This window comes from Artemia sp. Qi Xiang Cuo, chromosome 20 (genome assembly GCF_049724085.1).
Source record: "Artemia sp. Qi Xiang Cuo chromosome 20, ASM4972408v1, whole genome shotgun sequence".
In the NCBI taxonomy this organism is placed as follows: domain Eukaryota; kingdom Metazoa; phylum Arthropoda; class Branchiopoda; order Anostraca; family Artemiidae; genus Artemia; species Artemia sp. Qi Xiang Cuo.
Window position 1 is genome coordinate 40,153,970 of NC_142813.1, and position 63,461 is coordinate 40,217,430.

The 63,461-nt window shown below is 35.4% G+C and overlaps 2 protein-coding genes and 1 non-coding gene across 7 annotated transcripts; 1 reads left to right on the forward strand and 2 right to left on the reverse strand.

Moving 5' to 3' along the window:
- Positions 1-566: 566 nt before the first annotated feature.
- rogdi (rogdi atypical leucine zipper) lies at positions 567-56,494 on the reverse strand. Of its 5 annotated transcripts, none has more exons than XM_089106239.1 (7): positions 56,346-56,494; positions 49,478-49,641; positions 40,854-41,094; positions 37,705-37,859; positions 13,425-13,545; positions 9,435-9,644; positions 568-1,292 (listed from the first exon to the last, which is right to left on the reverse strand). In XM_089106239.1, the coding sequence occupies exons 3-7, from the start codon at positions 41,076-41,078 to the stop codon at positions 1,266-1,268; spliced, it is 738 nt and encodes a 245-aa protein (XP_088962365.1). In that variant the 5' UTR covers positions 41,079-41,094; positions 49,478-49,641; positions 56,346-56,494; the 3' UTR covers positions 568-1,265. The 5 variants fall into 5 exon arrangements, with proteins under 5 accessions (XP_088962370.1, XP_088962365.1, XP_088962367.1 ...); XM_089106241.1 differs by lacking the exon at positions 56,346-56,494 and adding an exon at positions 55,702-55,736; XM_089106242.1 differs by lacking the exon at positions 56,346-56,494 and adding an exon at positions 55,594-55,611.
- On the reverse strand, positions 3,788-3,874 carry TRNASTOP-UCA (transfer RNA opal suppressor (anticodon UCA)). The gene has a single exon. It is a non-coding gene; the product is annotated as a tRNA-Sec (tRNA).
- On the forward strand, positions 51,473-51,892 carry LOC148940192 (uncharacterized). The gene has a single exon (XM_089106094.1). It carries the CDS (start codon positions 51,473-51,475, stop codon positions 51,890-51,892), a length of 420 nt encoding a protein of 139 aa, XP_088962220.1.
- Positions 56,495-63,461: the final 6,967 nt, after the last annotated feature.

The following is a 63,461-nucleotide window of genomic DNA, read 5'->3' on the forward strand; positions in this document are numbered from 1 at the left end:
GACGCTCATTTTTTCCCCAAAGTCACCCGATCGAAATTTTAAGATAGCCATTTTTTTTTAGCATAGTCGAAAAATCTAATAACTATGTCTTTGATGATGACTTAAACCTCCACAGTCCCCGGGGAAGGAGCTGCAAGTTATGCACTTTGCCCATGGTTTACATACAGTATTGGACATTGGGAAGTACACAGACGTTTTCAGGGGGGATTTTTCTGGTGGAGGGGACGGGGGAACGTGGGAGGACCTTTCCATGAAGGAATTTTTCATGGAGGGGGAGCCGGACTTCCCAGCATTATTTAAAAAACGATCAGAAACTAAATAAAAAAACAAGTTTTTTCAACTGAAAATAAGGAGCAAAATTAAAACTTAAAACGATCAGAAATTATTATGTATATGAGGGGGGGGGTCGCCCCTCGTCAATTCCTTGCTCCTTATGCTAAAGTTTTTTTTTGTACTTTTAAAAGAGCTTTTTATTCTAATTAAACGGCCTTTGTGATTCAGGAGTCATTCTTAAATGATAAGGACAAAATTCGAACTTTAGCGTAAATTGCGAGGTATTGACGAGGAGGCAACCCCTCTCTTATACATAATAATTTCTGATCGTTTTAAGCTTGCTCCTTGCTTTCAATTGAAAAAACTTGTTTTTTCGTTTAATGGCTAAGAAAGGATAAAAGAAAGAAACAATCTGGATCACACGAAGGACAGTTATCTGTCCACAGTTCTGTATAATTGTAAAATCGCGCTGTCGAAGCTAAAAAAAAAACGTTTGATAGGTTTGATAGGTCACTCCGGTAAAAAAAATAAAAATAAAAAACACTCACAAAAAAAACATAATGGGAGCCAAAAAGAAAAGAAAAACATCACATTTTAGGCGCAAAAACATAAACCTGTGAGCTTTCGGACTCGTGTATTTTACTTTCGAATTCATAAGAAAATTATTTTTTCCCATAAATATTTTACTTCTCAATAAAAGACGTAAACCCAAAAAAAAGGAAAAAAAAGAGACGCAACATCAGTAATCAATACTACAGACAAAACCAATATTAATTGTAAAAGTAAAAAAACAGGCTAAAAGGAGCTTACAATGGGTATAATTTTTCAGAACTAAATACCAATACAAATTATGAATATCATTTTCCTAGCAGCTAACCACAAAATAAATTTGAGGAAAAAAAATTACCTACCAAAACCTAAAACAAACAACATACACAATTTTTCCAATAAAACAATATGAGATCAACATCGTAACAGAGCGAGCTTCTGTATTATCCTTTGTTTAAGAATATGTCAACCTAAAAAAAAAAGTAGTAAGGAACATACAGGAGTTAAAAAAAACACTCCCTTAAAGAAGATGTTTTTGTCTATACTTCGATAAGTACTTACTTACTTGTACTTGGATCAGGATACAGGCTATGTAGCTCTCCCTGGCGACAGGATCTGGCAGACTGTTGAATTCCACAGGTTACGGTCTTGGGTTAATGGGGCGATAATTTCAAGCCATGAAGGGTCCCATCTGCGACCATGTCTCCAGAAACCGCCAATTGGCTCGAGGTCAGATTTGACTGTGTTAAGCCAAGTTTTGGCTTGTCCTCTATGTCGTTTCCTCCAATCAGGTGCTGGTTTGCAGCGTAGGCTTTGATTTGTGAAAGTCACAGCCGGTCTTCGGCAAACATGGCCGAACCAGGACAGAAGGCGGCGTCAAATGATAGATGTGATGTCGTACTTCTGGTCACATCGTTGGCAGATGATCGTATTTGGGATTCGGTCGCTGAGTCGTAACCCCAATATGCTCCTCAGGCATCTGTGTTCAAAAGTGTTGAGGGCGTGTGCCTCGGTGACTTTTAAGGGCCACGTTTCACAGCCGTACAGTAAAACTGATCGGACAAGTGCATCGTAAATAAGAATTTTTGTTTTCCGGTGGATTTCCTACTTTTTCCATAGCGGCTTCGATTCGCTTCGGCTCCTTTTCGATAAGTAGGACCATATTAATAGTGACTGAACACATATTTATCGACAAATAATCAGAAAGCACAATTATCTGATGCAAATTACCCAGAGTCGAAAAAAAAGAAGAAAAAATAGTGAATGTAAACCTAGAATCATTTTTTCGAAAATGGCATAAAACTCTGCATGAGGAATCACTTACAATTTCGTTTCCATAATTGTTTGTCCTTAAGTTTAATCTTTGATTTTGATTTAAAAAAAAAACAACTTTTTTTCAACTGGAAGTAAGGGTCAATATTCAAACTAAGCGAACAGAAATGAGGGGGGTTACCCCCTCTTCAATACCTCGCCCTTTACGCTAAAGTTGTTTAGTACTTTAAAAAAAGCTTCTGATTCTATTAAGGGCACTTCTGTTTCAGGAGTCGCTCTTATAGAATTGGGATAAAAAGTCAAACTTTAGCGTAAAGAGCAAGGTATTGAAGAGACTACATTTAGCATTTTATCTTCAAATTTATGGTTCCAAAGAAAGGGTAAGAGAGGGTGGTAGAAATTTTAATCTATCACAACTAACCAAAGAGTTGTGTAGCAGACTGAGACTCAATTTTTTTTTGAAGGGACAAATTAAAAAAAAGGGGGAAATACATGAACAATATAAGTAATTATAAGAAAAGTCGTAAATGTCTCAAAATTTCGTAAGGATCAAAAGCCAATGTATAGCAATGTTTAATGGTCGAGGAATATTACCATAAAAAGTAGTTTCAATCGTTCCATACAGAGTTTAAAGTAATAATTTAGCAAAATCCCAAGATTACTATCTCGCTTTCTAGGGCTATAATGAGAGAAAGGTTGAGATGACTAGGGCAACGTTCTGCGGATGAAGGATGACAGATTGACTAAGATCATCCCTATCGGCCAACCATCTAGGGCCAAACGAAAACCAGGTCATCCCCGAATGGGGCGGAGAAGGTCGCAAGGAAGGAATTGGGGAAATTGAAATTTCTTGGGAGGGTATAAAGATAGAGGCTTTGAATAGATTGGGAAGGAGAAGGAGCGTGGGTAGCTGTGTTGGCCTCAGGCGGCTTGGCGTTTCAGTGATTTTCTAGCAGTAATTTTTTACGATAATTCTTAAAATATACTTTCCCCAAGACCTAGGGGAAAATCCCAAGGAGTGGCAATCCTGCACAAAAAGGCTCTGGTGAGCTATCATTGTGGTCAATTTACGGAAGTCAAAGCTCCATTTTTCAAACTACCAGTTTCCAAATCTTTTGATTGAAGGACATAAGCTCCTGTTTGACTGAACACCTAGGTATATAACGGTTTTGGGCAATTTGTGATCCCTTCCAACTTAAATAAGTTTGCAAACCTAATATGCATTTTCTGTAAAGAGTGTTCACATTTTTAAGTTTTTTACACCTATCCGGTGGATACAGCCTTCAAAACAATCTCATTTATAAATAAAGCTGTTCAAATCCTTGTTTGAAAGAGAAAATACCTTTTCCTTTTTCTGAGAAAAAAATTATTTCCATTCATTTGACTGCATATAATGTGGAATCGAACCGCTATCTCGCCAAACAGCAACAAATTTAATACCCACAACACCGAGTTTCATCGAGGCCTTTGATTACCTCCAACTTAAGAGAATTGTATGAATCTAACATACCTTTTCTGTAAAAGATATTCAAACCTTGAGGTTCTTTAGTGTTTTTTTCGGTGGGGTTAGGGCAGGGCCCACCCATTTCCACAGCCTCAAAACAATCCCCACCGTGGATCAAAGTGTCCTAAACCCCATTTTGAAAAGGAAATGCTCTTTTCGATTAAAAAAAAAATTTTGCACTAATCTGACCGCCCAGAAGGTGGAATCGAACCACTCTGTCGCTAAACAGCTACGGGTTTGAAGCCCGCACCCCGGACCACCGAGGTTCGTCTGGGCAATATGTAAGGTGCAGAATTACTATATATAGTCAAATTTTTCCAATGTTCATATTCCTTCCTTACAGAAAAAGTAAACTCTCACCTTCCAGCACAACAAAATGTCACATTTGAAAAAATATGTATACATCTTGCAAAAATTTTGTTACAAAATATTTATTATTAGACAGATTTTGACACACGGTCTAAACTTCCTTGTTTTTATACAAGATGTGGATTAAATTCAAAAGCGCCATCTCTTTTTTTCTTCAGGGAGTCAATTACAAAAGAATGTGTGAGCGCGTACCAAATTGAATGTGTTCAGGTTGTCACAAAGGTACATTTGCAGTATCTCAGGAACGGCTATGGGTAATAAGTTGAAATTTTCAGGGAATGATGAGCTAAATCAAAAGACACTATGTGCATCCATGCTGTAAAAAGGGCGTCTGTGCAATATGTCAGGGACAGCTAACCGTATTAAGTATGAAATTTTCAGGAAATGTCCACTAAATCTAAAAACACTGTGTGCACCCCGGTTGCCAAAATTACAGTAAATTAAAAAAAAAAAAAAATCAAAATATTAACCAATAATAAAACTTTGAGGATAAAACGCACAGAAATTACACTGAAAAACAAAAAAAGAGTTTCTCAAAGAAAGTTAAGAGCCGTATGAAAACTTAAGACGAGCAGAAATAAAGTCGTGTAATAATTCAAACTTGATACGACAAGAAATTACTATCAATGGATGAATGACCAGAATGACCAGAAATTGAAAAAAAAAATAGTCACATCAAACACAAAATAACCCTAGGCAGACTTTACAACGCTTTTTCCGCACCGCATGTCTTCTTCTTGGTCCCTTTGTAAAGTTTTTCTCAATATTTGAGCAGAAGAAAATTAGATTTTTATTCTTCCGTTTTTGCAAACATCTTCTGCAGTCGCCACTTTGGACTAGCAACCGGTACATTTCGAGTAGATATGGTGTTTTTGATATTTCTTCAAAAATCGATCAGCTTGTGGACAGGTTCCGCAAGCGTCGAGAAAATATTGTCGACTTTCAACTTAATTGTACAGCTTAATTGATCTTAATGATCTTCCAAATTGCATGCCTTCAGGTGATGAGTTACCAATATTGTTTGCGGATGATACAGCAATTAGTTTGAAGGCGAGCAACGAGGAGGACCTACGATTGTCCCTGGAGACTGTTGCTTTGAATGTAAATTCTTGGTTTCATGCTATCCGATTAATACCTAATTTAGAGAAGTCGGAATTTATGGTTTTTGGGAGAAGTTCGAGGTCAGTGAAGCGTGTGCCATTTCAAATTATTAATATTGGAGCTTCCTCCATAAAAAAAGTGGATGTATTTATATATTTAGGTATTTATATTGATTCAACTCTGTCGTTTAAGGCGCATATTAGTAAACTTAAAGCAACAGTGTCAAGAAAGCTCGGTTGTTTGCATAGATTGAAGTTTTTGTTTCCATACCAAATCATGAGAACTTTATATTTTTCGTTAATTGAATTGCCCCAGCATTCCAGTATTGCCCGAGCGTTTGGATGTTGACTTTCCCTTCACATTTACGAGGACTCCAAATTGTTTAAAATAAATCAATAAGAATCCTGGACCATTTTTAACACACCCTAGGACGACAGAACAATTATCTGAAACTGAAACATCTTTTCTATTTCTTGATATTCTTGATTTACAACAAATTTTTCACCTTAATTTGGTCATATGGTTTTTGGAGATCCAACATAAAGATCATTTTTTCAATAGTATGAAGCTTTTGGTTGAAAATAAACATAGCCATTTATCAAGAGCTAGGATTAAGTTTCTTTTCCCGTTTGTTAAAAATGAGAGATCAAGACTAAGTTTAAGATATCAACTTTCTCAGATTGCAAATAAATACAAGTTATTTGACTTAGTAGGTGAACCACCGTCACTCTGCACATATAAAATTAAATTGAAAAAGATGGTCCTTTCGGCCTACAGTAGCGGGGAATGATTGTATTATTGATTTATTTATAAATTGCTAAGTAAATCCCATCCCTATCTCCGTGAGTCGATAGTTAAGTTATGTTTTCTTCTTGTTATTTTTTTTTCTTCTTTAAATTTATTTTAAAAATTGTTATGTTCTTATCAATTTTTCTTTTCTTTTTTGGAGTTGTGTTAGCAGGAATTGTAATTTATTTTTCCTATCATTTTTTTATTAAGGGAACTTTATGAGAGTCATCTCATCTCCTTTTTATAAAATGTATGCGTATGTTTTCGTTAAATAAAAGTCAAGTTAAGTCAATTGTGTTGCCTACGTAGCTGAGATGTTATTTGTTTTTTTTGCAAGTTTTTTCTTGTTTATTGTTTCCATTTTTCTTTTATTTTTCTGTATTATTGTAATCCTCTAAGTGCATTTCATGTATGAAAAGAGGGTTGAAATAAACTATTATTAATATTATTATAACAAATTCTGACATAGCTGAATAAATAAATCCTGAAATGAGTAAACATTAAAATGAATACCTACGTCCAACCTAAAACTGACAGAAATTCCTGCAAACAAGAAAAGGGCATCTGCTCCCCTCTAGACCTTCTAAAGACTGCTGCGTCATTTGCGCTTTACCGAAAACAAATTATATTTTAATCTTTTTCTTTATAAAGGACAATATTTTCTTTATTGAAAAATAAAAAACTGCTGTTAAATAAAATCTTGAATTGCTGAGAAATTTCCAAGATTAATATTATTATATATTTAATATTCAGTTCTTTTTTCTTTCATTAGTTCTTTCCAGTCATCTTGATTATTATAGCGATTTAATTGTTCATTTTTCGCTGACGTTTTGGAAAAAAACAAAAAAACACTGGATATAGTTTTCAATAAAACGCAAATGACGCCTTTAGAATGTTTAGAGGGGGAGGTAGTAGCCCTACTCCTGTTTGTAGTAATTTCTGTCTGTTTTAAGCTTGACTTGAATATTCATTTTAAAATTTACTCGTTATTTACTCATCTATATAAGTATCCTTTACCTATATGTTTCAAGTGATTATTTATTTTAATTTCAGTTCGATTTTGGTTTCATTTATTCATTAATAGTACTGTCTGGTTTCTTACGTAACTTTTTTAAATAAATAACGAATAAGAGCCATAAAGTATTGATTAGTTAAGAAAGACAGACTAACTAGGAAGTTACTTTTTATTCTAAATGTATTTTCAATAATAAGCTGTAAAATAACTTGGAGCTAAATAAACTTGTGGTCAAATACCTGATCAATACAAAAACTTATATGAATAATTTTGAATTTTTCTATGATGATAAAACTTATTTCCGCTCATTTAAGACCCAACTTGAACAAGGAATCAAGGGTCTGTAAATGAAAATAGAGGTGCTTAAACTCCCACCCCGCCTTAAAGCTCATCGATTTTATTTTAAGCAAATACTACTATAGCTGCTACTAATAACTCATGGTAGCATCAATCCGCCTGAGGCCAGAAGAGCAGGGCAGACTCCACCTTCCCTTCAATCTGCTCAAGTTTCAACTCCTTCTTATAAAGCTCCTATTTCCTTCAAACCGTTTCTATTGACCTCTCCCCACCCGTTTGGGAACGACCTGTTTTATGTTCGGCCCTAGATGGATGGCCAAAAAAGCATAACCTTTAGCAACCTATCATCCTTTATCTGGTTAGTACGGCCTCTACATCTTAATCATTCTTTCATTATACCCCTTGACAGCTGAATCGAACCAGTTTTTGTACACTTTAATACAGTATTTGACACACTGTCAGTTAAGAAATTACCTAAACTACTTGTTTTTATTGTAGGGTACTAGTGTTAGTATTCCCTGATGTCATACAATTTCGTCATAGTGGCGTGATAAGATTGCCTGTCTTTCGCGAATGGCTCCACCAGTTGAGATCAAGACCTGTCTCTTGTCCTCCCATATCTTTTGAATCCACCGGGCAGTTTCAGGTCGACTTTGACGGGAATCATCCATATTTTCATTTGCTGGATGTCTCTTCTTCCACCCGAGCGGGGGAACACAGTTCGTGGTAATCTGGAACCATAGCAGAGAACTGGTTAAGCAGCTTTTCGAAGTATTGCTGTCAACGTTCTGTTATCTCCGAGTTGTTCGAAAGCCGATTTCCGCTTTGGTCCTGGACAAGAAACTAGCTTTGACGATTTATAAACGATTATCTACAACTAGCCCAAGAGATTCCGTCTACAAAACACCAAGCATATGTAAGAGTAAAAGTATGGTTCTAGAAACAAAGTATGGTTCCTCTTCCCTTTCTAGAAACAAACTGTCCTCTCTTAAAGCTTCATCTGCAACATCTGTTAGTCTCATAGGTATCAGTATACTACATAATTTGCTTCCTGTAAAAATCAAATAAATGCCTCTATGTAATTACCACACTCACTCTTATCCTCTTTTTTTATAAAGGATAATTTTATTGTCATTAAAGTTTTTCTAAGAGCACTAGAGAATTCCACTTTTTAATTATCTTCAATATCTTATTTCTAACTTCATAACCACAACATTTCCGAAACTCATTTACGACGCTATCAGTACCTTATCCTTTTAGGTCCTTTTAATGCCACTTTTTTAACTTGAATCATTTCTAAGTGAAAACAAAGTAAGAAAAAACGATCGACCAAAAAATGTAGACAACTTAGGATAGGCGAAACTCAAAAAAAATTGAGAGAAGAACAGACAAGGGGAAAATATCGATTAAGTAATCTATTTTAGTTTTTAAGAGATTAGTTAATCTTTGTTAAGTGTCTACAATATCTGGAATACCTGCAAAGGCCCGTTCACAATGAGACTTATTGTGGTCCGTCCGTTCATATTAAGGAGGGGGGATTACCCGGTGTGACCACTTTGTCTCTGTCTGACCCGTACAAAATCCTTTTTTATTTCTTTTGTACCCCCCCCCTTAAAAAAATCCTGGATACGGCCCTAGTCACATGTATTTGTCTTTACCTCGGATTTCATGTAGTCCTTGTTTCTCTTCTCAAAAAAATGTTCTTGAGCTCTGATCAGCTGCATTAGCTCCTCCCAAAATTTCACTGCCTTTTTATTCCACTTTTCCATTATGAATATTATTTGGATTCATATGGAGACGCTCTCGCATAATCTCATCAACGGAATCCAATTCCTAGCCGTGTACTATGTTGCTGCAGCTAGGTTCGATCTCTGGGTCCCGTATTACCAAACTGAGGTCAAGCTCACTGCGCCACAGCAGGACTACAATTATTCTATTTATTTTATTTGCACTTTTTTTATTAAGCTGGGTAGGGCTCGAGCATTAGCCAATCAGAAAGTTTTATGAAAACTAATGATTGACTTGCCATTAACTAGGTTCAAATAGACTGAACTTTAGTTTTGGCTCGACCCGGTTCAGGACGCTGGGTAAATCTCTTCTGTCAATGGGTTTGGTTTCAGCTGATTCCCGAAAATAGCACTAGCTAAACCTTGGTATTAGTAAAATCTCATTGTGAGTGGGCCTTATCTAAATGTTTACTGCATCAGGGCTAGCATTTGCAGACATAGTCAATTATTATAAAGATATAATACCAGATAAAAATACCTTATCTTTCATCTGTTGTCCAATTTGAGATCCAAGATGTAGTAAGCTGAGAACTTTTGAGGTCCAAGGAACGGTTGCCTCGCCTTGCATCGTTTCAAACCTAACTCCGTGAACAGACTGAGTCAGATGGTAAACTGAGAAAACAATTTTTGTTCCTTGTAGGTAAAAACTAATTGCTAAGTCTCCAGGCAGACTTGGTGATAATGACTTCTAAAAAAAGAGTAAAGAACTGATTTTCACTAATTCGGGGAGTTGTTAGAGTATGTGAATGAAACTCCCAGGAATAGATCTACAGCCAAACCAGGTAAGATTTTTTTGAAGTTTCTACCTCCAATCAAATAGAATGACGAAATATTATGGAATGAAGTCAAATAGAATAAACCAAGGGCGGATCCAGGATTTTTTTCGGGGGGGGGGGGCGGGGGTTTTACTAATTTTTTACTTTTTCGGGGGGGGGGGGTTACTAATTTTTGACTCAGTTTTCGACTAATTTTACTAATTTTTACCTAGGTTTTACTAATTTTCGACTTATTTTCGACTCCGTCGAAAATTTTTTTTTTTTGGGGGGGGGGTTCCAACCGGGTAACCCCCCCCCCCTGGATACGGCCTTGGAATAAACATTGTTTTGCAGTTATATTTCTCTTTAAATATTTGAATTATTTCTTTTTCTTATTATGGTTTCCGAAGGGCAAAGCGTAATGCTGAGAGGGGCTATGCCAAATATCATAAATTGGTACGAATTACAATATTTAAAAATTTAGTGGGCTTCCATGGTATTTAGCGTTAGCATGCACAATTGCAAATCTAACAACATTGAAGAATTCTGTAATTCGAGATGTATTGTATAATTACAAATGTCTTTAAAACAAATTTGCAAAATATAGAACATACAAGCATGAAGTAATACGTAGAATCAATTAGATATTACTCGGGCTTTGTTAATCAATAGGCTAATATTTGTTGGTAAAATTTGGATGTTTCGATTTTTTTTTAAATATAAAATTATTGTCCTTGAAATTTTCCATTCCAGTTTGGCACTCTAAATTCAAAATAAAATTAGGTTTCCTTTCTCCTTTTTTTAAAACTCAAGGCTTTGCGCAATGACTTTGAATTTTTACTTTTTATTTTACTACATTGAAAAAATGAACTTCAAGAAGTCACCATATGAAAAATATGGAGGTGGGAAATTTGGTTACGTTCCTGAATTCAAGATATAAAGATTTATTAAAATTTTACATTTTAGTGCAAATTATACATTTTAGTCCAAAAATAAAATCAGACCTTTTGATTTAATGATTTTTCGAGGCTTTTTTTTTATTTCTAGATTTCTAGACACTAAAACTTCACAAAGTTGTAATGTGAAAAGCTGGCAACGAGAAAATTACGACTACCTTCTCTAATTAAGTACAAAGGTCTATTAGTATTACGCATTTTGTCAATAGATCAGAAAATGCAAATGGATATTATCTAACACCCAGGGTGTTAGTGAATAGTGGTATTTAAAAAAAGCTTTAAAAAGTTACCATCTGATAACCAGCCGAAAGGAAGATTCTAATTATCCTCTCGCAATCATATCTATTAAGATTATGTATTTTGCTGTCAAATCGAAAATATACCTAGATCTTTTTTATAACATTTTATGCTGAATTTTCCATCATTACATGCTGGATTCGAGAAGATAATCTAAAATTTCCCCATTGTTAGATTTGCATATTGTAACTTTGTGTTTTATTTTTGAGACCCCCCCCAAAGAAAAAAATGGAGCCCAGGGTTTGGCCTAATGATTTTGAGGTTTCTTTATTTTTATTTTCGGTGCTTCGGTCCTTCTCGTCTCCAAAGTCACCATGTGCAAACCTGGCAACAGGAATTTTGTCGAATTCTATATAAAAGGTTTTATTAAAACTATGTACTTTGTTGCTAAACCCAAGAATTCTATTGAAATATTTTGTAACATCCAGAATTTGGCCTAATGATTTTTTAGATTTTTTCTTTTTACTTGTGGAGTTTCAGACATTAAACAATTTAAAAAGTTGCCTTGTGCAAACCTGGCAATAGGAATTTCTGATGCCACCTCGAATTCAGTATAAAAAGTTCTTTTAAAATTTTATTATGTTAAATTATAAATTTAAAATTATAAACCATAAATAAAATTCTATGTTACAATTATATAAAAATTATATTATTGCTAAGCTCGGAAATGCAATTAGATTTTTCTTAAACAACGAAGTTTTTTCTTTTCAACTGTGGGTCGTCAGGCCCTAAATTTTTTTTAAAAAGTAACTATGTAAAAACCTGGCGATTAGAAAATTTTGCTTACCTTATCGAATTCAGCATAAAAAGTTCTATTAGAACAAAGGTGGATAAATAATGAATGTTTGAGGGGTAGGCGGGTAACCAATAAAAAATTAGCTCCTCCATCGGCAGTTTTCGCCCCTTCGACCCTGTATTTTTTCTCTGGAGGAGGGGGCACGTGACCCTTAATTTCGCCCCTGGATCCACTCCTGTATTAGGATTAAATACTTTGTTGTTAAATACAAAAATGTAAACATATCATTTTTATAAGACCCAGGGTTTGCCCAAATAATATTTTGAGTTTATTTTTTTATCCTGGGGCTTCAGGCATTAGAAAAGGGTAATAAAACGTCCTCATTAAAAACCATAAGCGGTGGAAAATTTCCGATTGCATTCTTAAATCCAGTACAAATTTTTTATCAAAATTAAGTATTTTAGATTTTAGACTATTCGGGCATATTTTATTATGATTCACTGTTTGTGAGTTGAATTTCAACCTATTTATGTTCTGCACGCTAAATCGAAAACTGTAACTACATTTTTTTTCTGTTAACATCCACTGTTATTGCCTAATATTTCTTAAAGTATTTTCTTGTTTTGCTGAATTTTCTGTGTTTCTAGCATTAAACATACGTTTCTATCAAATATTTGTTTGTTAAAAATTTGTTTGCGCAACATGCGAATGCTTTCTACATACTGATAGCAATAAATAATAAATAAATAACATTTCAAAACCGTTGACGAAGGAAACACCAACTGCATACTCGAATTTAAAATATAAAGTTCAATCAAAGATAGCAAATTTTAGCTTTGGACAATTTTAAGTTACCTTCCAAAGTGTTTGCAAATAGTGTTTGCAGACCTTCCACAGTGTTTGCCAGACCAATAAAGTTTGCAAATTCCAGCCTTTTCGTGTTGTGTATAGTAAAGTAAAAACGTCGTTAGATTTATTCTAGAACCCACAGTTTTACATAAATGATTTTTTGTAATTTTTTGGGTAGAAGTTCTAGCATTTCTGAAAAAAAAAAGTGGCAATGGAAAGGTTATGATTGCATTCAAGAATTCAGCATGAGAAGTTGTATGGGGATTAAGAGTTTAGATTTGGGAAAAGCATTTTTTGTTATGTTTCTCAGTCTACTCAGTAAACATCAACACAACAACAACAATATGGAATTCTTTTTGCCAGAAAGTGGAATTCTATATCTTAATGAATATTTTGACCCTATGTCCAAGGGCCGTCCTTAGCAAAACATAAATATAGAAAAGAAAAGATACTTACAATAACATCAAACCATAAGAACTAAAATGAAAATTTTTAAAACAGTCCCAGCATCCTTACTTCAGCAAAGTTCAACCAGGACTGGTAAATAAAGTGAGGTGAAGCTTTCACTGCTAATCTTGTCTTTTTAGCAGCTAGCCTTGAAGGTTTTTTGTAACTGATTCTGTGTTAGTGTCTACTGTTTTTTTTTAATACTTCGGTTTCTACTGTTTTTTTCAGTATATTTTCTAATATATAATATATTTTCGTCACTATTTACCAAGGGTTACTGTTTGTGGATTGCATTCTATTCATATTTTGCATGCTAAATAATAAAAAAATAATCTTTTCTAACATTCATAGTTTTGCATAGGTGTTTTGGAAGGTTTCTGGTCGAACTTGTTTCAAAAAAAAGAAGAAAAAAGAATAAAACAACAAACCATATTTTTGCTATTTAATAGTTCATCCATCGTCTTCTTCTTAGGAATCAATAAAGCATTTTTACATCGATCAAACAACACCAGGCATTCTGTTAATACAGAATAACACTCTTCAACTGTACTGAAATGAAATATATATAAATGCATGTTTTTATCATAGGCACACTATGCTCTGAGCACCAAGAGATTGGGTATCAGGTGAAGGGGAGAAAAAAAGGATATAAGGTTTAATTTTAATAGCCTACCATTAACTGTTCCGAGGACATTGCAGGTTCACCCTATTGATAACTTGGATTGGCATAGCATCTTTTAATTTAGTTTGACACTCTCTTCAAGATATAAGTCCTGTAATATAAGTCCTGTATGTAAACAATAGGCAAATTGCATAATTTACAACACTTTCGCTGGGGCTGAGGAAGGGGGGGGGGCATGGCATCTCCAGAAGAATAGTTATTAGATCTTTTGACTATTTTAAACAAAGTAGATGTATCATAATTTTGGTCAGTGTCGAGGAGGGGGGGGGCTCTTTGCACTCCAAGCTTTTCTTGACATGCCCTGAAAGTTTCAACTTAATACTTTCATCCATTCCAGAGATTTTGCTGATGCACCCTTTTGACAACCAGCATAAACATAGTGTGCTTTGATTTCATTCAACGCTCTTCAACTGTACTGAAATGAAATATATACACATATAAATGCATGTTTTTATCACAAGCACACTATGCTCTGAGCACCAAGAGATTGGGTATAAGGTGAAGAGGAGAAAAAAGGATATAAGATAAGGATCCTTCAGAGCCATTTCTGGTGCCTATAGCGTCCAATCGACGTTTCAGTTTCTGGGGCTTTTTTCTACAAGGATAGGTCACAATCCTATTGCCCAACCTTGTTGCAGCGGTGATCGAACCCTGGGCCCCGTGTTGTTAAGCAGAGAATCAATTCATTGTGCTACCACAGGGTCAGGGAGAAAAAACACAAACAAAGTATTTTTATGTCACAATTCATCCTCCATGACGATAGTTCTTTGGAATTATTTTAAGAAAACCCCCTTCTTACTGGGACGCTTGTTTACCACGGTTGGCAGTAAATTTGTACTTCCCGACTGGGAAGTAAATTTGTATAATTTACACAACAGAAGGGAAGGAGTGGTATTTTATTCCAAAATGTTCAGTAGTTGCCTTATCTCTTTCCTTTACTCTTGCATGTTTTCACGATGGGGGGGGGGGTAAAAAAATTGTGTTTAAAGACCTAACTAGAGTTTTTTTTTTCTTCCTTTCCACTTTCTATAAGTATTGCCTTCTTCCTTTTCGATGCTTTCAATATTTATTATACGAAATTTTAAGTTTCTACCTTCACCAGCAATGTTATGTTTAAAACATCAATCTAGTACTGGATGCCAAGATTTCATCTATGCAAAGAAAACTAAAGCAGGCGCACACGCAGGATATTTTTCAGGTGGTGAGGGGGGGCATCAAAGTGGTCAAGAAGTGACAAGGAAAACATCAGATTTCGGAAAGTTTGAAAAGAATAGCGAAATACAGTGGGAAAGTAGATAGAACTATGACACACTATTTTCAGCTACAAAAAACACAGCTATTCAAAACCAACGGCTTAGATAATCTGTAGACCCCAGCTGCCAGCCCGCCCCCCCTTTCCCGAAGACGGCACCTACAGACCTAATTTACGTAGATTCTCAGTAATTTATGGACAACTCAGCAAGGAAAGACCTTTGTTACATTATAGTCACATTTGTCGAAACAATCAAATTACACATGACACTAGCGCCATTTATGCATCCCGTTAGTAATTTCTCGAGTTGGACAATATTTGATTTTCAAGAATAGAAATTGCGGCTGAACAATCAAAATTAGGATTTAAGGGTTTTCTAATTTTAGAAATTAGAAAAGATGCAAGCTCGGAAGAGCAGTTATCCTTTCTATGCATACTGAATCGAATGTATGTCCATGTCTGTATGCGTACCCTGTGCATTAATACACTGATTATCCGATCACCAAGAAACCTTAAGAAGTTATTGACTACAACAAAGTTTTAGGTACAAAATTCCCCCCAAGTCCCTCTATACTTTTTGCGCTAAGGACCCCTGACCACAAATACTTGACAGTTGCTTGTGTTGACCTTTTTCACACTTTCTAGATATTAATTACTTTTTCCATTGATATCATATACATTTCCTGGATATTAATCATCCAAAAACGCCCGATGGGTAAGTTACTAATCCTAATTTTCGAATATTTTCAAACTTAAAAATACGGTCGTTACTTTGCCTGTGGGGAAAATTTTCCAGTTAAAACGTGTTAGGGAAGGTGGATTCTCCGCATCAGGGGGGAAGTTCCAGGGGAGAGGAGCTTTATGTAGGGTATAATTTTCTAGGGAGGGGGGATTTTCCTTGAATATCATTTCTTTTGAGATCGCAGCATCGCACGAAGGGTAAGTTAATGTGTAATATAAGCCTGGCAAAAAATACAAAGAAGCAGTATTAACAGTTGAAACCAAATTAGTTTTGATACAAGCTTTTCAAATCAATTTCTTAGCATTTCAATTTTTGCATCTACAATACAAGTGTAGCGTTAAAATCAAGGAAATATACATATCATTCATAAATCCTGACTTTTTTTATTGGCAGGCGAGACAATATTATGGACAATAATATGAGAAAAAGTAAGTCTTTGGGTGCATTCTAGGTTGTAAGCCATAGTAACTTTGAATTAACTACAGAGGTTACTTACAATTGACATCCTCTGGGAACGGTTGTGAAGTAACTAAGGGCTTATTAGGGCATAATCTTCATAGCTTTCAATTGTATCCATTTGTACCGTGAGTAGTATGTGACATAAATAAAATACAAAAAAAATTCCTTCTTTCTAAAGATAACTCCGACATAAATTAAGCTTCTTCTAATTAAGTTTAAATCTCGTTTCAAAAAGAAAAGTTCTTAATCAGCGAAAAGAGAAACATTTTAGCCTCAACGACGCTATTAGGTTTTGAATTTCGCCGAGAAGATCGGTAATAAAAAAATCACTAGATACAGAGAGTTCACAGGAAGCTTAAGTTATAATGTTTAATCATCAGAAATATTTAAAACAAATTATTGGAAGGCTAGTGAGCATAATAAAGTGAGTTTGAAAACATAAGTACAAGGTAGCGGCCCCCTCCACAGGACTTGGGCCAATCGTGAAAAAGCTAGTAGAGCGCAGAAGCTGTATTTGTGTGATATAGTGAAAAAAAAAACTGTTTTTCGTTTCAATAATTATTGATTGTCTCTGTTGCCATCATCATTGTTTTTAGAGCCAATTTTATCCTTGCCTTTGTCGTTGTCAGTTGCAGGGAAACACTGTTGTACACCTAAATGTAAGTCTCAATAAAACTATTGCTTTTCTAATTGTGTTTGTTTTATTTTATGTTTTTGTATCTAATCGCACGGCAGGTAATTAGTTCGTAGGTCTCCATCGGTAGTGCTCCCAGGAATCGGATTTCTACATAACATTAGAGGTAATCGACATGGCGATAACCCGAGGAAGCGAAGTTACGCTCCCAAATTGATAGTTGGACAATTTCTAACCTACTATAGCTACGCATTTTGTTTTCTCGCTTTCAGAGATTGGCGCGATCGCTACACCGCTTTAAATCATAGCATTACATTTGTGGCCCCAGACTTCATTGCCACATTTGGCGCATCTTAATCGCCACAGCTTTAAAGAATAATATTACATATGGCGCAGTCTTTAGCGCTATAAGTGGCGCTATCGGAGAACTTATAAGGTATAAGTTCACAGCATTCAAGTATAATATTGCATTTGACGCGGTCAATCTTTATTAACACAGTCCAGTCTTTTTTTTACCGCTACATATGGCATGGTCGGAAATTGGAGAAAACATGCGAACTAGTTATGCTATAAACTTTGTAATTTAAATTTAATCATTGGAGAGATACAGACATATAAGAAAAGTAATTAGGCCTATAATCGCTAAGCTATTACAGGAAAACCCTTTAAAATATCTCATAGGAGATACTAGCCTCCCCCAGAATAGGTTAAGTGAAAAAAAAAACTATTTTGAGTTAATTCAAAACCAAAAATGTCAGAAGAATTAAGCGAACTATTAATGGCGCAAAAGTTGGTCGCGAAGAATGTAGAGATAGCAAAATCTATTCCACAATACAATGGACAAACAGATATCGACGAATTTAATATCCAATTGGCCCAGTTTGTAGAATTAACAAAAACAGAGCTAGAAACGTTAGTCGGCATGCTCCTATTAAGATTAAAAGGGAAGGCCTTAACCTTCTTAAAGCAAATTGAACATACTATAGGTGATGACGCTAGCTTGCCAATAAATACGGTGGACAAATTGTTAGCGGCATTTAAAGATAGATTTATCGAAACCAGTTCCACAAATAAATTAAAACACGGAATGGTATGCTTTGACCATTCACAAAACGTAAGAGAATATCTTGATAATAGACGGATTTCAGTAGAAGCAAAATACGGAGAAGGTTCAGGAGAACTATATGAAAAAGTCATACTACATACCTTTTTGCAAGGGCTACCCCCAAAACTATATAAAATGGTAATATCCAAAAATATTCAGACGTTAGATTTGCAGTTCAGGAGGTAGGGCGACTGATCGAAGTCGACATGATGGTGGCAAATCAAAGTAAAACAAAATTAAATAGCCTAGGCGAATCAAACGCAAACCTGACCTTCAAGGGCGATCAGGCGTTTCCCAATTTCTTTTCAAGGGATAACTCCCCAGTGCCACAAAGAAATAAAATGCAAGAACCCGCTAGGAAGAAAACAGTACATTTTCAGCCCGTCAAACAATTTAGTTATGAAAATAACCCTACAATAATAAGATGCTATATTTGTAATCGACCTGGGAACACCGCGAGAGAGTGCCGTTATGTCCCCAATCGCACACCAAGAATTGCTATCGGTAGTACGCAAAACTATGGCAACCATTTATTCGGAAGAACAAATTTTAGCGCCAGTGGTGCGCTAGGCTATAGCCAGGGAAGATTGCGGCAATCAGTACCTTACAACGCGTACCAACCAAATTTGTACAATCCTCCCCCCAATAGACAAATTAATTACCGATTTGAAAACCCAAATACTCGCCAAAGCCAATATAATGCGAGAATGGTATATAGAAATCCGGAAAATTTGCCGACGGGAAATGTAATTGTTTCAAACCGGCGGCCAATAGTTAATTGGCCAACGGGAAATACAAATTTTTCAAGCCGACGGCATTGACAGTCAAGGCCAGCAGCCGGCACTGACGCAAGAAATCGAAACTACTGTAATAAGACATGGAGGAGGCAGACAAATATGTATAAAATATATATGCCTACGGAGTCTCACATGTCTGAATCTCTATTGCAGACACCGACGTACGAAATAAATCCGCGGGAAAGGCGTCAGGCCCCTCAGAAGAAAAAATTTGACCCAGAGGGCGCCTAGAATGTTTTATAGGTCCAAACCGATAGTAGTACCGTCTTGTAGTGATAGTAATAACAAGTTACTTATTTTTAATGATTTTTTTTGTAGCAAGTGTTTACTTTAAAGCTTTGATTGACTCTGGCGCCACGTATAGTGTTATAAACTCATGCGTATTTAATATGTTGCCTCCGCATATTAGGCGACAGAGGAACCCTAACAATCCCAATTTCACTAGCGTGACAGGGCATAAATTGGATGCAAGAGGTTCAATTCGCATAGAAGTAAAAAGAGATAATAGAACTTTTCTAACGAATTTTATAATATGCGATAACTTTCCGTATGAAGCCATTATCGGCGCAAATTTTTTAAGGTCTAATAAGGTACTATTAAGACGTAGAAAACGAAAGGCTTGTCTACTCAGCCAAGGTAGGAGAAGGAAATTCTACCTTAAGAAATTGTAACAGAGGTTACGAAGAAAATGTAACAGTAAACAAAATTTCTGACGGTATAAGGTCGCAATCTTTTGAACCTCATGTCTCACAAGGAGAACATGGCATAATCAGAAATTTGTTCAATTATTCTGAGAGACATTGCAGAGATGAAGTAAATTTAAATAATAAGTGTATTGAATCTGGATAAATAAAAATAGGAGATATGCGACAGTATAGGTCAAACGAAATCAAGAAAATAGCGGAATTATGGAAAAACATAGTAAAACCCAATGTGACGCCGCAAGATGCCGCAGTGACGCAGCATAGCGCCAGTATGAATCTAATAGACAATAATAGTGAAGAGAAATATTACGGGTTCGCGATATGGAAAACAAAGATCCCTCCCAAAACGATGTAAGGAATTCAAATATCACAGATGATTGAATCAGTAGATAGCAAATCTAAAATATGGTTTGCGATCCCGTCAAATGAAATTCCTGAAAATCGGTTATGTGAGGAACAGATTATATCTTTCGACAAAGGAGAAGGTATTATTTGGGTAACTAATAATCACGAAAATGATACAATTACAATAGAAAAGGGGATGTGTTTAGTGCAAATCCAAGTTATCTCGGAAAATGATTTAGATAGATGGGAAAATTCCAAAAGAAACCTAGTAAATGGCATTAAAACCTCAATTAACATCGAGATTTATCATGGCTAATGTTACGCAAAAATCGTTCGACGAGTTCAGAAAAGTTTTGAGCGGAAAACTGGATTCTATTATTGCTACGCAGACAGAATTAAATAATAAGCTTGACGGAATTACTTCTGAGATCGCGTCGCTGAGAACGGAGGCTGCCGACAGAGATGTGAGGCTTAATAACTTTGAGAAAACTATCGACGAGTATGTCGACAAGTACCAGGCCCTGGAAAAACAGCTACTACTTATCAACGTGAAAGATCGCCATCTGAACCTTATTGTGCATGGTTTACCGGCAGAAGAGCCTAACAAGAAAGTTGAAGATAGCGTCATTAAATTAGTTAGCGAAAAGCTGGGTGTAACTAGTGACATATCTATGACTAAGTGCTATCGGATTTCTTCACGGGCTGCAAACATCACAAATAGGCGCAGCAAGCAAAATAGCCGACGCAAGGAGTCCCCCGTATTTATTTCACTAAGCTCGGAGAGTGATGTCCTGTCGATCATGAACAATGTTAAAAAGCTAAAAGGTAGTGGGATTATAATCTCTACAGACCTGCCCCCTGCTCTCAACATGATTCGAAACTCCCTACTCTCGAAAGCACAAGAAATGAAAGAGTCGAAACTTATCGTTTCATCCAGAGTGCGTCATAAGGGTATTAACTTATGGCTAGAAGTGAAAAAAAGTGATTCTTCTGACTGGGAAAAGATTAATTAGTTTGTTTGTAGTGTATACGCGGACCATTATTTGTTTTATTTGTTTAATGAAATACGTCCGCGATCGAGAGATGAAACAAGTTCATTTGGTTGGTGTGCGTCATGATTGGGAAAATGACCACTAGTCAGTGTTGGTTTTTTTCTTTTCGTTGTTTTTTTCTTTCTTATTGTGTTCAGTGCTCAATGCGACTTCGACTTGTTAAGTCTGCCATGCCAGATTATGCTTCATCGTCGCTATTCTTTTTTTCTATTTTCCAAATGTCAAGAAATAAGGTTCTGGTTTTGCCTCGTGTGTTTTTTTCAGTTGAAGATCAGATATTTAACAAGACGTGGCGTACTCTTACACATCAAGGTTTGGTTGATGATTTATTACCGCATCACTACAGACTCCCACCAGATGGTTTGGTAAGTCAAAATGATTATGATTAATTCTGCTGGTGATGGGACATCGAGTAGGTTGAGAGATTTTGAGAGAGACCCATTCGATTTAATAAAAATTTCTCCAGATTGTGGTTTTTCGGATGATGAATATGATATTTTTATTAGATCCCTCCCTATTAACAAATATTTACTCCCTAATGAGATTAATGGACATGTTTCTCCTGGTAGTGTGAGGCTGGCGAGTTTAAACTGTTGCGGGTTGATGAGTAGTTTGGACCATTTATCTTCTTTCCTTCCATGCTGCCGAGTTGATGTATTAGCTGTATGTGAGACTTTCTTAAATGAGTCGACTAGTCACCTAGCGAATATTAATGGTTAAAATTTTATTTCTAAGACTAGGAATGACAGATCGAGAGGAGGCCTTGGTTTTTTTTATTCATAATGATATTACTTACAGGATTGTTTCGGATTTTGATTCTATGTATGAAGAAATGTTGTTTGAATTTTTGGTTGTCGAGCTTGATTTTGGTAATGAAAAAGTGTTGTGTTGTTTGTTTTACAGACCACCTAGCTCTTCGGTGCAACATTTAATAAGTAAGCTGGAAGCATTTTCTTCAATTGCACTCGAACGAAGTCAGAAGATTATGTACAGTGGGGATTTTAATATTGATATAAGTAATGCTAGTCATTACCTACCATCTACACAATATTCACCTTTCGCTGTTGATTCTCTGACACTTTTTTTTGCGCTGGGGCTTCTCCCGGCTTGTCGTATTCTAACTCGAGTGGTAAGCTCGACAGCAACGGTAATCGAAAATATATTTCTAAATATAGAATTTGATTTGTGTCATGTTATTATCGATGACACGTCAGACCACTTTATGCTTTTGATGGAGATAAAAACTGGGCGACAAACGGCGACTCCGATCAAAACAACTAGAAGGCTTGATGCTACATCTGTTCAGCGGTTGAATGAACTGCTGCTTAAAATTGACCCCTCTCCGTGCTTAGACTGCGAGGATGTAAATCAAGCTTCACAGTATTTTGTCAACGAATTTACCACAGCACTTAATGTGGCTTGTCCGATGTCTTCAACCCGATGTCTTCAACCCGGTCTGCTAAACAGCTCTACTATTTGAAGGCATTTAATAGCGCGCATGGATCTCCTAAGAAGGTATGGACATTAATAAACGATTGTATCGGCAAAAAAAAGTTGAATTCTTTTCCGGACGAAATGATGCCCCCAGGTGGTGATACAGCTGTTAAAGGAAAACTTAACGTCGCCAACATGCTCAACACGCACTTCGCTCAAATAGGTGAAAAGACGTCGGAAGAGGCCTCCCAAAAATCAACGCCAAATTCTGCTGATTTCAAAAGTTTTCTACCCTCTTCTACTGACCGATCCATATTCCTCACTCCAGTCTCGTCTGCTGAATTGATGCTTGTACTTCATCAGCTCAAAAATGGACACTCAGAAGGAATCGACGGATCTTCTACGAACTTGCTTAAATTGATTATGCCTAGTATAGTAAATTTTCTTGTGCACATAATTAATCTTTGTTTCAAGAATGGTATCTTCCCTTCATGTATGAAGTCCGCCCGTGTCATTGCACTACACAAAGGGGGAGATATAAAAGATCCATCCAACTATAGGCCCATATCTATTCTATCTGCTTTCGGAAAAATTATTGAACGTTGTTTGTACGTGAGGATTGTAAATTTTCTTGACAAGAATAGTTTTTTCAGTAAGTCCCAATTCGGGTTTCGAAACATAATTTAAGTCTAGTATTCGATAGACTAGTAGCATGGTTTACGGCAAATAGGCTAGCTCTGAACACTTCAAAAACAAAGTTTATGGTATTTTCGCCACGGTAAAGTTTATGGTATCGTACGTCACGGGCACTTCCATGTCTGAAGTTGATTAAGTCATCTGTTTCAGGTATGGATATATCACGTGTTGAAATTATTCGTTACCTTGGTGTGCTGGTTGACTCAAATTTGAGTTGGAAGCCGCATATAAATGGTATAAGATTGAAGCTTGGAAGGAACGTGGGTATTATGCAACGTATGAAATTCATTTTGCCGTTCGAAGCTATGCGTTCTATTTATTTCGCTCTTGTTCATTCTTATCTAAATTACTGCCCACTTATTTACTTGAATACTTTCAGATCCCATTTAATTCCGCTTCAGAGGCAACAAAATAAGGCGCTTCGTATTTTAAAAAGTTATCTTCCTTCCCCAGCGTCTTTCCCCAGTAAGTCTTCTACAAAGAGTTTATATTGTTTATTGAATATTCTTCCTGTTGAACTTGCAGTTACTTTTAACTCGATATTATTCAAGGTTAATCATAATCTCCTGTCACTGCCCACTTATTTCTTTTCTTTTGATTTGTTCCCAGTTGCTCCGCCATCTTCTCATCTAGCTCGCAGCATACGCAAACTACGCCAGCCATTGATAATTTCAGAGAGGTCCCGGTTTTCTCTACGAAATAGTGTGGTCGCCGCGTGGAACCAATATGAATATATTTTTGATTTTGATGTGTCGATCGGAATTTTAAAAAATAAAATAAAATCATTCCTTTTGGACATTTATTAGTAAAATAATATTTTCATTTTTTTTTTATTTTTTTTCTTCTCTTCTTATTTTTCGATCTCTCTCGGATCTTGATATCCTTCTTCTTGTCCCATTGCTGGTTGAGAGTTGTTTATATATCGTCGGGTGGGTGTCTGCCGTGATGTGGTGAGTAATTAACCTTACATTTATTTGTTTATTTATATTTGTTTGTGAAGTCTACCATTTTGAATGAAAATCCGTATATTTCTTTATTGTTTTTCTTTTTTTATCTGTGCAAAACGAGCTTGTCTCACTGCCAGATATCTGTATATATTTAGTGTCATTATGTAAGATTGAATAATAAATGAACCTGAACCTGAACTTAACAAATACCCTCTAACTAAATCTCAATTCTTAAACAAATTTAATATGGATGATATTACGGACTTAGATCTTAAGAAAAAATTATGCGAACTATTATGGAATTTAAAGGATGTATTTTCCGCATCTGAAGAAGACATCGGACTGATATCATTTTATGAACATTCAATTTTATGGCTGTAGCAAAACAGCCATATCGTGTGCCGTATAAGCACAAAGAATGGTTATAAAATAAAATTCATGAATTAGAAAAAAATGAAATTATACGCCCCAGTATAAGTCTGTATTCTGCACCAGTGGTCTTGGTACCAAAAAAGAAAGGTGATCTAAGACTTGTAGTAGATTATAGAGCCCTTAACAAACAAGTAGTTAGTGATAAATATCCTTTACCAAGAATAGATGAAATCCTTGACTCTATCACGAGCAAAAACAAAATTTTTACTTCTTTAGACCTTACCCAAGGCTACCACCAAGTGAAAATAGCCAAAAAAGATGTCTATAAAACTGCGTTTTCTACGAATGAATGCGGTTCATATGAATACTTAAGAGTATCTTTTGGACTTAATACAAGTTCAAGCGCGCTATGTAGACCCTTATTACACCTGTTAAGAGGATTAAAGAATATCATTCATTTTGTTCATGATGTCATATGCGTGGGAGAAAACTCTGAACAACACTTAGCAACATTAGCTAAGGTGTTCGAGAAATTCAGACAGGGCAACTTAAAATGCCGGCCTGAAAAAGTAAATTCATTTCAACCTAAAATTAAATTTTTAGGAGTAGTGGTGACACAAGGAGAGATATCTCCAGACCCTGACAAAATAAAATGTTTTGAAAACCTCAAACCCCCTAGAACTATGAAGGAATTAAGAAGAAGTTTAGGTCTTACTGGCTACTTTGGAAAATTCGTTCACAATTACACCCGAGTTGCGAAAACCCTCCGTAAGTTAACTAAAGGGAACTCCCAAAATGTTATCTGGTCCCAGGAAGCTCAAATTTCCCTAGACCGTCTCAAAAAGGCACTCACTTCTGAACCAATATTATCGCTGCCTGATTTCGAAAATGGACAATTTGTGGTCACAACCGATGCTAGTTCAAAGGGCATTGGCACTATTCTTTCGCAAATAATCCCGGTAGAAAACCCTAATCCTCTAGAGGGAACGTCTAAACAAAAAAATAGAAAAAGTTATATGCTATTCGAGTAGAACCTTATCAAAAGGCGAAAGTAGTTATTCCGCCACAAACTTAGAATAATTATCTATAATCCACCACCTGAACAAATTTAGACATTATTTAATTGGTAGAAAATTTATACTACGATCAGACCATAAAAGCTTGCAGTACCTGCACACATTTAAAAACCCCGAGGGAATTCTAGCTAGATGGATTATGAAAATCCAAGACCTGGATTACGAATTTGAATATTTAAAAGGTAAACAAAATGCAGCTTGTGACTTTTTGAGTAGATTCCCAGAAAATATGCCGTCGGAAACTGAGGAAAAGCAATTTAACGCTATCAATACTAAGAGCAAACATAAATGTAAAAAAAACAAAGACAAAGCCACAGTAAAAGAAAATAAGGATAACTATTGCCCCTTGTCTTTAGAAAATATAAAAAGAAAGAAAAAAAGGACGATATGTGTTTAGCACTTATTAATTATTTTGTGAATGATGATGTGTTACCAGATAAATTCAAAACTATTAGAAAAGAAATAGATAATTTTTACTATGATCTTGATGAAGAAATACTATGCAGAATAGTGACTGCTGAGGCAAATAGAAACCAAACATCAATAATACCTGTATTACCCCAAAACTTAATAACACCTGCATTCGAATATTTTCATTCAGACATAGGTGGATATTTAGGAGTAACGAAAACTTTCCATAAATTAACAATATTTTTAAGTGCCGTCGGGAATAACAAAACTTAAAGAATTTGTAAGTACATGCGAAGCATGTAACTTAAGAAAAAACCCCCAAGCTTACCGTAATCCTCCACTGGGAAGAGTCCCGGTAGCGAGATTCCCCTTCGATATTGTCTTATTCGATTTATATAGAACCAGTAGAGGCTTACCTCTGTCTAACAGAGGCCATACTTGTATTCTTTCAGTTATAGGTCACTTTTACGGGTTTACCTTTGCAAAAGCTTTAAAAAATCAAGGCGCTCATTTCAGGATTAAGGCGCTTGGAAAATTATTTTTAAAATTTTGCATTCCAAATAAAGTTATAAGTGACAACGGAAGCAATTTTGTTTAAAAAGTAACAAAAGACTTAATGAGTTTTCATAACAAAGAGAAACTGGTTACTTGTCCATATCACCCACAAGCTAGTGGTAAATTATAGAATAAGCATAAAATATTTTCGAATGTATTAAGCACTTTTACAAAAGACAGCAGGAACGATTGGGATCAATTCTTACCTTATTTAACCAACATAATCAACACTGCCTATTCAGAAATAACCAAAAACAACCCTTTTTATTTACTTTTTGGTCGCGATTTTAGAATCCCCTATGACGAAATTATTGAGTCCCGGCAATATTACAATAACTCGGAGGATTACAAACAAGAATTTATAAATAGGATGAGGAAAACTTATAAGATAGTTAGGCAAGAGTTTGAAAAATGTAAAATAAACCAAGAGCTAAGAAACCCAGCCAAAGTCAAGGGGAGCATAGATTTCAAGATAGAAGATTGCGTCTACCTAAAGAACGAGGCAAAGTCAAAAGGCAAAAAAACTTTCCAACAAATATTCTGGACCGTACAGAATAGTCAAAAAGTACGATAACGAGTATACTTTTAAAATGGAGAACCCGATAGTGGAAGAACTTACAAGGCGCATGTTAGCCGAATAAAAAGAGCCAAATTTCAAGAAAGATGGGTACCGCGACCCCCGTCAACTAATTCGTCAGATGCAGAAAATGAGCCCCCTAAATATAGATTGGCAGAGCTAAAACCCTTCAAGTTCTATCAAGACTATTTTGAAAATGATAACGACGAGTAAAAATTAGAATAATTCACGTCTATGCAAAGCCTAGTAAATCCAAGAATATAAAACCTTATGCCACTAAGAATGAACTCGCCAAAAGATCCAAAAAGTTCATCATCAGAGAGTGCAGGAGAATTAGATTATACGATATCTCCAAAAACCCAATTTTTCTCTGATAGAATTTCGACCCCTTGTCCCCCCTACAGATTTCCAGACGATATGGTTACCCCTGCAACGCCAATAGAGAGGCCCCTGTCATTACAAGAGGAATTGAACAGAGCTGTAGAAACTCCGGGTATTACTGCAAAGAAAACTCCTCCAAAAGATTCAATTAAAACAAATCTGCAAGGAGCTATGGATTTAATAAATTTCCCAATAAAAAAGAGTCAAAGTACATTGCCTAAAAATCAAACTCCCAAGAATGACCAGCAAGGACAATATCATGATATAACTGTGTCCAAGATCAAACCTAAACAGTGGACTTCATGGAGGGAAACACTAGTGCAAACAATGCTCCATCCCCCTGAAGACATGGCATTTAAGCAGTGGAGGAACCCCGCAAAAACTTTTGATTCCTCTCAAAGCTTTCAAGAATCCTTCAAATCTACCGAGTTGAAAACTAAAAGCGAGGACTTAGAGAATAAACCTTCTACCTCCAGAGGAGTAGAAAATTATGAATGAAGGGGAGGTAATACCTAAAAAATTCGAAGTGCAACTTCTAAAAGTTCTAATGCGGAATCATCGGAAACCAGTTCCGAAGAGTCTGACGGCGAATAAGACCATATAGTAGTTAAAGAAATAGGGAAATCAAAACCGACTTCAGCAGCCGCCCACGCGAAAGAAACAAAATTAAAAGGGCAAGAATTTTTGTCAGTCTCGATTCAGTCTCCCAAGTGAAAACATCTTTTTTGGATTTCTTGAACTTTAAAGCGTGCTCTCAACCAGTATTAATTCATTTGCTTTGAACTTGACCTAGTTTCTTGATGTTCATTAATTCACTGCTTGAACTTGAATTTAATTCAGTGACTTAGTTTGAAATAAATAACAGTCGACTTTTGGTGAATTGACCTGAACTTAACCTAGATTATTGATATTCATTAATTCACTGCTTGAGCTTGAATTTAATTCAGTGACTTAGTTTGGAATAAGGATTAAGTTTGAAATAAATTACAGTAAATTAAATTGCGCGAAGGAGGAGGCAATGTGAAATGATATGAATTTTGGCGCGATCCGCGGTGATAGATTGTGAGCGTTTATGAACTGTTATTTTTGGATATAAGATCACCGAGGAGAACACCTTCCGTAAGCAGAGATTTTATCTGGTAATAGTTTTACTCAGGCGATGGCGGGGTAGTGGTTTAGGGTAGCCCCCTTGCATTTCCTTAGCGCATAGTACCAAGTCAATATTTACATGTTATTATTATTAATTGATAAATGGCTGCCGTGACTTCTGAAAAGTTGTACAAGACAGGGTGCAAAGTTTGCAAAGAGAGCCTCAGCCTCGCAACCAGAGGAACAGTTATTTGCAACACATCTGCTGGGGGTTGTGGTCGCCTCTGCCATAACCGCTGTGAAATTCTTCAGAGTATTGAGAAAGACAGTATTATAATATATCAGTGCTCTAACTGCTGCGAGAAATTTTCTGATAAACCTGCTTCCCCGCAGATCCCGCCTCCTTCAGAGACTCTTGTTTATTCACCAGTTTTAAGTTTTTTCCGGCACTGTCTACAGTCAGGAATTTCGTCCGCCTCCTGTATATCTTCGTGTACAAACTTCTATTCTTATTATCATCTTGATCAAGCTAGAAGCCTCCTAACATCTCTAGTGAACCCCACGCATAAACTCCTTGCACGTCGCGGCCCCTCTGCTATGCAAAGCCTGTCACAGGATATTTTAGACATCCTTATTTCTGAAGATGCAACCCCTCGCTTGCCAAATCTGAAAATCGTTATGACTGCAAGTGATGCGATACCTGCGATAGATACGGATCAAAATGCTCGCTTTAGCCGTGCCATTCAAACCTGGGACCGGCATCTTTTTAGCATAATTGATAAACTTGATTACGTCACAAGTAAGGTAGCAGAGACTCCTGCTTTGGTGAAAGAGTGTTGTGACGGAGTACAGAGCGAGGTTTTGAGCTGTATAAATAAAGAAAAACTCAATGATAAATCCTGGCCTCCGCTGAATAACGAGTCAGAAACAGTGGGTCTTATAGTAGATTCACCACCACAAGATTGTGATGATCCCTTAAAGCGTGAAGCTTTTCTGAAATCGTTGGATGGAGCTGATGGTATAGTGCGGATTTCACTTTCTAAGGAATCAGGATCCCAGCAACAGAAATGGGTCATTCATACGAAAAGACAAAACGCCGAAAACTTGAAAGCCTGATTGAATGAAAAGGTCGGTAAAACTGAGGTTCGCAAATCGAGAACTGTCGGTTTATTATCACGAGTGGACTCCCCGATCAACCCAGAGAGTGTGTGTGCTTCTAACCATGGTATCGAAGAGATACAGCGCATCGGTGTTTCGAAATCATATCGTGTATACTTCCGTTCGGTGACGGCCAAGTCTCATTATTTGCGTCATGGGATTCACATTGGCTACGAACATTTCCGGCTTACTGATTATAAGTTTTTACCACGAATGTGCTACAAATGCGGGTCGCTAGAGCATATATCGTCATGCTGCTCTAGCGTGGAACGTTGTCTCAAGTGCCTTGGTAGTGGACACTCTCATTCTAGGAACAACCCTTGCCAGAATGAACCTTGTTGCTTCCATTGTGGATCTCATGAGCATACTGGATTTAGCTTTTGCTTCAAACGGTTAACCGAAAAAGTTGCAAAGAATAAAAAGTGATTAGTGCAACGATTATATCTCTGAATCTGAATGGATTTGGTTGTAAACAACATGCATTGCAGTCTATGCTGTGCGATCTCGAGATTTTGTGTCTGCAAGAGCATTATCTTTTGGACCACTCTAGTAGTCTTCTGTCGAGCCTGTCGCAGCAGTTTAAGTGTTTTATCTCTCCAGCTACACCTACAGGTGGACGCCCATCAGGAGGTGTTTGCATTTTTATTCGAGAGAATATTCCAGTTTCAGTGTTTGCCGTTAATCGTTATTTTGTTGCTGTTCGAATCCCAGGGATTATTGTATTTTCGTGCTATTTACCAACAAATTATCATACTATTGATTCGGATTTTGATTTCAATTTTGCATGTTTAGAATTATCGCGATGTGTGGCGAAAGTTCCATCAGATTTCCATTGGCTTATTTGCGGGGATTTTAACTGCAACACTGCTATCTCTGATGGCCGCTCCTCCGCTCTTTTATCTTTGTTTTCGGTTTTTACTAGTTTCAAAAGATGCAGATTTTACGTATGTCCATAATTCTGGTTCTTGCTCTAATCTAGACCATGTGCTGGTCTCAAATGCAGCGTTATTACCACAGCCTGTTCATGTTGGGTTGGATATGCCTATTTTTACCTTTCTTTTCATTTAAATATTCAAATTCCATCTTTTAAAATTATCCATAGTTCTAGTCAAATTGTAAATAAAATGATCTGGGATCGGGAAAAAATGTGCAAATATCATGAAGAATCAGATGCAATTTTAGCTAAAATAATTGTAAATTATTTTAAGGATGTTGATCAAATTTATATTGATCTATTTTACCTTGAATTTGTTCATTGTTTAAAAGTCGGGGCTAATAAAGCATTTAGAACTGACTCTTTCCGTCGTGGATCTCGTGTTTCAGTTTGGAACCGTAACCCGAGTTTAAAGCAAAGCCAAAAAAATGCATCTGAAGCTTGTTACCTTTGGAATTGCGCGGGAAAACCGCGATCTGGACCATTTTATGATGGTATGAAATTAACTAAACGCGTGGTTCGGGCTGAGTTGCGTTTGCATAATGAAATTATAAAAGATGAAATTGGTTCAAGGATTACTAGTGATAAGAATGAGCTTTGGAGTTTGGTTAATTCTAGACGTCGTAATAATAATTGTTCACCAGATCCTAATAGTTCTCTGAAACTGGATGATTGGATAACTCATTATAATCAAGTTTTTTCATCCGGTGATGCGGCAGTTGAATCACGGCTTGACTCTCTATTATCGGAAGAAATTTCAAAGCCCCGCCCAAATAGTAAAATATCTGTTTCTGTTGATGATGTAACGGTAGCAATTAAAGCTCTAAAAAGTAAGCATTCTCTTGATCATGATGGTATACATTCAAACCATATAAAATGGGCATCCCTCAAAGCAATCCTTCTCCTTACTACTCTTTTTACTACTACATTTTCTTCTGGAGTTCTTCAAACTAGCTTTTCTTTTGCTACCACTTCAACCCTTTCAAAAAAGGGAGGGAATACGACTCGATGTTCTGATTACAGGCCGACTACCGTTTCGTGCCAGATAAGCTAAGTTTTTGGGTTGGTTTTATTGAAGTATCTGGAGTCTCGTAACTAAGGCCTGAATCAAATTTGGTTCCGTAAGGGGCTAAGTATGGATGTTGCTCATACCCTTCTTTCAAGAATAATATCCTTTTGTAAGCAATGGGATAGTTTATACACTTGTGTTAGATTTTGCGGTGGCGTATGATTCAATTATCCATTCTTGGGCTATGACGGCGCTTCTGAAGAGTAATGTCCCACTACCAGTAGTTTTGGTTTTAAAAAAGTGGTATGGCTTCTCTCGTATTCGTATTAAGTGGAAGAATCAGTTTAGTGATTATAAAGTTAAGTTATATAGGGGGCTGAGACAAGGAATCATTATTTCTCCTTTGATTTTCAATATTACTGTTTCGGGGCTGTTTGATCAAATTTAATTGACTTTTATTTATGGTAAAGGTTATGTTCTATCTTGGATTGCTTACGCAGAGGATTTACTTCTTTAGAGTCGATCACTTCAGTCACTTCAACAAAATGTAGATTTTTAGCAAAGGTTTTTAGTGAGCATGGACTTCGTTTTTGCCCTGAAAAGTGCCAGTTTTTAATTCTTTGTCCAAAGGCTAATGATCTCGTTAATTCAGAAATTTCGGTCCGTATTTATGATAGTATTTTAAAACCTTTGGAATCTTTTTTATATCTTGGTGTGCCTTATGGACCAGCTTTAGCTCTATGCCGTGCTTCTATTTCTAAAGCAGTTAAAAGTAGAATAGCGTCTAGTTTCGGGGCAGTAATTTGTCTTCACGATCTTCTTTCTCGGAAATCACTGGCTCGGGTATATAATACAGTCGCGTTTCCTAAAAAATTATTTTTTTAAAAGCGTATACACGGTTTTTTTAATTTTTATAATTATAAATTAAAAAAACAAATTTTTAAATTTGCTAAGTTAATTTTACACGTTTATATATATTAATAAAATAATTTTTTAATGAATGCATATAAAATAAAAAACCCTGTTGATGTTTTGGAGAAAAAGCAAAAGAATTTTTTATCCAAATTAAATGTTTTTTCTCATAATTTATATAGAGCTGCGCACGATGCTTAATTTATTTTATTTGATTTAATTTTTGAATGAAGTGTTAATTTGTGAAGTGTTAATTTTTTATCTATTGAATGAAGTGTTAATTTGTGTGGTAATTTTGATTGAAGGCCTTTGCGTATTTGTTGTTATATAGTTTAAAATAATTTTATGGCCTGTTGATTAGCGGTTATTATTTTTATTTATTTCTTTTTTACTCTTCGTATTCGGAGGAAATAAAAAGTTTGCATTGAATTGAATTTGAAAAAAACAATACAAAAAGTTTGATCTTATATCGCTAGCAAAACCTAAAAAGAAAAAACCGCAAGAAGCAGAAGAAAAAGTAACGACACAGTCAGGTAGAAGGGTTAAAAAACCTGACAGATGGAATTACACTTAATCAGTATAAGACTAAAAGATTTTAATGGATAGGCGTCATAAAGGAATAATAATTTAAAAACTTTTAGCTCACAAGTAAAAATCATACAACTATAAATATGCTGTAGAAAACTTTTGTTAAACATATATCAAGGCTTCGCATGAATCAATACCCTCTGATACCGTCTGTTCAACATATATCAGTTCCCGAAAACAAATTCTAATTAAAAAGTCACATTGCATATAATTAATTCGAATAATTTCCTTTAATATAAAAAGTCTACCCATACCATTCCAGTACGATGTATCCAGTCCAGCTGAAAGAAGCCATGACCAGCTGAAAGGGAGTACTAAACGAGAAATATTCATACACCTTAGAAATGATCTTTGGTTATTTTCTGTTCCAAGAGAAACTGTTGCAACTTTGTCCTGCTATAATAATACAGAAAGAATAAATCCAAGTTACAGGACAGAATTACTATTATGAGATGTGGGTACGATAACCATAAAACAAGGATGTCGACTTGTAACTAAAGAGTCAACTGTTCGAACACCGTTAATTACCACGAGCACAAAGATAATAAGTCCCAAAATAGTCAATTTTAAGGCAATTAGTCTGTCGTACACTATTCCCAATATAGAGAGTGAGAAAATGAAAACCTCGATATGGTCCAAAATAGAAAAGAATAAAGGGACACTAAGGCTTACAAAAATAAGAGAAGCATTAGACTACCAGAATCCCCTATTTACTACTGAAGATCAGATATTAACGTACGTAGATAATAGATACAGATTATTCTCAACCAACTTCCGGCCGTACATAATACTGACCGTATGTCTCGTATTCGCAATTTCCTTGACCATGAGTACCTTACTGACTTTTAATTATAGAAAAATCCTGAGACTAAGAAGGCAAAACTCAAAGGAAGAACACGGGGAAACGGCTGAAATGCAGAAGTTAAACCTAAAACCCCATGAGAGCGTCTAAGCCATGAAATAGGGAAGACATTAGAAAACAAGTGGGTATAGAGGTCTCGACTCGTCCTTGCTATGTCTTGTTCCCTCATTGTAAGTGTCGTTTACGTAAACCGTGTGGCTATGACGCTGCAACATGCGTTTCTTAAACAGCACGGACGTGCGTGAACAATGCAGGCATGAAATATGTTGTAAAATTAGACCTCAAACTTAATAATGTAGCGTAACTTATATTTAAATGGTTATTTTAAATCTAATATAGAATTAAATGAGTATTGAGAAAGATTAAGTTAAATTGTGCGTAATAAAGTATACCAAGGAAAATAATAAGGGGCATTACTTAAAGTTAAGAGAAGCAATCTCTTATCTCTTAATCATATTGCTTTTATGTATTAAGACTACTTGATTTTAAAGAACGTGTGATTCTGCCTCGTTATTTTTATTACAGAAAGTGGATTTACATACTGGAAATCGATCATTACAATGAGTTGTCCAGTGCAGATACAACCTAGTAGCATCTATTTTCATCATACCTCAACCAACGAAGAGTACTCACCATAGACTCCAGGCATTTTTCATCCCAGATTGTTTGCGAAAATTATAGCTACCTTTGATCGTTGTTTCCTCGAACACGAACCATATCACGTATCAGGTAACACTATATTTGAATCTCAGTATCCAGTGCATTATCGAACTATATAATCACATAAATCCTGAGAACCCCATCAACCAGTGCAAGATATAAGTACATAAATTTCACCCTTGATAATCATTATGGACCCATGTACCATACGACTGTATAGTTATGATATTTAATGACCCCAAAAATTACTTACGTGTCGCAGATTCACGGGTCGAATCCCTTTCGACCATTTCTCGGAATCCATCCTATCACCTTTATCAAAGGTGAAAAGGTGATATCTCTGTTATCCCATAAATGTCAAGAGATAATCTCTGACAAATAGACCTGGATATTAACCATTGAATTACAGAAACCAAAATTAACCCCAGCAACTAACCCCTCAGTGACAATATACCCCTCCCACAAGTTAAGGACAATATGTTGAAGGAGTCACTATAGTTTGATGTCGACCTATTCCAAATCCAAATATCAATTCCCCTGTGATTAACCAAGGAATCACCGCAAAAGTTAATAGACGCAAGCCAGGCACTAACAATTTTATAAAAGAACTGTAATCTCTAAGTGCACAATAAACAATTTTATACGAGAAATACATTCTCTATGTGCTTCAAAATATACCAAAGATGATATGCTGAGAAGAAGATGAACGCAGTCCCAGTGTTCCACCCCTTAATGATAAGGCCCCCTATGAACTATCCAAAAACAGCAGGTGAGAACGAACTCTGATATCAAATTCCACACATCTGTACCTGGGAGTATCATTTCCCATGTGACAATTAGAGAAAGCGTTTCGTCCAAGATGAACATAATCATGCTCGAACTGTTCTGTGAAGAAACTATATTGTAAGTGTTTTAAAAATTTCTGCCAAGACGAAAGGAGTGAAGGACCATAATTTACAATAGAAGGATTGAGTACGCTAAAAGACATGAATGGTGATGAAATAGGTGTGAATTTACATTTTTTTAAGTTCGATAACTTAAAAATTCCAATATCCTATCTTTAATATTACTTAGCAAACATTCCCAGCGTAAGTGTTCTGATGCTTGCCAGTGAATATGGTGGACATAATTTTGTGTGTTTTAAATCGTCCCCAAATGGGGTGTTCGATACCCCAATAGAGTTATGTGTAGCACTGTAGTACTACCCATTCAATATAACTTCGATAGGAAGCATAATTGTTCTATAGTTAGCAAAGTATAAAAACTCGTAAAAGGTGAGTTTTCAAAAAAAAAACCTCATAGTAAAAGTAGAGTAGCCTCAACCTTGTTGGAAATGTAAAAGTCATCAGTGTTAGATGTAGAAAAAATCTTTAGTATAGTAGCTAGGCTAGAACCATAGATAATCTCAATCCGGTAGATGAACTTTAGAAAGGGATATAAAAAAAAAAAATTAATAAAAAAAAAGAAAATTAATAGAGAAAATTTTAAGCACTCCTGATTAAGCTTATATAAAAGTGTAAAATAATACAATGTCAATTAAAATTATGTAGAACAAATAATTAATAAAAAGCGAATATTTCAAAAAACCCAAGGGCAAGCAAGTTCTAATGACGGGACGTCATTAAATAATGGGAAGGGTAATATGTACCGTGAGTAGTATGTGATATAAATAAAATACAAAAAAATAAAATTCCTTCTTTCTAAAGATAACTCCGAAATAAATTAAGCTTCCTCTAATTAAGTTTAAATCTAGTTTCAAAAAGAAAAGTTCTTAATCAGCGAAAAGAGAAACATTTTAGCCTCAACCACGCTATTAGGTTTTGAATTTCGCCGAGAAGATTGGTAATAAAAAAATCACTAGATACAGAGAGTTCACAGGAAGCCTAAGTTATAATGTTTAATCATCAGATACATTTAAAACAAATTATTGGACGGTTAGTGAGCATAATGAAGTGAGTTTGCAAACATAAGTACAAGGTAGCGGCCTCCTCCACAGGACTTGGGCCAATCGTGAAAAAGCTAGTAGAGCGCAGAAGCTGTATTTGTGTGATATAGTGAAAAAAAAACTGTTTTTCGTTTCAATAATTATGGATTGTCTCTAGTGCCATCATCATTGTTCTTGAAAGCCAATTTTATCCTTGCCTTTGTTGTTGTCAGTTGCATGGAAACATTGTTGTACACCTAAATGTAAGTCTCAATAAAACTATTGCTTTTCTAATTGCGTTCGTTTTATTTTGTTTTTGTATCTAATTGCTCGGCAGGTAATTAGTTCGTAGGTCTTTATCGGTAATGCTCCCAGGAATCTGATTTCTACATAGCATTAGAGGTAATCGTCGTGGCGATAACCCTAGGAAGCGAGGTTACGCCCCCGAATTGATAGTTGGAGACTTTCTAACCTACTATAGCTACGCATTTTGTTTTCTCGCTTTCAGAGAGTGGCGTGATCGCTACACCGCTTTAAATCATAACATTACATTCGTGGCCTCAGACTTCATTGCCACATTTGGCACATCTTAATCGCCACAGCTTTAAAGAATAATAGTACATATGGTGCAGTCTTTAGCGCTATACGTGGCGCTGTCGGAAAACTTATAAGGTGTAAGTTCACAGCTTTCAAGTATAATATTGCATTTGACGCGGTCAATCTTTATTAACACAGTCCAGTCCTATTTTTTTTACCGCTACACATTGCTTTTTCACTCTAATAACATTACCAATATATTTCAATCTGATCGTAATACCGAAGATGTTAACGATGCAGATTTACTTCAATAAAGATGCCCATTAATTACCTTAAGTAAAAGCTACTATAAAATAAATTCAAAGCTACTGTTCTGTCGTTCCAGCTATTACAACAACGTCAGTTGGAAAAAAAGTTAGTTTTAAGTAACTTTTTTAAATCATTATTTGACAGCTATAATTTGACGGCTATAATTAGACAGCCAATATTAGAGAGCCTTCTAAAATTACGAAGACTAAGATTGGCTGTCCATTCAAATCCGGTCCTGCTGCTGACGGGGTGAATAATGTCAATCAAGACGAGGTTTAAGACAATGGAAGACTTCCTAAAACGGTATGTTGTTTGTATGATGTGTGCCCTTTATATATTGCGCATCCTTTATACCTTGTGCACCATATAAATATGTCGTTTGTATAATATACATCCTTTATTTCATGAGGTAATTAAAGATAAGATTTCTTTTAAGATTCCTTAAAAGAAAATATGTTGTTTTATTAGAAAGTACGTTGATTCTTAATAGAAAGTATTTAATTACCATTCTTTGCTCTCAACAATCTGACAAGCAGTTTGAATGACCAAACAAAGGTAATTGGCAGCATCTTGAATTTGCTGTAGTTTCCAGGGGTTCTCTTGAGTTATCGCTGTGTGATACATCACATTCGGATGTTTATGAAGCTTGAGGCTAATATCCTAAATAAAATATAGTAAATCATATTTTTTGACGTTTCGGAGCTTATGGAATAATAAAGAAATTTATATGACAAAAATAGCAATAAAATATATAATGGATACTTTGCGTTTACATGTTTGTGAATATTTAGGCTAATAGCATAAAATAATAGAAATTATATATGACAATTTCTGGCGATCTGACGTTTGCGGAACAACAATAAAATCATATTATTTATCAAATAAAATAGCAACGAATGCGATACATTAACGATACACTGCGTTGAGATGTTTGTGGAGCGGATACCAATATCCTAAAACAAACAAATAGCAATTATTTCCCGCACCCATACAACTTCAAAAGTAGCATAAAAATACAGCAAAACCGAAAAATGATACATTAATGCAAAATTAATGAAAAAAATGGAAAAGTTATCAGTCTTAACAACAAAAATGAATATACTTGCACATAGCCAAAGTTATGTGAGATTTCAGAGGTATTTTTCGATGAGGAAGGGAAGGGACTTCTCATAGGTAGGGAAAGGGGGTTCTTTGAAGAGTCTTTTACGGATATTAGCACCTTAATCCCTCTCCTCACATCGTGCACATATTTCCCCATTAAGCAAGTGTAGAGTCAGAAAGGGCGAAAAAAACTTTTAAAAACGCATCAAAAATTTATTTATATGCATTTTTGTTACGATTTTACGGGCAGAATAAACATTTTGGGGACCCCCCCCCTGGATACGGCCTTCCAAACATCAAGGGGTCATTAAAGCGCCCCTACCTTGCAAGGCCGGGGGCCCTGCCGAGTCCGTGATGGTGCAAGGCCCTAAACCCCCAGGATACGGCCTTGCAAACATCAAGGGGCCATTAAATATACATTGCCTTGCTGATTCATTTTTTTAGAACAGTTTAGAGAACTTAAAGAAAAAGCTTTATAAACTTTGTCGTGTTCAGATCAATGGTCAGCGTAGCCCAAGTACTGACCTCCTGATTCTCTATCTTTGGCCGAGAGTACTATACGTGGTTGGGGGAAAATTATACAATGCTTCCCGTGTTTTCCGCCAGATTTCCACTGGTTGCCATTGGGAACTGGGTCGACCCTGGCTAACCTTACTGAATCACACCTCGGAACCCCGTCCTAAATCAAATAATTAGCAACACCAGGACTCAACAGCAGTTTTTAAAAATCATCTCAAAAGTGCAAAAATGTCTCATATAATCTTTAGTTATGACTGTGATGAAATGTCCAGATTCTAGAGGTCAGACTTGTTTTTAACATAATAGTTGATAAAGAGAGTCATATAAAAAAACTTTTTATTTTCTAAATGAGTGGTCGAACATAGTTATAGGGGTAAGGGGGGGGGGTAGATATTTTCTTACACCACACTGCTTTTCCATTTAAGACTTAAGAGAGAAAAACGTTTTGTTCACTGCTTAATAATCAAGCAGTGAACAAAACGTACTAAAAACAAAACAAAAAAAAATATTAATGAAAAAATATCCGAATACTTCAATTCCACATCTTGGAGCCTTTATCAACGGAGATAAAAAAAAAGAGAAAACACAAATAAATTTAAATCATAAAAAACAACAACAACACAACAAGAAACAAAGAAAAAAAAATACAAACAAATAAATAAAACTCACATCCTAAACAATTCCAGAACTGCAAAAACTGTAATTGTCTGCCTAATCACCGACAACTATATGTCAAAAGTAGAACAGATATTTGTCCTCTTTAAAGTCAGATTGTCAAATAAGGTCTATTAAGAATAAAAACTGTATTTGTTTGAAAAAAAAAATTCACAAAACCCTAGGTCACCACTCATGATTGAATTTACAAGGTTAAAACACATTTCAACCATATATGGCAACGGGTCAAAGAAACTTCTGCATTATAAATTAAGTGAATTTTCTTATTTGCTAACTTAGCTGCCGTCCGTTGATTCTTCCCAATTTTGACCCTATCCTGACTTTCACTTGCAACGTTGTCATTTGTTCGAGGACTATTATGTAAATTACCACTGTTAGAAAATTTTACTTGTCCCTTAATTAAACTATTATAAATTAAACTAATTCTAAAATCCCCTTCGTCTCTATTAATACTAATCCTCCATAGATAATTTTCCTAGTTTCAATAATTTCTCTAAAGCTTTGTAAGAGGCCTATAAATGTATCTACAATTTGTGTTTGGTCAAATAACATATTGTGGTGAGGAAAGTCAAATAAATGCTCTGCTACAGCTGATTCATCTGATGACAGCTGATGACAACTTTTTTGTTTATTAAAATGACAAAAATTACAAAAAATATTAATAAATTATTCAAAAATGAAGACACATTAAAAAAAAAATTATGTAGACAATGAAAAAGAGCATATAAAAGAAACAAGGCATGTTCAGTGCAAACTGGAATGAATACAATAGACGAAAACAACACAAATAAAAGAAAAAAAGAATAGAATTAAAAAGAGAAGCAAAATAAAAGAAATAAAAACAAAGAAAATACTTTCGTATTGGGTAAATACAAAAAAAGAAAGAAAATAATTCTCTCTGTTACATTGTGTTGATTATTTGGCTGTTTTGAAAATATCTAAATGGCTAGCCATATATTTTGGTCTGTTTTGGCTTTGCTCTTGTCTAAATAATAATCCTTTCAGTTTCTTGGCTGTTTTGGATTTGTTATTCTCTTAATTTTCTTCTCATTAAGTCTGTATATTCCTTGCTTTTCTTTTTTTCAGTTCATAACACTTGCTTTCCTATCTTGCACTGGTAATGTCTTACTGCTTTTACTGCAAAGTATTACTGATATGTTTTCTTGTTGTTGTTTTTTTTAATTATCAACATGAATTTAGTCTTTTTTCCAACTACAACTGAATATGACTTGAATCTAATTTTAATATGAATTATTTGAATTACTGATAAACTCTCTACAAAAGATTTGAACTGTGTACACCTACGCTTCAAGATATCAATAGCCGAAAAAAATTGAACTGATACTACATAAAACCTACTGCATGATTGATTGTATCACCAAGGACTGTGAGAACACATCGAAGCTGGTCCTGTGAGGAATTTGTTGACATCCCCAAAACATACTTTTCTTGAACATTCTCCTTCTGTACATCCGTTATTCCAATAGGAAAAAAAGTTGCTGCTGCAGTGGCTGCAGAGTGTATGTATTTCACTATTCCTCTAAGCTCATCTTCGAGTCTCTTGTAGTTTCGATTTGACGACATGTAGATAAATTGCACCCTAAAAAGAATTTCTTTGAATGAGTGCAAATTTCCTTTGACCACCTTTAACCACATTTAAATTTTGGGCTAAAAATTCTCTTTTTTAGAGTTACAGTGCCCTCTCCCCATATCGCCTTTTTTCTGACAGCCTCTAAAATGTTGATTATATACACAGTAATAGGCTATATCTGTTCAGATATGTTTTCTTAGTGTCTAGAACACATCTGAACGTGGATTATAAAACCCAGGTTCTTTAAATTTTTCATGGAGGGGACACTAATAAAGAATAACTATACAGAAGGTTCGACCATTTTCTACCACCATTTTCAGCTATGATAGTAAGTGACACAGTTTATTCCTTTGTCCAAGTTTTGATCATTTTGTTTTATCCTCATCAAACTAATTTCCCTATATTCATTAACTTAGATACATTGACCTAGTTTCCAGAATAGACCTCATCAAGTGTAGCATCTAAATACTCAAATTTTAGATGGTGCTGGGTTCCAGTGGTGATACAGATACTTTCATGGGAGTCTATGTTATGATCCTAAATGAGACTCAAAACAGTAAGATTTATAGCACCACAAACAAATTTAAATTGAGCCCCGTCTTCAGGACACTCAACATCCAACACATAGTTGGGCATGGGCTATACAGATTATCGTTTGGAGTACCCGTGTTTGAGTCTTTCAAACTCCATGTCCAACCATGCTATTCTAGCCTATTTTCATTTTGAAGAACCCATGTCTATCACGCTTAAAAATCGTAAGATAAAAACCATTTAAAGATTTTCTGGATTGAACATGGAGAACTTGAAAACAATTTTTGTCAAACTAGCTTGAAACATACTCAAAACACAGTGCCTGAACATGGGACTTTGGCAGATACATCAGCGAATTCATCCTTCTCAAATACAAATATTACCCCCCCTTCCAGCATCATGTTAACATAGGACTCAAGAGGGGAAGTATCAAGATGTGATTTACACGGTTTACTTCAGACTCAAACATATAGAAGAAAAGAAAAAACGTAAACATTTTATTTTATAAATTTGGCCCTAAAAACATTTTATTTATTTGTCAAGTCCTTCTATCCTAGGATAGTTTTGTCTTATAATTTTTTGCATAAAAAGATGGGCTTTGTTGGTTTATGAAAACCTGAAAATGGGACAAACAAAGTTTTTTCTGATCAATGTGAAACTTTCAGGGTAAATAGACTGGACCAAGGGAACCCTTGAAAAGGTTATAAATTTTGGAAGAAAAATTTGGTTTTATAAATTCCTTCATGAAAAATTTGACCTTTTTTACCTTAAAACTTCAGGCCACATATACACCCAGGCCAAGAGAACCTCAATTAAGACAAAAAAGTGAGGAAACAAATCAAGTTGTAAATTAACATCCTACTGATTTACTTTTTTAGGCAACCAAAAAGAACCCCTTTTTGTTGATGGGCTTGAGATATATTTATTTAAACAAAAAAAATGCTACAAGAAAATTTAAAATACCAAGATTATTTTGATAAATTAATGGGTTATGAAATATGTGTATTCAAGAATGTATATCGGATTGGATCAGAATGGCTTCAGCCTTATAGAACAAAATATATACAGATTTCCATTTCACATGAATATTGATCCCCCTCCCATCTAAAACTCTGTAGTAAAGGTATTATCAGAAATTTATACTACAAAACTACAGTACTGCTGATTGAAATTTGGTTTGAATATTCAGTTTTTATCCAAAAAATGAACTCCAGTCAATATTTTAATTCTTAAGCAGAACAACTGAAAAAACTTTACAAATATTCCTAATATCAACCAATAATAAAACTATGTTAATTGCAAACAAATAGAAAGTAACTTACAAAAACTTTTTCTAAAAAAGAATTTTCAAAGGAAAGTAAAGAGTCATATTAAAACCAAAGATTATAATAAGAAATAAAGTCACATAATAGTTCAAACTTAAAATAAAATAGATTACTATCAATAAATAACTAAAACCCTAAGGAATAGAAATTAAACTGAATAATCCATAAAACATGAAAGACAGCAGGTGCTTCAATAGATAAAAAAAGATTCCTAAAATGAACATTGATTAAAATAATAATCAAGTCAAACTTAAAATTAACAGAAATTACAATAAACAAGAGTAGTTTTACAACCACCCCTAAATCTTTTAAAGGCCAGAGGATCATTTGCACTTTACAGAACACGAAATATATGTTAAAAGTTTCTCTATTATAATTAAAAAATTTAAAACTTGTCAAGACTTCCAGGAATTCATATCAATATATATGCCTATTACATAATCAGTCAGCTTTCATTAGTTTTTTCACGTAATCTTACTTTTATTTTTCTTTCTTCTTTTCCCTTTTTGCCAAAGTTTTGACAAAAAAAAACATCACTTCACAAAATAAATTTGTTTTTCAATAGAACACAAACAAACACTCAAACCAGTTAAATGGTCTGAGCAATATGGAAGGGGGGGGGGGTTAGAGAAAAAATGGCACTGTTCTTATGTTTTAGCCTTGGGATATGATTTTATGTTATTGTTAATGTTATAACAAACAACAAACTCAGTACCTGAAAAAATAATCACTCAGTAAAGCACAAATTACACTGTGATCTTTAGATGATTTAGGGAGTGGTAGCCTTACTCTTGTGTGGCAATTTCTGTTCAATTGTCTGACTTGACTATTCATTTTGATTTCTGTTTATCTTAGCATTCATCTAGTCACTGCTGTTTCCTCAGTTATTTCAAGAGGGGCACATACAGGAGGGGCCAGAAGTTCCAGGAGTCAAAACAGGGAGTTTGGGCTTTTTTTTATAGAGACAGCGGTCTTTAGGGACAATTCTAACACCAAAAAGGGACCTCATCCAGTTCTTGTTTATCAAATTAATGGTGCAATCAATGTTAGGCTTGATATTCATACTAAAATATCATAAATCTGTAACCAGGGTAGTCATCAAATGCCCAAATGTGGCAAAACTAAATATCCAAAAACAAAATTAAAAATATTTTTCCTAATAATAAAATAAATACTAAAATTAATAATGTTACGCGAACTTGCATCAGTACTTGCTGGACCACTCACATATCTCTTTAATCTTTGTCTCTTGTCTGGTGAATGTCCTTCAGTTTGGAAAAGAGCAATCATTAGGCCGTTGTACAAGAATGGTTCAAAGTCCCATTTCAATAATTACAGACTAATTTCAAATACATCGATCTTCTCCCGTATAATGGAGAAAATTGTGGTGAGCAGAATCCAGGCACATTTTGAGGAAAATAATTTATGGCATTCAGCTCAGCATGGTTTCCGTAAACAACGATCTTGTAACACGCAACTTTTTGTGGTGATTCATGATTTTCAATTGATGCCAGATAATGGTATTTAGTTTGACTGTATTTGTATCGACTTTTCAAAAGCCTTTGACAAAATTTCCATCCCACTTCTGATAAATAAATCTCAAACTATATGGTATTGGCCCAAAACTAAAGCATGGATAACGGATTATGTTACAAATATAACCCAAGAGGTTGCTGTAGGTGATGCTCTGTCATCACCTATTTCTGTCATAGGTGGAGATACACAAGGTAGTTGTCTTGAGCCAGAACTCTTCTGCCTTTTTATCAATGATTTGCCATGTGTTGTTAGGAATTCCTTAAAAATATTTGCAGACGATGTGAAAATCTACAGGTCAGTCATGAGTGAACGTGAGATCTCTTTACTTCAAGAGGATTTGGTTGCTCTGGGCTGCAGGTGTACTGCAAACTCTATGTTCATTAATGAAACCAAGTGCAATGTTGCGCACTATTTGTGTAGACTACTTCAATATTACCATTACTTTGTTGAAGATAAATCATTTTCAAGTGTGGAATATGTTCAAGACCTTGGGATTTGCTTTGATTCAAGTCTCAAATTTAATAAACATGTGTTGGATATCACCCATAAGGCAAATTACCAATTACTATGTCTAAGGCGTACATTTTTTAAGTTTATTCTTCATTCACTGATTTCACTTTATGTATCCACAGTACGTTCAATACTTGAGTATTGCTCATCAGTATGGTATCCCCTTAACAAAACTGATAGAGAGAAGGTTGGGAGTGCAATGTAGGGCCACCAAACTCATATCTTACCTGAGTCATCTAATTTACCACGAGAGAATGCAGAGACTACAGTTGCCTAGTCTCCAGTTCCGACATGATAGAGCCAATCTAATAAATATATTCCGCATTGTTAGGAACACTGGTAATACCACTCCAACTCACTTTTTCATTTTACAAAATACAGTAGTATCTGTCAACACCAACACAACATTTACAAACTATGTTCACAGAAAACAATAGGTCAAAACTCTTTGTCTAGCCAAGTGTGGAAGACTTGGAATTCACTTCCATCGGAAATAGTTGCAAGTACCACAGTCCAGTCTTTCAAAAGTAGTTTAGCCTCTACAGATTTCTATACTAGGCCTTATCACGATCCATTTTGAGAATATTTTTTACTTTTGTATTAGCTGAATTGTGACCAAGATGTTTTCAGTTATTTTGTAGGCTTACTTTTTGGTATGCTTCAATTATTAACAGATATTTTTCAGTTAGTTCGGTATGCTACTGTATGTCTCAGTTATTATGTTTTCAGAGTGTACGTTTCAGTTACTGTATCTTTATGTTATGTCATCAACATTGACATAGACTGTTTTATAATTGTTTAGTGCGACAAGTTTGTTAAAGCTTACCGTATTTTGGTATTAATAAATAAATAAATAAAAACATTAAAATAACAAGTAACAATTTTGAAGAAATAAAACTAAAACTCAACTATCCTAGCAGAAACCCTGTTTCTAAGAGAATTTCCTAATATACTCTTCTGTTCTGTTCTTCAATAAAGCAGTAAGACTAGTTAATTTTCAAGAAAAGTATACTGCTTGCACTGAATAACAATCTTTTCTGTATGTTTTAAAATTTCAACCTTTTTATTGCCAATGGACAAATGTACATGATAAATTATGAGCTCTCAGAATGCAGAGCTAGGTCACAAACATAGCAGGAGAACAGGAGATTAGGCAATTATAGATCACTTTTAAGGTTACTTGAATAACAATTACCATTTCTGAAGCAATATTTTACATAATTTTTTGCACCACAGTTGTCTTCAAACATGTTTTTTAATTTTTGGATTCCACAGTCTGATGAAAAAAATATAATATTGGCCTGAACTCCAATTTACTTGAGGCCTACATTAATATGGCATGGTACATCATGGTTCATAAAATTAAAAATAAAGCAGCAGAAGGATTTTTCAGTTATGAATGTACTCGTATTATCAGATTTGGTGTTGGAATTTAAGATTAGTACTTTTGCATTAACTAAGCCAGCCTTGGCACTTTCTTTTCTCTTATCTTTTCTCTATCTTGGCAATTTCTGCTGTCTGCTGGTGATGGGACTTTAAGGACTGTGTTAAGTGTGGTTTATTTTTAAACACATCATGTGTAAAACAGTAAGAGGATCTAAGTAAAAAAAACATATATTTACTTTCTGATTAATTTAACCTTAAAACCATATCCTTGATTTGGAGTTGCTCATTTAATTAATTATAAAGAAAATACTAAAGAAAGCAGCCAAGCTAATCATATTTACTTTGAACCATTTACAAAAAGAAGTATAAGCATAAGGCTTGGATTTAGGGCCTCATACTTCTAAGCCAAGAGCAATATGCATAATGTATCACATAAGTACAAGAATTTAACACTAAAGGTTATAATATTAACTTGTTGGACATAGGGTAAACTCTCTGCTGCATCTACTAGCCTCAGTTCAACCCATTCAAAAGATGGCACCAAAAGTGCTGTTTTCCATCAAATACAGCAATTTGATCTGGTTCAATTGGTCTCAACTTATTAAAAGGTTCAAGCTTCAAACAAGTCCTTAATCAACTCTCTTCAACAATCCAGTGATCTGCTGAGGGCCTGGGGGGAAACAAAAATAAAATAAAAGGGAGAAACAGCAGAGTTACCCAGGCTAAAATACAATTTACTTTGGTTTTCAAAAGTGGAGGTGTGGAATTAAACCTTTACAGGTGCCATTTTTATGAGTAACAGCACTGCTGTATCCAGGGGGTACCAATTTTTAGCCTGCCCCCTCCCTAAAACAAAAATCTCTAACAAGTCTCTAGCATTGCAACAAGCCTATGGATTTCTCCTTTATTGAACAAAATAAATAAATAAGTAAACTGGTTGTAAAAATGCAAAAAAAATTCTTCCAGAAAACCCCTCCCCCCCCCAAACAAAAATTTATCCTTAACCCCCAAAATACAGGAATTCTTTGGAAGCCTCTCTCCCTCCCAAAACAAAATGACATCATGGATAATGTTCTGGGTTTCATGTTTTTGCTTTCAAAATTCCAAACAACTTTAACATTATAGATTAGTCTTGTTAAGAAAAACTGAATAATAATTACTAGTATATTCCTAAATTCCTTTTAGCTGAGTTCTTTTAGCCTCTTTGATAAACATATCTTTAATCTTTGGTTATTATGGGCCTTTGATTGCTCTTTACTAGTTTACAGCAACTTCTGTAACAATTATATAAAGGTTTAACATCAATGCTACTTTGGTGAAATTATTAGTCCCTAAAGAACAATCCGGCAAAAAACGTCATACCATCAATAATAATAATAAAAAAAAAAGAAAAAAAACTGTAGCTTAAGTGACCCAAGAGACAAAGGGTGCCAAACCTTTTTATCTATCTATACGAAAAAACTAGGATGATGTGGCAGTGAAATTGTTCTGCAGTCTTAAGGACACTAACACACTGAAAAGACTCCTCAACCGAAGTATTGGCATTGCTTAATCTTGCTAAAAGGGACTTGAGAGCTGTTTTAGGGATTTTCAGAGACCTTCTCCAGTTTTAGGGACCTACTGGCAGCCTTGCATATACCACTATGATATGACACATTCTTGGTTATAAAGTAAGCAACCAAAATTCTATTACTTTTGGTCATAAAGTAGGTACTTTTTGGTTATAAAGTAAGCAGCCAGAATTATATTATTAATATCCTTCTCAGCCAAAGAAAGTCTGTCAAGTGTTTTGTAACCCTATGCCAATAAATCCAACCCTTCTGACCTCAAAAAGTAAAAGCAATACATCCTACGTTCATGTTTCCTAACCTTTGAAGGTGAATTTTCATAACTCGTAACAAGTCAAGTTCAAAGCATTAAGGCTTTAATAGAAGCAATGGGTATCACCAGTGTAAGCTAGGACTATTTACTTCTACTCAAGTCTAATATAAAGCACTTAGACTAGCTAAGAACTGGATAGGAAGAAGTCTCTGAGCTCAAATTCCACACAAGCAATCCCATGCCTATTACCTCCCATATGTCATATATTAGCATTACAGACACTATAGTAGAATTGGAAGACCATTATAGCCATTATAAATAACAGAGCTAGAAAAAGGTTATTCAATCCTAAAAAATCCCATCAAAACAAACAAAACCTAGAAGTGTAATTCATTAATCAAAATTCAAGGCAATGCTATGATGTTAACTTGGCTGTAATTTCCTCAAGGGGGGGGGGGCACTCCTGAAAAATGAACCTGCAGCACTGTTTGGAGTTATAATAATGGTCAGGCAAACTTGTAAAAGGTCCACCCTAATGCAACTAAGATGACATGCAAGCTGAATTCTCGTTTTGATGATAGTAAGAGGGAGAAGCTTATGACAGAGAAGACTAAACAATCTCAGAACACCAAAACAGCTCTAGTTTTTTATTTCCAGTCTAGTTAGACACCTATCTGCCCAGTTGAGTAACCCTTCTACCCCTACATAATGTAATTTAAGGTAATGTGATTTAAAGCAAGGCAAAGGTAAGAACTCTGTAATTTGGGTAATAATGCATGAAGATTTGTCCTGTGATTCCTTAGATAACAAATTTATCCAATTGTTCTTATTTTTTATAATGGCATGATACTATAGAGTAGGTAAAGAATAAAAGGTCCATTTAAATGGAGATGCAGTGATTGTGTTAGCAATGATAAGCTGCATGGGACATGGATTTTTTGTTGCTTGTTTGCTGTTAAATTAATTTGAAGAAAAGTGTTGGCATATAGAAAATCAAGGAACATGCATATAATCCTAATGTTTACCAAGTTTACTACAGGAGGTTATAGCCACCTTAACTTGCTGGCAAGTGTGATTTAAGGTAATTTAAAGTAGTGTACAGTTAGGCCTACTCAAAAGGAAACCCTACCAAATTATTAAAAAAAAATCCTAAAATACCATACTTACCTATATTATTGCACTTGGTTGTCTTTACAGGAGTCCTACTTTGACAAGTATGGAGGTCTATGATAATGTTGCCCAAAAATATAAGAGTTTATTCATACTTGGTGGCTTTAACTTACCTGCAATTGGGTGGGCTGAGGGATATGGTCAAACAATTAATATGGTAACACAGTCTTTTCTGGACTGCTTAGAGTAACACTTGCTATTCCAGGCAGTGGCAATTCCAACAAGATTTTGAGAAGAGCAGAATCCTTCACTCCTTGAACTCGTTTTAATAATGATCCTGAGTCACGCATTTACATAAAATAAAAAAACCCATATGTAAATAGTGACCACATTGTAATAAAATGAAAATTTGGCTGTACCCACAGACATAAAACCTAACAAAACATGCATATACAAACTACAGTGAACTCAGTCAATGTGATTGGTCATTCATTGAATTTATGAAAGTAGAAGCCATATGGGAGATAATGAAAAATGTATTGTTGGACACTGTCAATAAAAATACAATTATTATATGAAGATGTAAACCAGAAACTCTCCAATTTATGACCAGTGAAATGAAAATTGCCAGGAACAAGAAAAAGAAACTGTAGAAGTTCATAAGCCAGAACCCACATAGGGCTGACTACTTAATTAAGTTCAAAGCTGCAAGGAACAAAGTTCAAGCACTGTCCAGAAAATTGAGAGAGAATTACAAGGAGGTCATTGCAGCAACCTCAAAAACCAACCCCAAGAAGTTTGGGAAATACAAATCTGCACATAAGGCTGGTAGGCACACAGTGACTAAGCTGATTTACCTTAAAAAATTACCTTAAATCACACTTGCTAGCAATATGGATGATTCTATTTGTAATAGAATCCAGTCAAATTACTCCCTAAGAATTGCTGATGCCTTGAATCACCTATTTATGTCACTATTCACACCTGCAGACACTGTTCCTCCCAACCCCACCACACTACATAATTAACAGTCAAGTGTCTCCAATAATAGTGGATAAGGCTGAACTTTAATCTTGGCTTTAAAAGCTTTATCCAAATAAGTCTGTTGGGCCAGATTGCATTTATCCACAACTCTTAAAAGAAGCTCATGCCCAATTAGTACTGCCACTCTCAAGGCTCTTCCAAAAGTCAATTGATGGCAGTCATACCATTGGACTGGAAAGTTGCCCATATTTTGTCAATACATAAAGGAGGTGATAGGACCAAAGCTCCCAATTATTGGCCAATCAGTATTACCTCTGCTGTTGGGAAAATCCCAGAAGGCATTGTAAATGCTGTTGCTCTCAAACATTTGGCCACAAATAACCTTCTATCAAAACACCAACACGGATTCTGACCAGACAAAACAAATCTGATTGACTCATGTAATTACATAACTGAGCTCCTTGGCCAAAGTCTCCCAGTTAATATGGTTTTGCTAGACTTTGCTAAAGCCTTTGATAAAGTCTGTAATCAAAGGCTCCAGTTGAAACTGCAAGCAATAGGTATTGAAGAGGGTGCGGTTGATTGGATTATGTCCTTCTTGAAGGGAAGAAAGCAGCAGATCAGAGTTTTTGGTAAAGGTGATGCAGCTTTCTAATCTGAAATAACCAAGGTTGAAAGTGGGGTTTTGGGACCTACACTTTTCAATGTCAAACATTAACAATGCGACAAAAAACATGACTAATAAACAAAGCCTATATGCTGATGACTAGAAACTTATTAGTCCTGTTGAAACACAGCAAGGTGTAGCCTCAATAATGTCAGACATAGAAAGCTTTTACAAATGGGCCAATATATAGAGATTTGAGTTTTATGGTGAAAAAGGCAAGGTTCTTCATTTAAGAAGGAATAACCTATTATGACAATATTCAATGTTATCAACTTCCAGTGAGAGACTACCAATTTCCAAGAGTACCTTAGATAGAGATTTGGGCATAGTTATGGATGAAGATCTCAAATTCAACTGCCACATCTGTGCTGCAGTAGCAGGGCTGACTCTTGGTTTCATCAAGAGCACAATCATTAATTGATCCCCAACAATAGTGACTAAACTATATAAAAGCCTGATGAGACCTAGATTGGAGTATGGAATGTGCATTGCCACACCAATTAATAAAACAGACTAAATGACTCTTGAATCTGTTCAAAGACATGCAAAAAAATGCATAAAGGGTCTCAAAGGTAAAGAGTATGGATGTCAACTGCAAAGTTTGAAGATACCAACTCTGCCACACCATCAATGCAGTGGCAATGTCATAATGACCTATAAGTTGCTCAAGTCTGATGACAAAGATATGTTTGAACCTGCCTGTTTGTCAAGTACCAGAGGTCATTCAGCAAAGTTGTTCTGCAAGCATGCCAAGACAAGAAAAAGAAACAATTTCTTCTATAATCAAATCATAGGTCTGTGGAATGGCATAAGCATAAGGATGGTGGGATCTACAACAATCAATAGCTTCAAATCAAATCTCAACAAGGGCTGGGCAACAAAACCATGGCTCACTCAATGGGATGCAGCAGATGTCCTGCAGCACTATCATCACTAACTGGCATACACTGGATTTGTCCATATTGCTAGCAAGTGCAATTTAAGGTAATTTTTAGTTAGTAATTCTAATAAGCAATTCAGTTTACTTTCAACCCCCTCCCCCTCTAATGTGCAAATAAATAATTCAAATTATTTATGTTCTAGGTGTTTTGCTATACCTTCCTTTTTTGTTCAAATAGATTTAATTGCAAAGAAGCAACATCAGAAAATCAAAACAAACAAAAAATGCATGGAAAGTATATAATTTGGGTTAGGCATATATATCTTCATATTAAGGGATGGGATTGGGGATAAAAGTTAATTGAAGCACATAAGGGGAAGATTCAAGTAAGTATTTTAGGATTTTTTTTTTTTCAAAATTTTAGTTTTCACAATTTTTCAGTTTTCACAATTTTTCACAATTTTATAGTGTTTCCTTCAGGAGGGGCCATCCACTAAAATAGTGCACTACTCTTGTTACTATAGAGTTACCTTTGGAAGAGCCCACCAGCAACAATGTTATCTATAGGCCTATTTACAGTTTATTTATCTGTTTCTTGATTATGTTATTCTTTTGTTCAAATAAATTTAATGACAAAGAAGCAACATCAACAAAATCAAGAAATAGAAAAAAGCATGGGGAAAATATAATTTTGGCTATATAGTTGCACATTGGGGTGGAGGGAGGGTTAGAGGTAAAGCAAAATGCTTTTCTTGAATGATATAAATAAGTATTTTAGGAATTTTTAAGGATTGTTTCAGGATTTTATAATGTTTCCTTCTCAATAGGCCTAATTGTGGATTACTACTACTGCTACTACTAACAGCTCACTGCAGTACAAAACTGCCTGAGGCCAACACAACAACACCTGCTACTCCTCTATCCCAACTTATCCAAAGCATCTCTTTTTACACTCTCCAAAGAAGTCCCAATTTCCCTTAAATGTTGCCTCATGACATCTTCCCACCCTAGCCAGGGACAATCTTTCTTTTGTTTGGCCCTTGATGCTTGCCCAATAAGGACAGTCTGTCATCCTTCATCTGCAGAATGTATCTTGGCCATATCAACCCTTCTCCAGTTATAGCCCTAGAAAGAAGGATTGAATTACATTTTTTGTAAAATGTACTGTTTGAGATACGGCCAGTCAGTCAGGTACCCCAAGCAATCCATAAGCTATTTCTCTGGAAAACATCTGGTAAAATTCAAGACAAGCTACTTTTGGCTATCTTGGAAAGGGGTTAGGTCAGGAAAATGAAACTTTCAGTAATGAATCCAGGGCCAAAAACATACTCTGGGGAGGTATTGCAAAACTATGATGTCAACCCTTTTCTGATTTATAAGCCTCAGAAATTTGGGTATGGTACTTTATTAGCAGCTGGGGAATACACAAGATGAACTGCATGATTGGATAGGAAAATAACCAGTTAGTCTCCAATGTATAGTGATTGAACAAAGGGTTTCTCACTCTGGGAACTATATTTAAACTTTATTTTTTTGGGGCTTAGGGGGACTAAAGGTACCTTGGTTAGGTTAAGTATTTAATATATGCTATGCTTTACATCCACCCCTCTCTCTCCACTGTGCAAATATATAACCCAAATTTGTTTCTAAACTATTATATTTTTACCATAGATTGTTTTATTTCATTAGCATTAACCAAACATCACTTCTTGTGTGTTGCCTGGCTACTAATAAAGTACCAAAATTTGTCTCCTTGACAGGTCTATTCCTAGCCTACTGTATTGGAATTTTGACAAAGCAACATTATACCTTATTTTTCACTTTTTAGTTTCTTATTCTCTGGTTTTAGTTTTGAAAATGTAATTCCTGTTATTTGAGTTTAATTTTAAGCCTTATCAATATTTTTGTTTCTAAATTTAGGAAATGTATTTGCAAATCTCTATTCTGCAAGGTTTAATTTTTATAAAATAAAGATTGTCAAAGGTTAGTGCCTTCTAGAGAGATTAGAAATGGAGGTGGGTACTTCAAATACCTTCCTGAAACATAAGGGGCATTTTTTCACTCATCAATGTGCTAAGATCTTATATCTTTTGTCAGAAAACGCTTAAAAATGAAATCTTGGAACAAATATCTTACATCTTTGGTTGTTTTTGTGCAAATGTCTTTCATCATTCTGCTCTGATCAGCAGCCTGAGAACAATGATGAGTAGATCATCAAAGTTCTCTCATCATTGTTCTATATTGCAGAACAGTGGTGGTCTTCACACTTTTTGCTAACATCAGTGAGCTGTAAGATCTTTGAACAAAGAAGAGTTAAAAAACAATAATCTTTGCAGAAAGATGTAAGATCTTAGATGTAAGATCTTAGTAAAAAGGGGCCTATACTTTAGTTTGTAGATGCATACCTGAAAGTTTAATTTTCCTAACTTAAACCTTTTCCAAGATAGCAAAAAGTAGCTAGTCTAGAATTTTACCAAGCATTTATCAAAACTTTCTCTATTTTTGGAACACCCAGGCTTCAGAACCATACTTGACCACTGTCATCACTGTAGCTTCCAATATTCTAGACATAGAATGTACTTATCTTCCTATTCTTATAAACTTTTTGCATTGATACCAAAATATACCATTTGAGCTAGCCTATATATTTGCATGTTAGGGTTAGTATGAAGCAATGTGGAGTGCTTTTAGGAATGATATAGGCTAGCCTACATTTAAGTGAGTATTTTAGGATTTAGAAATGGTGGTAAATATTTACCAAATCATATTATTGAGTTACAACTAAAGTGGATATACCACTCAATGACTTTTTTTTTATGCTCTTTACAAATATAATAATCGTTTTTGTCAGTAATGAATTTTAGCCCCCCCCCCTTTATATATACTAATTCAGGGTAGGCTATATATTTGCACATTAGGGGGGTGGGGGGAAAGTTTAAACTTAGCTCTCATTTACATACGAAATAAAATTACCCCACCCCACTAATGTGCAAATATATACCCTGAATTGGTATATATAGGGGGGGGGGCTGAAATTCATTTCTGACAAAACTGATTATTATATTTGTAAAGAGCATAAAAAAAGGCATCGAGTGGTACATTCACTTTAGTTGTAACTCAATAGGCCTAATATGATTTGGTAAATATTTACTGAAATGGCTTTCAAAATCTAGTAAATTTTTTGCTGTTCATGTTATATATCTACAAATAAAGTGAAATACCACTTGATGCCTTTTTTTATGCTCTTTACAAATATAATAATTGCATCTATTGCAAATTCAAATTTACCCACCCCCACATCCCCTAATTTGCAAATATATAACTTGAATTAAAATATACCATGAATTGTCAACAGCAAAGTTTCAAATTGCAAAATTCAGTGCTATTTTTGTTGACAGCATTAAAAAAAAACTTGAAACAGTAGGAAAACATTTGATATTTGAGTTGCCAAATAAATGAGGTTCAAATTGTTATAAGTAAGTATTTTTGGAATGCTACTCTTGAACACTTATTTATAAAACTAGAGATATGTTTTTAACCATGTTTCAATAACTTACCTAGGCTAGTGTTGATAACTTCTTTGTGTGGTTACAATTCAGGGTATATATCTGCACATTATGAGAGTGGGGTGGGTAAATTTGAATTTGCAATACAAGCAATTATTATATTTGTAAAGAGCATAAAATAGGCATCAAGTGGTATGTTCACTTTATTTGTAGGCCTAGGCAAAGTCAATAATATGAACTGCAAAAAATTACCCAATATCTCAAAGGGTTTCCATCTCAATAGTTTCAATTGTTCATTGACAACCCCAATTTTTACAGGCTTGAGATTTCTATGAGAAATCAGGTACATGTCTCACTTACGGTAATTTCTGAGAATAGGAGTAGTCTCACTTTTGGTCACGTCTGTTGTTTTTGAATAAACTATTATTAATGTCAGTTCGGTGCCAATTACAAAGGAAATCATAATTCATTCAACAAAAAAACCTGTCCCAAATACCTGGAAAGACAACAAGTGTTGAAAATTACCCAGAAAGAAAACCTACCTGTTGGAATAGTTGCAAAATCATACAGCACTATTCTTAAGGAAAAAATTCCCACTTTAAGGATTAGCACTAAGACTACACCAAGGAATTGGGCCCCTAGTACAAATAGCACACCACACCAAAGATCCTCTACTCAGTCACCTTTATTTCCCAAACAGGCATTCCTCAGCATCTTAAGGCCACCATTCTGAGAGAAATAGCTGTATATTATTTCTCAAAATTATTTGTTGAAGAAACAGAGTGTGATATTATCAGTATCCTTAACCAATTTGAGGCTCTCCACTATTTAACAGAAAAAAATGACTAGTGATATGTCTGCCCACCCAAAGATACTCCAGTGGACTTGCGCATCAATTAATACTTTCAAACTAATGGACCTGTCTGATTATGTTACACGGACTAACGTTAATATATTGTGTCTTCAAGAAACAAATTTAAATAGACTAAAAAAGATTATTTTACCTGGATATAAGTGCTTTCGTAAAGACAGGGATTCAAATATGAAGGGCGGTGGTGTAGCAATTTTTGTAGACGATACTATTACTCATTTCCCTTTGCCTTCAATTTGCTATGACTTTGAAGTGGATGTGATTGGAGTATCTGGCAAGTTAAGTTCTGGAAAACATATCGACATTAAATCCTTTTATAACCCACCAGGTGAAACAGATATCCTTAATATTCTTAAAAAAGAAACAGTTGGAGATAATACCCTGATTTTAGGCGATTTTAATGCTCACAGCACATTGTGGGAAGTAACAACTTATGAAAATAAAACTGGAAAAAGTGTAGAGCAGCTTCTGGTAAAGGATGCAAGACTTTCTCTTTTTACAACATTTGATTTACAGACCCGATTTGTCATTTGTAAAAATAATTTTTCCACTATTGATCTCCAGATTGGTCCCACAAGTCTTTATTCAAAGATTTATATTACAAAGGTCCCTGAACTACAAACAGATCATATAGCCGTTCTCACTTCCATAAGCAACACTCAATATGTGTCCACAAATCCCAAGCCATAGTATAACAACAAAAAAGCAAATTGGTCGCTTTTTCAAGATATACTAGCATCTGAAAATTACTCAGAGGTTTATAACGAGTTGGACATAAATGAAAAATCTTGAAAATTTTCATCATGTTTGACCACTGCTGCAGATGCTGCTATTCCAAAATATAGTAAGAAGGAAAGGCTGAATCTCAAGAAATTGCCTAAGACATGGTTGAATGAAGACTGAATTGACGAAACAAAATAGTAAAAAAGCCAGAAAACATTTCATGAAACACCCCTCTCCTATCACACATCTTGAGTATAAACAGGCAACAGCAAAGCTTAAAAGAATATGCAGAAAATAAAAAAGACAGCATGGGAAAGGTTTTGCTCCCAGTTAGACCCCCAAGCTGCTGCAACTAAAATCCACCAATATATTAGCAAACTCAATGGCTATAATAAACCTATTGATGATAGGAAATATGATATATGTATCAATGGCAGGTACATTCTTAGTGACGGTGAAAAAACTGAACTGTTTGCAGAGCAATATAAAAAAGAAATCATAAGACAGACGACCTCCCTTTTTTATTCTGCCAAAATCCTGCTTAAATAAACTTTCCCTTGAAAAACCTTTCCTTCTTGAAGAGATAGAGCGGGCAATTGACCTTAGCAACCATAGGTCAACTCCTGGAAATGACGACATGCATATAAAGTGGATTACACAAGCTCCAGAGGTATTCGAATTTGGTCTTCTGCACATTTATAATCATGTATAGACCCATCATAAAATTCCAAGATCATGGAAAATAGCCATTGTTAACCCCATCCTTAAGCCTAACCAGCCGTCAAACAATATTAAATCTTACAGACCAATTTCAGTGCTAACAACACTAGGTAAAATACTGGAGCGAATGATTTTAACTAGGGTTGAATGGTTTGTAGAAATAAACAACTTCTATCGCCTTGAACAAACAAGTTTCCGAAGGGACACTGCTCACAGGACAATATTGCTAGCCTAGAGCATGATATTTCAACTTCCTTTAATTAAGGATGTTCAACCATTGCCATACTTTTTTATTGGATTGATGTCTATGGTAGTGTCATTCACCAGAAATTATTGGAGGTGCTAATAAATCTTGACTTTCCTGTTGGGGTTGTGGCCGTCACTGATGATTTTTCTAAGAACAGAACATTTACTGTGCAGATTGGTAATTCCAGGAGCCATGAATACCCTATTAGAGAAGGTTTACCCCAAGAAGCAATCCTTAGTCCCCTTCTGTTTAATTTATATATATATATCTGAGTTCCAATTACACCATGCATCGTTTGGGCTTTATGCAGATGACCCTGTAATATGGAAGCCAGGCAGAAATGTCCCTGAATTAGTCCGAGATCTTCAACAAGACGTTAACATAATCTCTTGCTTCTCAGAAGCATTAGGTCTATCTATCTCGACCTCTAAAACCAAAGCAATTCTCTTGTTGATAGAAGAGCATCGCCAAGTGCTGAAAACCATGTTTTGACCAAGATGGGCCCAGGATTGCACAAAGCCTCCGTCCATGGTGGTCCCAGGGACTTCTTGCTGTCCGGTTCTAAGCCGGCTTAAGCACTTCGGTGTAAACCTGAGAAGATATGTGATCCCCGTCCTGCATTGGTATCCGGGATCATTGCTTTTCCTTAGGCGAAAAACATTTCAATGATTTAAAGAACATGAAAATTAGAACTTGGAATGTTACGAAATTAAAAAATGACTGTCGTATTGACATTTTGACTGACGAATTCAGACGATTCAAACTGGATTTATTAGGAGTTTCAGAAACTCATATTCCAGGGTTAGGAAGCATGAAATTAGGTGATATAGAATTTGTTTACTCAGGCGGGAGGATGGGGTACATAGACAGGGAGTAGGGCTCATGCTGAATAAGGAAGCTGCTAAGTCTTGTTTAAGCTAGGAAGGTATTAATAATAGAATACTAATTGCTCATTTTATAACTAGAAAGTTCAGGGTATCAGTTATAGTAGTATATGCCCCTGTAGAACCGACTGACGGAAATACTAGTGCCTCAGATGAATTTTACTTACAGTTACAGGAGCAAATAGACAAGGTCCGAGGTAGAAATATGATGTTATTACTGGAAGATCTTAACGCCCAGGTTGGTAGAAATAAGGATAGATGGTATCCCAGCTTAGGTAAATTTGGTGTAGGAAAAGAAAACAGTAATGGATACAGACTTTTGCAATTTTGTAGGTATAACAATCTAGTTATAACCAATACGGTGTTTGGTCATAAAATGGCCCATAAGCTAACATGATATTCATGTGATGGTAAGACAGCAAACCTCATTGATTATGCTATAGTAAACCAAAGACTGGCAGGATCAATACAAGATACTAGGGTATATAGGAGTGCTGTTATTGATGTTAAAAGTAAAGATCACCATCTAGTATTTTCAAGGGTTAATTTAAAGCTGAAAAATTGGAAGGGTAATTACCTCCCGGGAAGTTATGATGTTAGTAGACTCCAGGATGAGAATTTGAGAGAAGCTTTCCAGGAACAGTTGAATACTAAACTTGAGAGTTTAAAATTTGATAATATGGAAGATGGTTGGAATAATTCTAGAAAAATAATTTATGAAGTTGCTGAAGGTGTTTTAGGGAAGAAAGCTTGAACTGGAGCTAAGAATATCAGTGGAAAAGCTTTATGTTTGATATAAAGGAGAAAGGACTTGTACAAGAATTATATGAGTGATAGATCGCATTAAAACAAAAGAAATGTAAAGAAAGTGGAGGAAGCATTGAAATATGAACTAAGGAGGTGTGAAGTGGAGGCCATGGATAGGATTGCCGAGGATTTGGAAGATGCAGCTAGACGGCATAATAGTAAAATATTGTACTGGCACGTTAACAAATTGAGGGGTAGTAGTCAATCTGGACTTGTCCCAGTTAAAGATAGGAATGGGGTGGCAATTAGCGATAAGGAAAAAGCTAAAGCGAGATGGGCCGAACATTTTGTGAACTTGCTTAACCGAGATAGAGTTGCAGGATAAAATATAGAGGAAAATGAAAAAGTTTGTGATACCTTGGATGTGAAGGAAGATTTGTTTTGTGAGGAGGAATTAGCAACAGTACTAAAAGGATTAAAGAATAATAAGGCTCCAAGTGCTGATAGGGTATTAAATGAGTTTCTTAAATATGGTGGCCCTGAGGTTAGAAATAAGTTATTGAAGATTATGAATATGATTTTTGAAAAAGGGGAAGTACCTAACGATTTTAGGAAAACCTTAATTAAGCCACTTTATAAGAAAGGTGATAAAAGTTAGTGTGTTAATTATCGAGGCATTAGTCTGGTCTCTGTAGGTAGCAAATTGCTTAGTAATATGATACTTTTTAGACTGAGAGATGCCGTAGACAAAGTTTTAAGAGAAGAGCAGTGCGGTTTTAGAAAAGGTAGAGGATTGGTTGACCAAACTTTCACTCTTAGGTTAATAATTGAGAAGTGCCTAAGTTTTCATACACCTTTGGTCCTCAGTTTTATAGATTATGAGCAAGCGTTTGATTCTGTTGATAGAGGAGCTTTAGTAAAGGTTTTATCCTTGTATGGTATACCAGACAAATACATTAAAGTGATTAGTGCTATGTACGAGAATAACACTGCTGCGGTTAAGGTAGGAAATGAGGTTAGCAGCTGGTTTTGTATTTAATCAGGAGTTAAGCAGGATTGCGTTTTATCCCCCTTTATATGGATCATTTTCATAGACTTTGTCTTAATAAGCACAGGAAAGGCAAAGGCAATGAAAGACCACGGACTCAAATGGGAAAGAAAAAGTCTTCTGGACTTGGACTATGCTGATGATCTAAGAATCCTAGATGAAAGTACGCGCAAAGTGAATGAACTTTTAGAGGTTTTGCGAGTTCAGGGTGCTAATATTGGTCTGAAAATTAATGTTAGGAAGACTAAGTCACTAAGGCTAGGAATAAGTGAAGATGAAAAGGTGACGTTGGGTAATGAAAAGATTGATCAGGTGGGCAGCTTCACTTACCTTGGTAGTATTATTAGTAAAGATGGTGGGAGCAGTGAAGATGTTAAAAATAGAATAGCCAAGGCTCAGGGTGTTTTTTCACAGTTAAAAAAAGTCTGGAAGAATAGGAAGATAAGTCTGCAAACCAAGATTAGAATCTTAGAAGCTACAGTGATGACAGTGGTCAGATACGGCTCTGAAGCATGGACACTCTGAAGAGCTAATGAAGATTTGCTAGATGTTATCCAGAGAAATTGCTTAAGGATTGTTCTGGGTACCCGGCTGACTAGCCGTATTTCAAACAATAGGCTATACGAAAAATATGGTTCAATCCCGCTCTCTAGGGCTATAATGAAAGAAAGGTTGAGGTGGTTGGGGCATGTTGTGCGGATGAAGGATGACAGATTGCCGAAGATTGTTCTTTTCGACCAACCATCTTGGGCTAAACGGAAAGCAGGTCGTCCCCATCTGGGGTGGGAGGACGTCATAAAGAAAGATTTAAAGGAAATGGGAACTTCGTGGGCGGGTGTAAAAAGGGAGGCTTTGAATAGATTGGGGATGGAGGAGGAGCGTGCGTAGCTGTGTTGGCCTCAGGCGGCTTGGTGCTGCGATGAGTTGTTAGTAGTAGTAGTAGTAAAACATGCATCCATACCAAATATTGCTTTGAATAGTTACCCCCTAAATTACGAATCTTCAGTGAAATTATTGGGAATTGTTTTTGATTCTAAATTAAGATGGTAGGATCACATCAAAACACTCAGGAGTAACATTATCCAGAAACTGGCTCTCCTAAAACTGCTTGCTAACTCCAAATGGGGTTCATCACCTAAAACAATGACTGATTTTTATATAGTTCATATTAGAGCAAAGATGGAATATGGGATCCAGTTTTTTGCCAATAGTTCTTCAAGTATGTTCAACATGCTGGAGTCACTACAAAATTCTGCAGTTCGTATTGCTATGGGACTTCATAAGCACACACCAATTCTTAAAATCAGATAACTCTCAGGGATCAGCCCTCTACAGGAAAGAACGTTGCTTAAAGGAAGATGGTATTTTACCAAAATACAAGCATATGGTAATCAGTATTTTTTATATAAAAAACATTTAATAAACCACCTATAATGATCTCTGTATCCTCTTCATGGAATCTCTATCTAAAGGAGTTTCCAGAGTGGTCTTCTCATGGGATGGACTCTTTTCCCTTTGATTTGCTCACCATGGGAGATAGCCCATATTGAGTGGCTTACGGGCATGCTACCAAAAAATAAATCAGCCCAAGAGGTTAATATATTCTTTGAAAACTGCGTGAATTCCCGTTTTCCAAATTATGTACATGTATACACGGACGGTTCCGTTGAAGATTCAAAATCTTGGGCAGCTGCCTCTATCCCGGACTTAAATTTGAATGTTTATACCCCCCTACCTAGTAATTCATCAGTTCTTTCGGCTGAATTATATGCAGTACGACTTGCATTAGATGCCTTAATTGATCTGAAGACCCCTTCAAGGAACATTCTGTTCCTGTCAGATTCTCTTTCTTCAATCCATTTTCTTAGCCATATAAATTATCATGCTGATGACTTAGACCTGAAAGAGATACGCCAAAAAATCAGTTATCAATTTTCAACTGGATATTCTATAGCATTTCTTCATATTCCAAGCCATAAAGGAATCAAATATAATGAAATGGCAGATAATTTTGCAAATAAGGCAGCAGATATCCCTCCCCCAAGAAATTTAAGGACGTTCAATTTTAGAGAGGTCATTAGAGGCCGAACCAAAATAGCTCACCAACATTTTTTGCATCCTCCTTTCAAATCTAAGGACCTTAATATGCTTTACTATAAGCCAAAAGCTGGAACTATTTTACTTAATGCTGATCTTTTTAAATGAGGAATCCACCACACACCCCTGTGCAGAAACTGCCATCAGACTTCAAAAAATGCACAACATGTTCTCTTTGAATGCAACCCAAGGGATCAAGATTCGAGAAGACTGAGAAATTAATGTCATCAATTGAAGATCCCCATATCGTTTGATGCTCTTATTAATTGCTCTCTCTCAAATGATTTGGAAGCCACAATATATAGATTGATGATTATGATCCTAAAAAGATGTCATTACTACTAGCAGTGTGCTGACTGTAATCAACCAGCAGATTTTCTTTGGAAAATGGCTAGAATAATTCATAACCAGCGAATGTTTTCCTGGAATTTCATAGAGGTGAATGGACCTCCCACTAGATCCACAGACCTCGCAAAGCTATGAAGAAGTTCGAAGTTTTGAACTCACAAAGGGCAAGTTTAGGACGAATTAATTCGATTCCTTTTACATCTTTGAACTTGACAACTTCGAAGAAAAATTTCAAAATTTTGACACGTTGTTGTAAGTGACTCAGAATACAATTTAGTTTTACAAATAAGCATATTGATATTCAATAGGATAATAATATAGAAGGTTATAAAAAAAATTGTGGTAGCCCTGCATGAAGATTACTTCTAAGAAGAAAATATCAAACTATAGTAACAAAAGAATAGGCCTATTACCAATGCATTCCAAATTAGCCTA

Excerpts from the sequence above, each read along its gene's own strand:
- rogdi (XM_089106244.1), bottom strand. The coding sequence starts at position 41,078 with ATGTCGTCAAATCGAAACTACAAGAGACTCGAAGATGAGCTTAGAGGA. Across the intron at positions 37,860-40,853 it reads GTGATACAATCAATCATGCA|GATATTAGCCTCAAGCTTCA; the intron begins GTAGGTTTTATG and ends TATTTTATTTAG. Across the intron at positions 1,293-9,434 it reads GACAACAGATGAAAGATAAG|GTTGACATATTCTTAAACAA; the intron begins GTATTTTTATCT and ends TTTTTTTTTTAG.
- LOC148940192 (XM_089106094.1), top strand. The coding sequence starts at position 51,473 with ATGACTCTTGAATCTGTTCAAAGACATGCAAAAAAATGCATAAAGGGT.